Source organism: Phacochoerus africanus, chromosome 3 (genome assembly GCF_016906955.1).
Source record: "Phacochoerus africanus isolate WHEZ1 chromosome 3, ROS_Pafr_v1, whole genome shotgun sequence".
In the NCBI taxonomy this organism is placed as follows: Eukaryota; Metazoa; Chordata; class Mammalia; order Artiodactyla; family Suidae; genus Phacochoerus; species Phacochoerus africanus.
In genome coordinates this window covers 28,499,825-28,571,913 of record NC_062546.1, presented here as the reverse complement: position 1 = coordinate 28,571,913, position 72,089 = coordinate 28,499,825, and the positions used below count along the sequence as shown (strand labels likewise).

General features: G+C 41.3%; 1 protein-coding gene across 2 annotated transcripts; it reads left to right on the top strand.

Moving 5' to 3' along the window:
• The first annotated feature begins 12,722 nt into the window (after window positions 1-12,722).
• Window positions 12,723-66,419, top strand: CSNK2A1 (casein kinase 2 alpha 1). 2 transcript variants are annotated; one of them, XM_047771412.1, is made up of 14 exons: window positions 12,730-12,866; window positions 15,070-15,314; window positions 41,209-41,418; window positions 43,731-43,842; window positions 49,323-49,424; window positions 49,939-49,989; window positions 51,642-51,701; window positions 53,105-53,188; window positions 57,493-57,603; window positions 59,007-59,108; window positions 60,284-60,384; window positions 61,656-61,804; window positions 62,857-62,943; window positions 65,029-66,419. In XM_047771412.1, the coding sequence occupies exons 3-14, from the start codon at window positions 41,318-41,320 to the stop codon at window positions 65,142-65,144; spliced, it is 1,176 nt and encodes a 391-aa protein (XP_047627368.1). In that variant the 5' UTR covers window positions 12,730-12,866; window positions 15,070-15,314; window positions 41,209-41,317; the 3' UTR covers window positions 65,145-66,419. The 2 variants fall into 2 exon arrangements, with proteins under 2 accessions (XP_047627367.1, XP_047627368.1); XM_047771411.1 differs by lacking the exon at window positions 15,070-15,314 and having other exon boundaries at window positions 12,723-12,866.
• The last annotated feature ends 5,670 nt before the right edge of the window (window positions 66,420-72,089 follow it).

Sequence of the window (72,089 nt, the reverse complement as noted above, 5' to 3'; positions counted from 1 at the left end):
GGGATAATTTTCATCTGTACAATGGGGATCAGGTGCGGAAGGTACTGTCCCTTTCCACATTAGCAGCTCACAGAGGGGAAGTGTCCTGCCCAGGGTGAAATGAGGGCGAGGGGATGGTCTCCATTGCCCCATACCATCCCAATGGCTCTTTCAAAGCCCAATTCAAAACTCACAGGTCACCAGGCAAAGGTTAGGGGTTACCCATCCTAGTACCCACTGCCCAATCCAACCACCCACATGTGACCCCCACAAGGTAGAATGTAATAGCCCCCGGTGGGCTGGGAGAGCCGGGGGGGGGGCTGTCTGGGGAATCACTGGACCTCCTTTTCTATTGCTGGACTTGGGATCCAAAACAGATCCCGAATCAATCCATTCTTCTACTCTGCCCTACTGCTCCCGCTCTGTGACACCATCACGTCTCATGGGGTCCACCTCCTGCTCCCTTCTTGCTCCCCACACAACCACCAAGGAAATCTTAATTTTGTGTTAAGTCAGCCCTTTGCTTAAACCTTCCACGGCTCCCTATTGTTTTCAGCCCAACGCCTCTGCGTGATGCACCGGGCCCTGCCCACCTCCCTCACCTCATTTCCCCCAGAGTTCCCTCCACTCACCCCCCCTCCGCATGTGTGTTCAGGCCCCACCCGCCTCCTCCACGTGCCTTTAATGCACCAGCACACTCCTATCCTGGACCTGTTCTCATGCTGCTCCTTCTCCTTGCTCAGCCCCATCCCGGCCCCCTCCTTGCTTCACTGGGCAAACTCTTCCTCCTTCCCTCCCCTGGCACAGCTTTTCCTGCTGAGCACGCTCAGACCCCCTCCCTCAACATCCTAGCTTGTGATGACAGATTTTTCTGGTTACTTGGCATCTCCCCACTCGACTGAGGCCCACCCTAGTGGGGATGCTGACTTGCTTCCCCAAGGTACTGAGAACCTAGAAGTGTCTGCCCACTCTGGGCGATCAGGAAAAGTTGCTGAAGGGCAGACTGCAGGCATGAAGGGCCACCCAAAGGAGAGGGGTGCATCTCCTCCAGCTTGTGGACTAAGACCCCCTGAGGAGGAACTTGGGAGTGGGGAGAGAAGCGGGGGATAGAGGGCAGCAGAAATCCCAGGCACAGTTCAGTCCACTGTTTGGCACATGCCAGATGCAGTGCTGTGAGCTGGGGACGACAGTATGTCTGCTGGGCTAGTGAGAGAACAAGCTCTGAGCCACACTGTCTTTGCTCACAGCCCAACTCATGACTCACTAGCTGTGCAAGTTTGGGCAAGTCACTAAACCTCTCTGAACCCTGGGGTGCCCCATTACCAAATGGGAGAAGTTACTGGCTTACGGAGAACACAAGCCTTAGGGCATTAGGAGTTTACATGCCCTTGAAACCAGAGTAGACCCAGCAGTTCTGTTGGTTTCTTTTCTTTTTCTTTTTTTTTCTTTTTTTTGGCCCTGCCCACAGCATGTGGAGGTTCCCAGGCCAGGGATCGAACCCGTGCCACAGTTACTACCTATGCCACAGCTGCAGCAATGCCGGATCCTTAACCCGTTGTACCACATGGGAACTTTCCTGTTTGGTTTCTATTGCTGCATCACAATCACTCCAGTACTTAGTGGCTTCAAACAAATATTTTTTTTCCTCACTTTTGTGTGAATCAGGAGTTTGAAAGGATCAGCTGGACAGTTCCTGCTAGGTTACGGTCAGATGCTGGCAGAGCCCTGCTCATCTGAAGGCTTAATGACTAGCTGTTGGCTGGGAGCACCAATATGTGGCCTTTCTACGCTGGTGGCCCAGGGCAGCCGGTCTGTCACGTTTGTTACCTGCACGCCCTCCTTCCTCTCAGTTTCAAGCAACCAGCTCAATGAAGGTCACCTCTGATCCTGCCAGGGTGCTCTCTCCAGTACCCCCATGTCAACAAGCCTTCAGCCCCCCTGGGACCTCTGGGCCACTGAGCCTACCACCTTCTCCCGTGTCCTCACTTCTCTGCTCACTGATGAAAGCCCCGGGGTGTTATTCCCATGCACTGCACACCCTGGCGATGGCCCCATCTTTCTCTGGCTAAACACCCACTGACTGGCATCCTTTGTCCCTGTGCGCTTGCTCCCCTGACGTGGAATGTGGCTGAGGAACAACACACCACCACGGGGGCTGGTCTGACTTTACTTGCATGACGGCTAGTCTCGGTGGGGTCCTCAGCCCTGCCTGACAGTTACACTACAGCCCCCTCGTCCATTCATGCTCCCCAGGCAATCGCTTCCCACTTTTTCCTCAAACCTCCATCACCTTCTCCCCCATTCTCACTCTTAGCGGAGGACCCTGCTTCCTATTCCGAGGGGAAAATTGTAGCAGTCAGAAAACACTTCCACAAGCTTCCACTACACAGCTACCCGCCTCTCTTCACTGGTACCCACTTATAAATACTCTGCCTTCTCTCCCGTGACCAGGGACCCACCTCCTGTGCTCTAAGCCGTGCTCGACCCTCCCCTGTGTAGAGACCTCACCCATCTCTCTCTCTCTCTCTCTCTCTCTCTCTCTCTCTCTCTCTCTCTCTCTCTCTCTCTCTCTCTCCTCTCCCCCCCCCTCTCTCCCTCTCTCCCTCTCTCTCTGAGCCACTCTCTGCTCCTTCTTGCATCATCATTTCCAAACTACTGACTCATCCTCATCAACATAAAAACATGCTAGCATTTCTGCATCTAAGTCACTTCTCTTGATCCCACTTTGCTTTCTACCTACCACCCCATCCTCAGTCCCACAGCCAAACCGCTCAAAAACTGTCTATACCCACTGCCTCCATGTCTCCTTCCATTAGAGAAAAGGTATAAATAGCACAAAGAATAACCAAATACCAATCACCCAGATTTGACCACCTTTGCTGTACCATTCTCTCTCTTCCCCCCTCTCCTGGCCTCTTTTACAGTAAAATGCAGACACGATTCCCAATACCCCTAAAAACAAGTGTGTATCTCCTAAGAGTGAGGACATTCTCTTACAATAACCAAACCAGAAAATTTTCCACTGATATAATACTATTATCTAATCTCCAGACCTTATTCACATTTTACCAGTAGTCTCACTAATATCTTTTACAGTAAGTAACAACAATTTTTTTTTCCTGGTCCAGGATCTCACATCACACCTCATTCTTGAGTGTCTTCAGTTCTCCTTCATCTAGAACAGCCCCTTAGTCTGTATCTTACAACCCCAACATTTTTGATGAGTACAAGCCAGTCCTTCTGCAGAAATGTCCCTCAAATTAGATTTGTCTAATGTTTCCTCATGAATTAGTTATGCATTTTTGGCCGAAATACCACTAAGAGGATACTGCGTCCTCCTCAGCGCATCATAGCAGGAGGGACGTGAGGTCGATTTGCCCCACAACTGGCGATGTTCACTTGGTCACTTGGTTGATGTGGCATCTGCTGGGTTTCTCCAACTGTGAAGTTACTATTTTACCCTTTGTAATTAGTAGGTATCTTGTGAGGAGATAGTCTAAAAACTGTGCATATATCCTCTTTCTTTTCAACCTTCACTTCACTACTGCAGCATCCCTATGACTCTGTCCAGAAATAATTGTTACTAGAAATCCAATTTCTCTATTTTTACATTTATCAGTTGGCTTTCTACTGTTAAGTGCTTTCCTTTTTCCTCATATGTGTATACGTAAGTAATTATACCTTCTCCTACGCCCTCTTAATCCCACTCCCATCAGGCTTTTGCACCCCCATTTACCTAAACTCTTTCCCATCAAAGTCACAATGCCCTCCACTTGGCAAAATCGGTTTTTGGTTCTCATCTTCCTTGACCTCTCAGCAGCATTTGACACAGATCATCAATTCTCCCCCCTTGAAATGTTCTTGTTACTTGGATCCCAGGACACCTAGCTCACTCGCTGCTCCTTTGCAGGCTCCTCTGTTGGCTCCTTGCCCTTGGTCCTGCCCTCTTTCTTGTCTAGGCTCACTCCATGAGAGATTTCATCCAGACTCACGCATTTAAAAACCATGTCACAATGATGACTCCTGTACTGATCTACTCAGGCTTCCATAACAAGATACTACAGACTGGTGGCTTAAAAACAGAAATTTATTTTTTATTTCTCATAGTTCTGGAGGTTGAAAGTTTAAGATCAAGGTGCCAGCAGGGTTGGTCTGGTGAGAATGCTCTTCCTAGTTTGCCAACTTCTCCCTGTGCTCTCACATGGCCTTTCTTCTGTACACACACACACACACACACACACACACACACACACACCACATTGAGGGGGCACTTAGATGTTTCTTCCTCTTCTTATAAGGTTATTGAATTAAGGCCCCACCCTTCCAACTTCATTTAACCTAATTACCTCCTTAAAGGCCGTATCTTCAAACACACTCATACTAGGGGTTAGAGTTTCAACAAATAAATTCCAGGGAATATGTATAACTGGGTCTTTTTGCTATATAGCAGAAATTGACAGAACACTGTAAATCAACTACAATAAAAAATTAAAAGAAAAAATTCTGGGGAGACAGAATTCGGTTCATAACAACTCTTAAAATTTTATCTCCAGCCTGGGCTTGGAGTCATACATGCGACTTCTAAGTAGGCATCTCCACTTGGAAGTCTGACAGGTGCCTCAAATTTAACAAGTTTCAAACGGAATTGTTATTCTCCCTTCCTTTCCCCTGTAGAAAATTTCTCCTCCTATAGCCTTCCTCATCTCGGTTAATGGCAAATTTCTTTCTTCAACTCTTCTGGACAAAAACCTTGGAGTTATCCTCAAATCCTTTCTTTCTCAAACACCTCATCTTCAATCTGGCTTTCCTTTCAAAATAACCCCAGGGTCCAACTTGGGCTCAAACCATCGCCACCTTTTGTCTGGATTGTGGTGGGAACCACCCACCTGGTCTCCCTGCTTCAGCCCCCATCCACATTCCATTTATCCCATAGCCAACAGTTACAGGGAATCTGTAAAAATGCAAAGCTGGTCCTCTCCTCTCTCTGGTCAAAACCCTCCAATATGGCCCACCTCTCTCATAGCAGAAGGCAAAGTCCTTACAAAGACCCACAAAGGTGTGTAGGAACCAGTCCCAGAGGAATCTCCCTGACATCATCTTCCCCTCACATAGTCAGCTCAGCCACCCTGCCTACTGGCTGCTCCTTAAACCCACCAGGCATAAGTCCACTTCACAGTTTTTGCCCAGTCTCTGCTTGGAACAATCTCATCCCATTTACCCTTGGGCTCCTCAAGAACCACTTTCTCAGCAAGGTGTCCACTGATTTACCTATTTGAGTTTCCACCACAGCACTCCCTTCTCCTTTCCCTGCTTTATTTTCCTCCAAAGTGTTCATCAGCATGTAACAGAGCATACATCGCTCCACAAAACACGACATCCAGTAGAACAGGGACTGTTTTGTTCATAGTTGCACCCCCCATAATAATTGCTTGCATTCATTGTACCCTTGCTATATGCCAGCATATTTTTAAGGGCTTCACCCTGATTTAATCCTAACAAGAGCCTTATGTGCTGGGTATATCATAATAATAATGTTACATAAAAACCACCCCAATGTCTATGTCTTAACAGCAGCAACTATTGATCTCTCCTTCTCCCACCTGCAGTCATTTGTGGTTTGGCTGATCTTGGCTGGGCTAAGTTGTGCTTGGTTACTACATGTGTCTTTCATTCCTCCGTATTATTATTATTATTATTATTATTAGCTTTTTAGGGCTGCACCCTAAGCATATGGAGGTTCCCAGGTTAGGGATCGAATCAGAGCTACAGCTGCCAGCCATAGTCACAGCCATGGCTACGTGGGATGCGAGCCACATCTGTGACCTACACCACATCTCCCAGCAACACCGGATCCTTAACCCACTGAGCGAGGCCAGGGATCGAACCCACATCCTCATGGATACTAGGCGGGTTCATAACTGATGAGCCCCAATGGGAACTCTGTGTCTTTCATTCTTCTGGATCAGCCTGTTTGATGCTGGGGATTTGGATTGAAGCTATTGTTTCCGTAAGTTATCACAAAGCATTTTCTTCCTACGTATTTAGCTTTTTGACATTCAAAAGAGATTAACATTTTTTTTAATGAAGACAGTTCATTTAAAAAATACAAATTTAATATTTAATACAAACTAAACTACAAAACTATTCTTACCCCAAACTTTCCTATGACAACTTTGATCGGGACTCTGTTTCAAAAGATAGAATGCATTAATGACAGCCCCATCCTTACGGCAGAGGTGGAAATCCAAGGAGGCAATTGAAAACATGATTGATCTCTTAAGGCCTAGGGTGAACTTGCACATTATCGCTTTCATCTACATTCCAATGGCCAAACCTAAAGTGAACAGAATAGGGAGCACCCACCAGCCCTGATTGGAGGAGAGACTGACAGTTATTGAATAGTAATTTAATTTGTTGCAAGATATGTTATGATGCACGCCAATGTTCCTAGTGGCACTGTTTACCACAGCCAAAACGTGGAAGCAACTTAATTGTCCATCAACAGAGGAATGGATAAGAAAGTTGTGTGTGTGTGGGGGGGGTGTACACATATACATATATGAATTTTTTGGTTTTTGGCCATGTCTGCAGCATGTGGAAGTCCCTGGGCAAGGGATCAAACCCTCACCACAGCAGCATCAATCCAAGCCACTGCAGTGACAACTGCCAGATCCTTAATGCACTGTGCCACAAGGGAACTCTCTATATAATGGAACATTACTCAGCCATAAAAAAGAATGAACTATTGCCTTTTGCAGCAACATGAATGGTTCTAGACATTTTCAAACTAAGTAAAGTTAGAGAAAGACAAATATTATAAGATATCACTTATATGTGGAATCAAAAAAATAGAAATGAACTTACTTATAAAACAGAAACAGGAGTTCCCGTCGTGGCGCAGTGGTTAACGAATCCAACTAGGAACCATGAGGTTGAGGGTTCGATCCCTGCCCTTGCTCAGTGGGTTAAGGACCCGGCATTGCCGTGAGCTGTGGTGTAGGTTGCAGACGCAGCTCGGATCCCGCGTTGCTGTGGCTCTGGCGTAGGCTGGTGGCTCCAGCTCCGATTCGACCCCTAGCCTGGGAACCTCCATATGCCGCGAGAGCAGCCCAAGAAATGGCAAAAAAAAAGACAAAAAAACAAACAAACCAGAAACAGTCATATACAAAGAAAACAAATTTATGGTTACCAAAGGGGAAGGTGGGGGAGGGATAAATTAGGAGTGTGGGATTAACAGATGCATACTACCATATATTAAACAGATAAACAACAAGGATTTACTGTATAGCACAGGGACCCATATTCAACGTCTAGTAATAACCTAAAATGAAAAGGAATCTGAAAGAGAATACACACACACACAATTGAACCATTTTCTCTACACCTAAAACTAACATAATATTGTAAATCAACTACATTTCAGTTAAAAAAGAGAAATCTGAACAAATGTAATCAGCATATGGAATCCTAACAGGAAAAAAAAACAGATATGTCATGGTATATCCTCTCCCCTTTCTTTCTCCCTTTTCTTTCTTCTTCTCTTTCTTCTTTCTTAACAGATGAGGAAACTAAGGCTCAAAGAGGTCAAATAACATGCCCCAAGATTATCCTGCTAGTAAATGACAGAGCTGGAATCCAACCAAGTTGGGGTCAAGCTCACACATGCCACATACACAAGGTCAAGAGGTTTGGACTTTCCCTGAAGACGATGCAATGCCACTGAAAACTCCTGAGCAAGAAAGGACCATGGTAGTTAATAAACTGTCCTCCAGTAGCAGCATGCAGAGCACATGGGGCGGGGCGGGGGAGAAGAGGCGGGGCCCCCACCACAGTCACAAAACTTCAGGCCAGAGTTGATAAGGGGCTGGGCTGGCATAGAGTCAGAAAAGAAAACAACCACAACAGCCACCAGCAGATGCAGATACCAAATAGAAAGAAATGAGAGACATGATGAGCATTTTTAAAAGGCTTATTTCTTTGTTGGGTGTTGAAATAAAAATTTACGTTTGTTGTAAAAAAAAACAAAAAACAAAAAATTATCACAATGCACACAGCAATTTTTAAAGTAAAAGTTTCTTCCTCTTCCTCTTCTTTTTTTTTTTTTGTCTTTTTGCCATTTCTTGGGCTGCTCCTGCGGCATATGGAGGTTCCCAGGCTAGGGGTTAAATCGGAACTGCAGCCGCCGGCCTACGCCAGAGCCACAGCAACATAGGATCTGAGCCGTGTCTGCAACCTATACCACAGCTCACGGCAACGCCAGATCCTTAACCCGCTGAGCAAGGGCAGGGATCGAACCCTCAACCTCATGGTTCCTAGTTGGATTCGTTAACCGTTGAGCCACAACGGGAACTCCCCTCTTCCTCTTCTGAGTGACCTCCATTAAGAGTTTGTGCTAAATCCTTCCTGAACTTTGTCTAAATATACATATGCCCAATTTAAAGTGTGTTTTTTGGGAGTTCTCTTTGTGGCTCAATGTGTTACGAACCCCCCCAGTGTCCATAAGGATGAGGTTCAATTCCTGAGTGGTTCAACTCTTGCTCTGTGGGTTAAGGATTCAGTGTTGCTGTGAGCTGTGATATAAGTCACAGATGCTGCTCAGATCCCAAGTTGCTGTGGCTGTGTCATAGACACGCAGCTGCAGCTCCAATTCGACCCCTAACCTGGGAACTTCCATATGCTGCAGGTGCAGCCCTAAAAGGCAAAAAAAAAAAAAAAAGTTTTTTTTTAAATGTGTTCTCATCAAACTTTCGTCTCTTGCTTTTTATCCTATAATAGTATGGCAAGGAGAGCTTTCCATGCCTAGAAATCAATGGTCCTCATCCCGTTTTTTGTTTTTTTGTTTGTTTGTTTTACAGCTGCACCTGCAGCATATGGAAGTTCCCAAGCTAGGGGTCGAATCAGAGCTGCAGTTGAGGCCTACATCCACAGCCACAGCAATGCCAGATCCAAGCCACATTGGTGACCTACACTACAGCTCTTGGCAACACCTGATCCTTAACCCACTAAGCAAGGCCAGGGATTGAACCCACATCCTCATGGATACTATGTTGGGTTCTTAACCCCCTGAGCCACAACAGGATCTCCAGTCTTCATCCTTTTTAAGAGCTTTGCCACTTGTTAGCTGTGTGACCTCGCACATGTGGTACACCTCTCTGAGGCTTGCTGTGCTTAATCTCTGGATGGGGATAAACATGTACCTGTCACACAGAGCTGCTGTGAGGATTAAATGAGTGAACACACATAAAGCATCTTGTGTAGTGTCTGACATATAGTAAGTGCTAAAAGCATATTAGCTCTCCTTATCAAGAGCTCCATGTTTAGCTCTACCACAATTTGCTTAACCAGTTCTGTACCCACGGTCACTTGGTGTGCTATGTTGTTTACCAAGATGGTCACAATGATCCATCCCCCATGCTCACACATCCTCATATAACTCCTTGCAATACGACTTTGATGTTTTTTCTATCAAGAAATCTAGAAACAGAATCTGTTTCTTGAATCTGAGCTGACCATGTGACAGGCCAGCTCAATAAAATGCAATGAAAGTGATGCTACAGCACTTCTGAGCCTAGGCCTCAAGAGGCCTTGCTGCTTTAGTTTTTTTCCTTTTGGAGGCCATCACAAGGGAGCCTGAGCTAGTCTGCTAAAGAAGCCACATGGAGAAGAACCCAGGCACTCAAGCCAGCAGACCCAGCCACCTGGGAGACATGTGCATGAGGCCATATAGGACCAGTAAGCTTGCCACTATGCTAACTGACTGCAAATATAGGAGTAAGCCCAGGCAAGACCACTTATAGCAGAAAAGAGCTGTTCCACCTGAGACATGGCCAAACTGCCAATCTATGCAAACATAAGCAAAAAAATTACAGTTGTTGGGGTTCTCTGATGACCTATCAGGTTAAGGATCTGACATGGTCACTGCAGCAGCTTGGGTGGCTGCTGTGGCGTGGGTTTGATCCCTGGCCCACGAATTTCCACCTGCCACATATAGGGGGGCGACGGTGGGGGGAGGCGGAGTACTGTTGTTTTAAGCCACTCTGTTTTGGAGTGTTTGCTGAAGCAACAATAGAAAGTCGACATGCTTAGGTTCTTAGGGCAGTGCCTATGGTCCAGGCTGGAATGCAAGCTCCATCTCTTGTATGTGACCTTGGGCATGTCCTGTAATCTCTCTGAACTACAATTTACTGGTCTGTACTACAGGATACTTTTAGCTCCTACCTCATCCGGCTGAGGATTAAATAAGGTGCTGAACATTCAGTGAATGGCACAGAACAAGTACTGTGAACATTTTAACTGTGATTGTGGCTGTTGTTATTGTTGTTTGAAGGGACTTTAGCCTGAGAGTTGTGCAGTAGAGGGTCAAGAAGAATAAGTATTGAAGATAACTGAGCTGGTCTTTGGAGACTCGATAACCAGTGAACAGTAGAGACAGAAAGCTTTTTGGAACCAGAGACCTATACCAGGCTGGCCTGGAAGATGGCAGGGGTTGGGGTTGGGGTTGGTGTTCTGCACAGTACGAAGTGTGGTATGAATGTGCCTCGGCGAGCCCTCTTAAGGATGTGATGGGCGGAGGCTGGAGTTGGGTGGAAGAATGAAGAACTGAGGCTGCAGGAGCAGTGAGATCACAAGAAAGGTGTGAGGGCTAAGTCTTAGGACTGCTCCCACTCTTTTTCAGATGAAATCCCAGAGCCACCCTGGCCTCCTTCCTCAATCTTACCAAGCTCTTTCGTGCCTTAGGACCTTTGTTCTTACTGTTTTTTTCTCAGAGGGACTTTCTGAACCACTCAACTGGAGGTTTCTCCCCCTTTTTCATTCTTTTCCACAGCTACTTATCTTATTCCTTCATAGCACTTACTGCTACCTGAAATTATTTTGTTACTCTTTTGTTTACCTTTGCATTACTTATCACTTTAGAAGGTGTGCTTCATGAGGAACTGGTATCTGTCTTGCTCATACCACATCCCCAGCACCTAGCACACTGTCTGGTGCACGACAAGTGATTAACAGCTGTGAATTGAATGCGAACAAAGATGGGGGGGGGGGGCGGAGGAACCACAAGAGCTGAAAAGAAGTGGTCCAAAAGCTAAGTGAAGGTGTCATTTCCTGGAAGAGGGCTTCACAGAAATCTTGGAATCATCTTGTCTAACTGCTTCAGTCCACAAGAAGGGAAACCAAGCTCCATAAAGGAAGAATAACCACCAGCCTGAGGGCACCTATAGTGCCATTTCGGTGCACTCTCAGCCCCCTGAGGTCAAATGCCACAGACCTATCTGACAGACGAGCCCCAAAAAGGGTCATGGCCACTTCCTTGAGGCCATCACTCTATGTCTACAGCTGCCACCACCCTCATCCCACAGGGGAGGAGATTGTTTCTTTGGGAGCAGAGGTGCCAATCAGTTGACGAACTGTGAAAGGGGGACTGGAGAGGGTGGGGAAGGCCATCCCTGGGTCAAGCAGCTATTCTGAGGCAGCTCAGGGATAAGAGCTGGTACCAAAATAACCCAGCCTCCTCACTCTTGTTCCAGACCTCACACCTCTGTCTGAGGCTAACACTTGAATTCCTCTCAGTAACACTTAAGACACCAGCTTTTAGCAGGGCCTGCAGGGAACAGGGTGATCATCAGACTCAGCCCTGTCCACTGGGGGCTCACAGTCTGATGGAAGGGGCAGGTTAGGGTTGCTGAGTAATGGTGCCTAGGTCTGGAGGAACTAAAGGGAGGAAAGATCCACAAAGGAAAGGATCCGTGAATTAGTTCGAGGAACATACAGAAGTTAGCCGGTCCAGGAGGTGACAGTAACAGAAGTAACTGCCCGTGCAAAGGGAAGGAGGCAACACAGATAAGTTCCAGGAATAGTCTGCAGTTTTAGTGAGCGGGCGCATCAGGAAACTGAAGCAAGAGGGGTAGAAGAGGCTGGGGATAGGGTGTGGGGAGTGTCCAAATTATGCAGGAACTTGGATGTCAAGAGAAGAGCTTGGGCTGTCTTTGCTGCACAAAGGAAAGCCTTGAAAGGTTTTCAACCAAGAGGACGTCAAGATCAGTTTTGCACGGTAGAAAGTGCCCTATAGCTGCCTTAGGGAGATAGCTCAGGCAAGCGGGGTGGAGGAGCGGCAGATCGAAGGAAGAAAACAATTTATCCTGCATGGGCAGCTCTAACTAGGACTCCTGTATGAGGCAGGAACCGGGTCACAATCTCTAGAGGGCTAGTACCATCACCTCCTCGACTCCTGCGCCACACCACTCCCGGGGTCCAACTTTCGTTCACTTGTTCCAGAACTCGAAGTCTGAGCAGAAAAAAAATGTGCTGCTAAAGCCCTGACCCTAAACGAGGGACCATAGCAAGAGACTTCAATTCCCAAAATGCTTCGCTCAACAGCTCTGCAGGTCGCGCAAGCTTCTTTTCAAGAAAGGCGGGCCAGCTTGCAGACTGCTAGGACTCGCCAGCGGGGTGAAGTGCGGGAAACTAGGGACCGCCATCTTACCTTGGGTCAAACCAACTGTACACTTAGTGGGAGGTTCGTGTTCTCTCTCTCGTCAGTTCATACAGGCGCTGAAATAAAATGTGCTTAATTACTACAAGCTTCGCTTTTATGTTTTATGTCGAGAACTCCTTCCATTTTGCACCCTGGTCCGGAACTGAACCTCTAGCGTACAATAGGACATCCCACCATGGCCGCACTCTGCTACAGTCCGCTGGGGGCGGAGTCGGAAGCGGTCCCGCCCCGCCTCCCGGTCCGAGGGGGTTTCCGCTTCCGGCAGCGGCGGCTGCAGCCTCGCTCTGGGCCCTGCGGCTGGCGGCCGAGCCGTGTGTCTCCTCCTCCGCCGCCGCCATATTGTCTGTGTGAGGAGAGGGGAGTGCGGCCGCCACCGCTGCCGCTTCCACCACAGGTACCGTGGGAGCCGCCAGGCGAGGTCGTTGTGGAGTGGGGTTGGGCCCAGGATGGGGCAGTGGGGCGCGGCCGCCTCTCACGCTTCCAGCGGACTCCCGAGCGGCCCTTCGCCTTCCCCTGCCCCCCCCCTCTACACACACACCAGCCGGGGCCCCTGCAGCCCATCGGGGAGGCCTGGGGCCATCCCCTAAGGCGGGGAGTGAGGCTGGGGGGCAGAGGCTGATGTGAGGGTGGGAACTGGCTCTCGAGAGTCCGGCTTATTGCTGGGGAGAGGGCTGGGTCGGGGCGGAGACTAGGGGGCAACTTGGAGGAGGGGGTCGCCAGAGGGGGAAGGGAGCTTGAGGGGTGGGGCCGCAGGGGGGGATGCTGGAGGGGGGTGCCTAGGGGAGTGGTGCCGGCTGTGTAGGCTAGGGTGGGCCCTCTCGCGGAGCACAGCAGCTGGAGTGAGGGCCTACTAAGGTCCCTCTGGGCAAGGCTGGGCTTCCCACCTGCACACTAGAGTGCAAGGTGGAGGGACCCGGGGCGAGGTCACTGGGGATAAAGGGGAAGGGAACCACGTAGTGGGGCAGAACGGGTAGAGTTGAAGTTAAGGGTTAGTTGGGAGCTTGGTGGAAGAGGAGAGGTATTTCGAATGAAAGGTTGACTGAGAGTATACATGTTAGTTTGTGACCTTTTGAAGAGTAGGACTTTAATTTTGTTTTTGTTTTTCGGTTGTTGTGGGGGGGGTTGTTTCGTTTTTTTGTTTTTTGTTTTTGCAGCATTGGAACATTTCTAGCCTTGGCAGGTCATGGGTGGAGCTTATGTAGTTTGTTTTTGGGGAAGCAAAGTCAGGGTCAGGAGAAGTGGTTTCTTGGCTATTGCTCTTGTGGGAAGGAAAGAGTTTTGGAAAAGGTGGCAAATTAGGGAAGACTTGATTAACTTTCAACTGCTAAATTTTATGAGAAGGGGTCTTGGAGAGAGAAAATGAGAAGAAAGCTAGAAAAGGAAGATTTTTCTAAGAGTTGGAAGACCCCATTCCATCTAAGGAGTGGCAGTAAATATCTAGATTCTCAAATATAAGTGCCACTGCTACTTAGCTGTAAGCCTCAGTTTTCCTATCTGTAAAATGGGGGTGATGATATTTCCTAGATGATAAGTTTATGATGAGGAATAAATAAGATAATTTGTGTCAAGTGCTTACCACAGTGCCCTGCAGGTGGTAAGTGCTCACTTTTATTAAAGGAACTAAATGGTATATTTGAGGTTCCTCAATTCTAGGTAAAATTATGGTCAGTAATCTTACAGGCAAGCCTTCAGAGTATTATATTTGTAGTTGTTGCAGTGTTTTTCTTTTGTTGTAAGTCACTTGGCTTAACTGGCTTGGTGGACCTTGGGCTGAAAGACCAGGACCAACACTAGTTCTTCCTCATTGTCATTTTTAAAAGTTTACCTGCAGTTTTACATAGGCAGATTTTTCCCCCCGTGACTGAAATACTTGACTTTCTTTTGCTACTGGGGAAGGGTGTATGACTTGAAGAAAGAATAAAAATATTTGAAGTTTGCATAGATTGGTTGATCAGCTGACTACAAAATTAGGTCACCCTGGGGTAACATTTGTTTAAAAACAAAAACCAAACATGGCTAGGTGTATCATGGAATACAATAGAGAAGAGTATCACACATTTAAGGGGGAGCAGTAAGTTAGTTTCTGCCTAATGGGTTAATTGCCTTGCTATTGGAGATGAAACAAGTAGCAGCTTCTTTTTTTCAGTGTATTTTTAGTTCTCTTGTTGCCTAGTCACTCTCTTCCAGGGTGAGTCCTTGATTTTACCATTGTCTCTATCTCTGAACTGAACATACCCCTTCACTTCACATTCTCTTTTGGATAAAGGAGAGATTTTCTTTGGGAACTGAGTTTAAAGCCTTAAAACTTAGGGTTTGGTTTTGTAGTAGGCAGAATGACCACCACCACCCAAGATATCCAAACTCTAATCCCCAGAATCTGTAAATATGTTAGGTAGTAAAAGGGGCTTTGCAGATGTAATTAGGGTTAAGCATCTTAAAATAGGAAGATTATCCTGGATTTGTGGGTAGGCCCAGTCTAATGACACATGAACTCTTAAAAGCAGAGAACTTTCTCCAGCTGGGAGTCAGAGAGTTGGGGCAGAAGGGGAAATCAGAGAGAATCGAATCATGAGAGGGACTCCATTTGCTGTTGCTAGAGGGGGCCACATGGAAAGCATGAGAAGGAATGCGGGGAGCCTCTAGTAACAAAGACCAGCCCCGGCTGACAGCCAGCAAGGAAATGAAGACCTCAGTCCTACAACCAAGAGGAACTGAATTTGACCAACAACCTGAATGAGCTTGAAAGTGGATTCTTCCTCAGTGTCCAGCAAGGAAAACACCTTGATTTTGGCCTTGTGAGACCCTAAGCAGAAGCCCACCAAACTTCTGACCTACAGAAACTGTGAGATAATAAATTTCTATTGTTTTAAGCCACTATGTTTGTGGTTTTGTTATGGCAGCAATAGAACACTAGTATAGATTTTAGTACCAGGAGTGGGGTACTGTTACCTAAAAATGTGGAAGTGGCAGAAGAGGCCAACACATTTTTGAGGAGCAAAATAGAAAAAGGCCTACAACAGATTGATAGTAGTAGTGGGGGCTCAGGTGGAAATGAGGTGTGCATTGGAAAGGAGGCAAGAGAATCTTTGTTACATAGTGGCAGATAAGCTTAGAATTGTGTCCTGTGGTCATGTGGAAAAGTAAACTTACAAGTGATGGATCTGGATATCTAGCTGAGATTTCCAAGCAAAGTATTGAAGGTACAGCCTCGTTTATTTGTGGGTGTGAGTCTTAACAGTGAGCTCATTTCATGTAAAGCAACAAATTCGAGCAAATTCATGTAAAGCTGCTAGATTCTTGAGCTTTTTTTTTTTTCCTTTCTTTTTTTTTTTTTTTTTTTTTTTGCCACACCCATGGCATGTGGAAGTTTCTGAGCCATGGACAAACCTGCACCATAGTAGCAACCCAAACCGTTGCAGTGACAGTGCCAGGTCCTTGACCCGCTATGTCACAAGGGAACTCCTTGAGCATTTTATATTAGCAGAAACAATGCCAGCTGGAATTGAAAAAGAGTAGGAAGTTAAAGAGAGCTGTCAAATCCCGCCCGCCAATTTTACTGGTAGGAAGAAGGCTGGTAAAACTACTCAGATGTTAAAGAAAAAATAAGAGTGATTCTGGGTGGAACCAAGAGCCCGGAGAGATGGAGCTGACGGCCCCAGAAGAGTTTTCCCTGGCTTTGAAATGGAATGGAGTTTACCCAGGTTTTGAAACTTCTTTGGATTGGTGGATCTGCTTTCTCTTAATTTTCCCTGTTGGAACTGGAATAACTTTTTCCCTGTCTCATCATTGTATGTTGGGAGCAGATAAATTGTTTTGTTTGTTTGTTTTGTTTTTGTTTTTAGGACTTGAGCCCCAGGAGTTGCACCTATTGTATTATACCCAGAGCTTTAGCCATACTAGATTTAGATGGTAAGATTTGGGAGTTTCGAATTGAGGCCCTCCCAACACAAATGTCTGCTATAACCTCTGGAATCTGAATTTGTTACTGTTTTGTGGCAAAGGGGACTTTGCAGATATGTAACTGTGATTTAAGGATCCTAAGATAGGAAGGTTATTCTGGATTTTCTGTATAGGTTTAGTCTATTCACATAAAAGCAGAAAACTTTATCCAGCTGGAGTTAGAGAGATTTGAAGCATGAGAGGGACTTAACCTGCCATTACTGGAAAGGACCGCATGGCACAAGAAGGAATGCAGGCAGCCCCAGCTGACAGCTGGCAAGGAAATAGGGACCTTAGTCTTATATCCACAAGGAACCACATTCAGCCAACAATCTGAATGAGCTTGAAAGCAGATTCCCTCAACCCCACCGCCAGTTTTTACCAAGGATCACAGACAGACCTGCAGACACCTTGATTTTAGCAGAGGATCCAGCCGAGCCTACCTCACCTCTGACCTATATCAGCCGTGAGATAATAAATTATGTTGTTTTATGTAGTTTGTTATTGCAATAATAGAAAACTAATTAAAGGGGTTTTGCAGATTTTTTATTTAAGAATTTTGGGGGGATTATTTTCTAGAGAATAAAGGCAACAAAGAGTCTTCTATAAAGTGATTTGGTCCTGGAAGACTTCACAGAATAATGATGTTGAGTGGAACCTAGGATTCTTCTTAAATGTTTAATCATTCTTTTACTACTGTCATTAGATGCATCCAAGCTAGATGACCAGCTTGGTAAAATGTATATTCTAGAGCTCTAGGCCACTTTGGTAGAATTACTGTAAATTGATGATTCTTGCATGCCTGTAATAAACATCTTGGACCATTCATTTTTCTTGGGTGAATAGAACATTGAGTTATATGTAGTGCTTTAAAGACTTCCTATTTTTTTAGAAGAGATGGAAATGACTGTTGGGTTTTTGTTTTGGGGGCTTTTTTGTTTGTTTTGGTGTTTTTAGGGCCACACCCACAGCATATGGAGGTTCCCAGGCTATGGGTGGCATTGGAGCTATAGCTGCTGGCCTATGGCACAGCCACAGCAAAGCAGGATCCGAGCTGCATCTGCAACCTACACCACAGCTCACGCCAGCACCAGATCCTCAACCCACTGAACGAGGCCAGGCATCGAACTCGAGTCCTCACCAACACTAGTCAGGTTCGTTAACCCCTGAGCCACAATGAGAACTCCATGACTGATTATTTTTTATGAACTGATAACCACCTATATGCTGTAATCCGTTTTTTCCTGCCTCCCATCCAACCCAAAATTGTCGCAAGGTCTTTTCTCCCTGTCGTTATTTGAGGTTAAGAATAAGATTTGGGGAGTTCCCGTCGTGGCACAGTGGTTAATGAATCCGACTAGGAACCATGAGGTTGCGGGTTCGGTCCCTGCCCTTGCTCAGTGGGTTAACGATCCGGCATTGCCGTGAGCTGTGGTGTAGGTTGCAGACGCGGCTCGGATCCCGCGTTGCTGTGGCTCTGGTGTAGGCCGGTGGCTACAGCTCCAATTAGACCCCTAGCCTGGGAACCTCCATATGCCGTGGGAGCGGCCCAAGAAATAGCAACAACAACAACACAAGACAAAAAAATAAAATGTGGACTCTAAACTTCAGTAAGAGGAACTTCAGAGGATAGAAAAAATCAGTTTCCTTTTGAATTAGTTACCTGAATAGAAAGATGATTACAAAATGAGAGCATTCAGGGTATGATTAGCTGTTTGACTTTTAGGTTTAGATTAAAGGAAATTGGGCCACATGAAGCTTGGGCAACTAAACCAAGTATCTCAGCCCTACAGCTGGCCTAGAATTCTGGTCCAGGCAAAGGAGATTCATGGCTTCTGAACTATATTCCCTGTGTACCACTGGCTTGTCCTTCTTCTGGATCTCTTTGTGCCTGTTCCCTTGTGGGATCATTGTGAGGATTGATCAAGATAATGCATGCAACACATTTAGTGTAGTACCTAACACAGTAAATGCCCAAAAGATGCTGACTGTTAGAACATTTATGATAATTGTTTGGACAACTGTGTGACAGCTTTTGCATAAATTTTACAGTACAGTTTGCACAAGTTCAAAAACTAAGAATGTGATTTGGCGTTGGATTAGGTAGGGACTTAGCATTTTAAGGTAATGTTTGTGATACTTGATTTAAAATGAGAAACCGGATTTGATCCTTGATCTATCACAATTCATTGGGTGACTTAGGGGTAGATTGTTAAGCAAGAGTATTAGTGTGTTCGTACACCTAACTTTCTTTGGGCTCCTAAAATGGATAATTTCAGAAGTGGTACTATAATATGAGTTATTTCTTAATAGAAATCTAGGCTGGCTAACTTTTTAGATGAAATTTCTTTAGGATTATTTTAAAAAGGAACTCGTGTTGTTGTAATAAAGGGTATATTTACATCTCTTTATAGATCATTGGTAGTTTTTCTTAAGTACTTGGTATGTTGCAGGGTAGATTCCAGCTGTCCTATTTGTTTTTTGTTTGTTTGTTTTTGTCTTTTTTTTTTTTTTGCCTTTTCTAGGGCCGCTCTCACGGCACATGGAGGTTCCCAGGCTAGGCGTCCAGTTGGAGCTGTAGCTGCCGGCCTACACCACAGCTCACGGCAACGCTGGATCCCACTGAGTGAGGCCAGGGATCGAACCCGTAACTTCATGGTTCCTGGTCGGATTCATTAAATCACTGAGCCACAACGGGAACTCCGGCTGTCCTATTTGTTGAGCAAACTTTTTTTCCTTAACATTGTAGAAATCAAGGATTGAGTCTAAAAGTTTAGGGTGCAAGAATTCATGGTATCATGCTAAGAGTGATGGGTCACTCATTTTTACAAATTGTGTGTCCTTTAAGAAACCTACTTGGCAACAGTTACTGTGGTGGGCAAGCTTTTTTTTTTTTTTTTGCATTAACATTGATAGTGTTTTCTTGCATGGAAAGTATTGTGTTATCTGAAGTGAGGGTTTTAGGGTTAAATACCAGGGACACATAGAATAATGTTTTATAATTTTATGTGTAACATCTTAAATACCTTTATATTGGCCACTTTTTTCTTTTTTTTCTTTTTTTTTTTTTTTTGTCTTTTGTTGTTGTTGTTGTTGTTGCTATTTCTTGGGCCGCTCCCACGGCATATGGAGGTTCCCAGGCTAGGGGTCTAATTGGAGCTGTAGCCACCGGCCTACGCCAGAGCCACAGCAACGCGGGATCCGAGCCGCGTCTGCAACCTACACCACAGCTCACGGCAACGCCAGATCGTTAACCCACTGAGCAAGGGCAGGGATCGATCCCCCAACCTCATGGTTCCTAGTCGGATTCGTTAACCACTGCGCCACGACGGGAACTCCCCACTTTTTTCTTTTTACACTTTCTGGTCTTGTGGATTTTTCTGACAGGTTTTTATTAGCTGAAACATTTTAATCTGCTTGGAAAGGTGAACACTTGAAATTTTTCTGAAGTTGATGACTAATGGGCATTTCTCAATTTAGCTAACCCATTAATTTTCTATAAATTTTAAGAAAGCAACCTTGTTAAAAATGAATGGGTAGGAGTTCCTGCTGTGGTGTACCAGGTTAAGGATCGGCATTGCTCCAGCTATGGTGTAGGTCACAGCTACAGGTTGGATTTGATCTCTGGCCCAGGAACTTTCGTATGGGTGCAGCCAAAAAAGAAAAAGGAAATAGAATAAGAAAATTATTTTCCTAAAGATATATCATGTCAGAAAGTACAAAATAGCCATTTGGGACTATTGAATTTATAACCAGTCATACAATGTTACTCTTTCTCAACAACCCCTGAGTGCCAGCTATATTTCAGGTAGGTGCTAAGGATCTCTAGCCCTGACCTCAAACTTAAAATTGAGTGACATTTTGTAATAATGTATATATCATTCCACAACTTAGCTTTCTGGGGTGTTTTCTTATGAAGACGTACATTGGCTTTGTATCTTATAGTTTCTTAAAGAGCTGCAGAAATTTTGTGGGTAGTGGGTTGAGAATTCTCATTCTTAATGGAATTATTTAACTGAGATTGGGGGCGCAGGGAGGGGTTTGGAGGAGGGAGGCAGCAGGGTAGTTGGAAAGAACTGCAGCTTTGGAGTGAGACCGACCAAGTTTGTGGAAGATTACTTAACCTCTCTCAAGCCTGGATTTTGTCCTCTCTTCAATTAGAATAACTACTACCTTGGGCAACTTACTCATTAGGCTTCTGTTTCTTCATCTTTAAAATAAGGGTCAGGGGCGTTCCCATTGTGGCTCAGTGGTAACAAACCTGACTAATATCCATGAGGATGCAGGTTTGATCCCTGGCCTTGCTCTGTGGGTTAAAGATCCAATGTTGCTGTGAGCTGTGGTGTAGGTTGCAAATGTGGCTGGGATCTTGCATTGCTGTGGCTGTGCTGAAGGCTGGCAGCCACAACTCAGATTCAACCCCTAGCCTGAGAACTTCCATATGCCCTTCCCTGTCAGACAGTGTGTTCATTGGTAGTGCTGCCAGAAATGAAAAGTGATTTTCATTTTCTGCTTACAGGAGTTCTTGTACTGTATTGTTTTTGGTTTTGGCCTAGTCCATGGCATGTGGAAGTTCCTGAGCCAGGGATCGAACCTGCACCAAAGTGGTGACAACACTGGGGGAGCTCCAGAGGTTCTTATTTTTTAATGAGGCCTTTTGATCTGTACTTCCTGTTTCTGGTGTGGCCTGCTATGTGGGTGAGGTACTGAATTGCTGCTGCTTAGGGTGGGTCAGTATGTAACTCATGCCCCTGTAGATTGCCTCAGTTACTCATCTACAGTGTGCATTGCCAGAGTGGTTATCTAGTCTTGAGGGATCTGGGGTTCTCTTGCATCTAGATAAAAAATAAACAGTCCCATCTCAGACCTGGGGAAAGTTCAAGGTTTGTTCACCTACGGACTTGTGAACCTGGGATCAGAGGTCTTATTCCCAGTGGTTATTTGATCACAGTTTGGGGGTTGCTTTGTGTATTGTGTGTTAGGAATATGTTTGGAGAACTTTTTCCTGCATTAACATATCTCGTGTCCTGCTCTCTCAGGTAATCCACTTTTTTACTCTGTATTCTTAAATCATACACTCCTTAGGCAGAGCAGGATCAGTACTTTACAACACTATGTATTTATGACTTTCTACAGAATTTATACAAATAGCCATCTTCCTTGGGAGTTGTTCTTCCATCTTTTCAAGCATGATTTTGTATACCACTGTGGCCTCATGGCCAGTCTATTCAGATAAGAGAATAATGAACTCACATTCCCTCACCCTCCACCTTGCCTCCAAATTTAAAGCAACACATCTCATTGTAGTATTTATGGTAGGCTGTTGTCGATCAGTGTGCAGAATTGGGGAAATAGTGTTTCTGTCTTTTGGTTCCACAAGGGTGTGGCCAGGGATAAAGTTTTAGATTGTGACTTTGTTTCGCTTGTGTTGCCCTGTAAAAAGATACGTAGATGATAACCTCTTTGTCCATCTTTTATTATAGTTTATGTTGGAGACAGTACTGTACTTCAAACTTCTGTCAGGTGTTTGAGGGAGAACTATGTTACTACAAATCAAACTACTTGGGTTTTTTGGGGGGGGTTGTTTTTATTCAAGTGTAGGTGATTTACAGTGTTTCATGTGTATAGCAAAGTGATTCATATATGTGTATATATATATATATATAAATATATGTGTGTGTGTGTGTGTGTATGTAAGTATTCTTTTTCACCTTCTTTTCCACACCTGGGTATTCTTATAATACTTCCCTTAATTGGAAGACCTCCCACTGTTGCTATGTTATTTATGTAACACTGACACTTTGATTCCTTTTCTTGCTTTAAGGTGGAGAAATAAAATTCACACAGAGGGCCCAATTGCTGATATTTTTTGTTATTCCATACTTGCTGGTTTATTGTATTGAAATGCTTGAGTGTATAGCCTTTAAACAAGAATCTTGTAAATTTTATAGATGGGACTAAAAAAAGGTTCAATGTGATACATTAGGATTATAATGTCTTGAAAATTCTGCAAGTTTACGCAATTAGTAACTTGATGAATTCATGAGTTATCAGGTGTTATTGTGAATATTTATATTCTGAATTTAGACCCTTTACTGGATCAGCTTTGAACAGGTAGTTTTCTCACTTATTCGGTATGCACTTGGAGTCTTAGGATTTGAGGATTGGAGTAGGTATGGGAAACTCAAGGAGCTATTTGTTAACCTTTTTGACCTGTGTATTCTTCCCCAATTAAAAAAAATAAATACACCATTACTTAATATGACAATAGTTTGATAGGTTTTTTTGTGTCAGTAACCTACAAATAGATGATCTCCCAGGAGAAATGATGGTATACAGTGGACTATGCTTGAAAGCTGCAAGAGGTGATCACATATCTCTCTCTCTTTTTTGCTTTTTAGGGCTGCACCCACAACATATGGGAGTTCCCAGGCTAGGGATTGAATCAGAGCCACAACAGCAGGCCTACGCCACAGCAACAAAGAATCCGAGCCACATATGCAACCTACACCATAGCTCGCAGCAGTGCTGGATCTTAACCCACTGAGCGAAGCCAGGGATCAAACTCCCTTACCACTGAGCCACGACGAAAACTCCCCGCACATCTCTTGAAATAAAGGGAAGTTATGAAATAGTTTTCTCAGCCCCCTGCATGGGTTTTGGCTTTTCAGCTCATGATCTGTAGGTTCATTAAATCAGCTTTTCAGCCAGTGAACTCTATCACGGAGAATAACAGGCTGAGATGCTTGTCCCCTCAGCCTTTTGGCCATTCGTGCAGGGGTGTAGGGCCTCCAAGCCAGTGACCTCAGGTCTGAAAGTCTTGATCATTTATCCCAGTCTGTCATATAAATATTATTTCTCTTTGTATTTTGACTTTTTAAAAGGCTGTAAGCACTAAATTAGAAAATGCAGTAATTGAGTATTTTAACAGTTTTAAGATTCAAGAGGCTGCCTATCTCAAATAGTCTTGGCTTTGAAGTTCCTGCTGTGGCAGTAGGTTAGTGAGCCATCATTGTCTCTGGCAGCACAGGTTCATCGCGGTAGGTTAAGGATCCAGCATTGCTGAAACTGGTGTAAGTCACAGCTGTGGCTTGGATTTGATCCCTGACCTAGGAACTTCCATGTGCCACAGGTGCAGCTGAAAAAAGAAAAGTCTTGGCTTTAAGTTTAGGAAAGGCCGTTTTAAAAGTATCTCTCATACCCCCACGTAATTCTCTTTCCACATATAATTAAAGGAATACACTTTAGAATGTCAGGCTCTAAATGATTAAAGTTTGGACACTTGTAAAGAAATTTAAGTTGTTTTTTAAAGCAGTAATGTGAAGCAGAATTGAAGTTCTTGTTTAAAACTAGTGTCCTCACCCAACTGACTCTGAATGCCACTGTATCTTTTCTGAAGCTGACAATTTGTTAATCATTCATCAAGCATGGGTCTTACGCTGGAACATAAATTGAAGCCTAGGATACACTGTCTTCCTCTCTTCCTTCAGAAAAGAATGGGATATACTTGAGAAATTGAATTGTTTAATATTTAAGTAAATTATCAAGTCAACCTTTTATTTTTTATTTTCTGGCCATCCCATGGCATATGGAGTTCCCTGGGCCGGGGATCAGATCCTAGCAATAGTTGCAACCTACGCAGCAACTGCAGCAACACCAGATCCTTAACCTGCTCTGCTGGCCCGGAATCAAACCTTCATCCCAGCATTCCCAAGATGCCACCTATCCCATTGCACCACAGCAGGAACTCAACTTCACCTTTTAAAATTGATATTTTACAATGTTTAAAATGTACCTTTCCTTTTGTCTAATTCAGTGGTTCTTAATTCTGCAGTTTACAAATTTCCTCCCAGCCTGTTATGAAAGCTGCAGAACTTTTCTTCAAACATATACCTGCACATGCCACTTGTGTCTGCTTACTTTTAGAGAGTTCATGGACCTCTGATCTTATTGATGAACTCAATTTTGAAATAATTTGTGTAGTCCAAAAAGTTTCTTTCCCCTTTTTATTATTTTTTAATATAGTAACATTTGTATGATTTATCATTTGTCACAGTATTCTTTCAACAAATATTTTGAACCATTTTCTACCTATCAGCTTCTATGGTAGACTTCTAAGAATACAAAGTCATTATTCTCTGCTCTTGGAGCTTTATTTAGCTAACGAGACAGACGTGTAAACAGTACTTTGATGGTACTAAATGAAAGAGATGGAAGAGGTAAGCAAAGTGTGCTATTGGAGTACAGAAGAGGGGTCTTTTTTTTTTTTTTTTTTTTTTCTTTCTTGGCTGCCCCGCAGCATATGGAGTTCCTGGGCCAGGGATCAGATCTGAGCCAGTTTTGACCTACACTGCAGCTGTGACAGAGCGGAAACTCCCAGAGGAGGGGTCTTGACCATAAGATCTTTTCTATAAATCTTTAGTCCCATGTTTCTTTTTTTTTAATTTTGTAAAAATTTTTATTGTTTATTTTATGGCTGCCCTGTGTCATATCAAAATTTCCTGGGCCAGGGATTGAATGCCCACCTCCACAGCAACCCAAGCTGCTACAGTAGGATTCTTAATCCACTGTGCCACAACAGGAACTCCAAAGTTCTGTGTTTAATTGGCAAAAAGCATATTGCGTGCTACTCCAAGGTTTTGTTTTAAGTCCTAATTGGACTAGTTATGGGAACTAAATCAAGGAGTAAATGGTCCTAAATTGAGAGCTTAAATGTGCTTGCTGTTGCATCTGATAATGCCAAACATTTTCTTTGACCATATTTTCCCCCAGTTACCTTTTTAAAAATATGTAGTTTTTTATTATATATTTATAAATTTATTTAGTATAGAGCAGGGATTGCTAACTGAAATACCTGCAGGAGTTGGGCCAGTAAAATAAATGCATAGAGTTGTCCAGGTTTACCTATGGCATCTTCCAGTGGGTTGGTTTTAGAGCCCATTATTGGATAATCACAGTCAGCAGATCCAGGTGATTTTGTCTGTAGGAATGCAAAATCATTGTTAACGGAAAGACAGACCTACCTACCTTTTCTCCTTCCTTCTTAAAAGAGACTGAAGGTTAATTTTTTTTTAGTGTTGGCAACCAAGTCAAACTTAAAAATATTTGTTATGAAAATCTTTAACACATAATTCAACTTAATAGCTAATTCACTTTTCAAAAACACTATGTGGAAAACTTATATAAGAATGTTCATAGCATTATTCATAATGACTGTAAAGTGGAAACAACCCAGATGTCCATCAGTTGATCAATGATGAACAAAATGTGGTATATCCTTACAGTGGATTCAGCTATAAAAGGAATGAACTGCTATAAAAGCTACATGATGGATGAACCTTGAAAACATGTAAATGAAAGAAGGCAGACACACAAGGTTATATATTGTATGATTCTGACTTTATGAAAGATCCAGGATAGGCAAATCCATAGAGCAGAAAGCATATTGTTGTTAAGGAGTGGGATGATATTGGGAATGACTAATATGGGATATTTGGTTTCTTTTGGAGGTACTGTTCTGGAATCACATGGTGATGATGGTTGCACATTATAACAATACTAAAAACCATTAAATTGTACACCTTAAGATGATGGATGCGATGTTGTATGACCTTTTCTGTTTTAAAATTGGAAGAAAAAATACTGTGTGAGCCAAGTAGGATGTATATATTTGCTATAAAGCAGAATGAATAGGCTGTAAATCTAGACAGAATACTTAAAATTGCCACTGCTCTCTAACATTGCAAAAATTGCTCAGATTTACCTTCTGTAAAATGGGAAAGGTATTATCTAGGTCTTGGACTTGTTAGATTTAAAAGTGATAAGCATAAATCCCAAGGAGCAGTGTAAGCATAGGCATTCAAACTTCTTTAGAACTGGAAGCCATATAATGATTGTTGCCCTTGATTCCAATCTGTCCTCTGTTGTTAGCGAGTCTAGGACAACCCACCCTATTAGTAATTGCTTACTGATCACCTGCAGGAAGTATGGTGGTCTCCTGCATGACCTACCTCCATGACAGTAAAGGAGGGAACAGTAGAGGAATTTTTTTTTTTAATTTGTATTTATTTATTTATTTTTGGTCTTTTTAGGGTTGTACCTGCAGCATATGGAAGTTCCCAGGCTAGGGGTTGAATCTGTAGCTACTCGCCTATGCTATAGCCATAGCAACGCAGGATCCGAGCGGTGTCTGCAACCTACACCACAGCTCACAGCAACACCAGATCCTTAATCCACTGAGCAAGACCAGGGATCCAACGTGCATCCTGATACTAGTCAGTTTCATTACTGCAAAGCTAGGATAGGAACTCCGAGGATATTAATCTTTATGTTCCGCAGTTTCCTCATTGTAAGCAGGTAGGTTAAATGACAGATCCAAGGTCATATATGGCCTTAGTGGCTCCAGTATTTTTGTTCTTTCTACAACCTCATGATTCATTATAAATCCAAGGTTTAAGGTTTTTTAGCAATAGAATACTGAACTGTTTCTGTAGCTCTATCAATGATTGTTGGGCACTGTTCTATCACATGGGTAAATTACATGACCTCATAAAAAAGCTTATGGCTCCAAAGAAATCTCTCTTAACACATTGACTGGCTTCACCTCTCATTGGGAAGTGATAGTATGTATGACTATTTTACCTCTGGTGTTAGTGATTGATGTGATAACATTTATATGTAAGACTGAAGAGCATCTTTAAAATCAGCTGCAGCTCAAATATCTGTCATACAACCAAACTGCTTTTCTCAGTTTTGAACAGGAGCAGGTCCATATGCAAGCAAGTTTGATTTTTGCCAAAATAGTATCTATTACTGTCTTAATATTCAGTTCATCAAACAGTTATGCAACATATCAACATGCTTAGGCAATGTGAAAAATACAGGGCATATACTAAGAGAAATAAATTATGGTTCAGGTCCTTGAATTAATAATCCAGTGGGGAGTGAGAAGTGTGTAAACAAAATGTGTGATAATGTAATGAATATGTGGAGGTGTTTTGGCCCCGTAGAGGAAGTGCTTTGGTTCATTTTGGAGAGGTGTGGAAAGGCTCCATTATGGGTACAGAACTTGTTGATTCTTGAGGGGTGAGTAGGGTTTCCCCTAACAAGCTGTATTGGAGGACATAAAGTATAAAGACACAGAAGAGGGGGGGCATGTGTTCAGTACTCGTTTGCTTAACATTTTTAGTTTTCAACTTTTAAAAAGGTGTTACAGAAATGTTAAGCTGTGCAGTAGGAAGACATTAGAATAGAATGGAGATGGTAAACTGATAGCCAGTTACCATACTGATTGAAATGGAAATGGTTATGGGACTATTCAGGATTTTTTTTTTTTTTTTTTGTCTTTTTAGGGCCGTACCTTGGGCATACGGAAGTTCCCAGGCTAGAGGTCTAACCTGAGGTGTAGCCACCGAGGTCTTTGCCACAGCAACGAGGGATCTGAGCCTTATCTGCAGCCTACACCACAGCTCACAGAAACGCTGGATTCTTAACCCACTGAGCGAGGCCAGGGATCGAACCCACAACCTCATGGTTACTAGTAGTGTTTGTTAACCACTGAGCCACGACGGGAACTCCAGGATTTTCATTTCTTATATCAGTTTTGGGCTTTTTTCCTCTAGCTATTTCAAATTTGTCCTTCATATGATAGGATTTTCCATCTTTTGTGTGCACAGTTCTGTAAATTTTAATGCAGAGATTGGGGTAACCACCATTACAACCAATACACAGAACGGTTACATCACCTCCCTCATATTACCCAGCCTCCCAACCACTGTTCTATTCTCAGTTAACCGTAGTTTTATCTTTTCAAGAATGTTATATAATATAAATGGAGTCAAGTAATGTATAATATTTTGAAACTGGCTTCTTTCACTCGGCAAATAGCTTTTTGTTTTTTGGTCTTTTTAGGACCGCACATGTGGCATATGAAGGATCCCAGGGTCGAATCAGAGCTGCAGCTGCCATTCGCAGCCGAAGCCACAGCAACACCAGATCCTTAACCCACTGAGTGAGGCCAGGGATCAAACCCATAACCTTATGAATCCTAGATGGGTTTGTTACTACTGAGCCACGATGGGAACTCTTTGGCAAAATGCTTTTGGGATTCATCGAAGTTGTGTGTGTCAGTGGTTAGTTCCTTTCCATTGTTGAATAGAATTCCATTATGTGGATGGACTGTAGTTTGCTTATCCACACAAGATTCTTTGATGGTTATGAATAGAGCTGCTGTAAATGTACGTGTTTGGTGTAAAGGCCTTTAAGAACATAGTGGGATTGCCAGGTTATGTGAAAATTTTTAACTTTATAAGAAACTGCCAAACTGTTTCTAGCAGGGCTTTGCTATACCATTTTGCATTCCCACTAGCAATGTAAGAGAGTATTCAATTGTTCCACATGCTGTGTTGCACCTAATATTGTCTGTATTTAACTTGTAGATTTACAGAAGAGTTGCAAATATAGAATCCTCATATACCATTCCCTCAGCTTCCCTTAATGTTAACATATCACATAACCATGACACTTTATTAAAACTAAGAAATAACATTGATGCAATACTATTAACTAAACTGTGGACTTTATTTGGTTTTTACCAGCTATGTCCTTTTTCTGTTCTAGGATCTAATCCACGACACCAAATTACATTTGGTTATTATATCTCCTCAGTCTCTTCCAGTTAGTGAAACTTCCTCAATCTTTCCCTGATTTTCAAAACTTAGTTTTGGAGAAGATGTGAGATTGTAGAATGATTTGTGGACATATATTAAAACCATCAGAGTAATTAATGAGTGTCCTGGAGGAGACACTTAGAGGCTGTGCAAATAACCTGTTATAAGTTTTACTAACCAGTTTTAGCACTAGTCATTGGGTCTTGTCTGCAGCGATTACTGTGCTGATCTAATGATAATTTTCTATTTTTTTCTTTCTACATGTATAAGTTGAATTCTTGTGTAAGGAAGATTTTTAAAGTTTAATTATTTATATGGATATTATTTTGGGGGGTTATAATCTAATACTGTCTTTGTATTGTTTGAATTGTTCAAGCTTTTGCAGTTGGAGCTCTTTTGGGTTGGCTCTCATACCCCTTTGATTACATATTTACCAGGCTGTCTTGTATTTTCCCTGCCCCAATTTTGGAATCAGCCATTTCCCTAGAGAGCCCTAGGAGAAAGGTATTGAGAAACCAAGATTTGGGCACTAGTTACTTGCATTGACTCACTGACACTGCTTTTAGATGCTGTAAAGAAATGGAAACTGCACAGAAATAGGAATTTGCATCCAGTAATGACCACTCTTTGTGGTGTACAGTTCTGTGGGTTTTGACAATACTTAAGAGTAATAAATCTGCATCTACAATATTAAAGAGAAAAATTGCATTTCCATGAGTCAGTCACTTATGTTCTCTGTCTTCATGGTTTTGCCCTTTTTTGTATGTCGTATAAATGGGAACGTAGAATATCCAGGTTTTTGGATCTAGCTCCTTTACTTAGCAGAATATATTTAAGATTCATGTTGTAGAAATCAATAGTTTCTTTTCTATTGTGCGATTACACAGCCATTTGTTTATCCATTCATCTGTTGGACATCTTGGTTTCCTTTTTTTTTGTAATTATGAATAAAGCTGCCATCAACATTTGCCTACAGATTTTTGTAAGTAGCTCTGTAGTGTATCTCATTTTAATTTGATCCTTTGTGAATGTTTGCATAGATCTTTTGCCTGTTCTTTAGTTGGTATTTCTTTTGTTGAGTTCTTTATATAACATACATTCAAGTCTTTTGCCATGCTTTGCAAATATATTCTATCTGTAGTTTTTTTGGGGTTTTTTTTGTCTGTTTGTGTTTTTCCCATTCTGTTCAGTCTTTCAGAGAGCAGAAATGCAGTATTGGAAGTTCCCTGGTGGCTCAGTGGGGTAAGGATCCAGCATTGTCACTGCTGTGGTACGGGTTTGATGCCTGGCCTCAGAACTTCTACATGCCTCAGGTGTGACCAAAAAAAAAAAGACAAGAAAGAAATGTTGTAGTGTTGATAAAGTCCAGTTTTTTAGTTTTTTCTTTGATGGATTGTGCTTTTGGTGTCATGTTAAGAACTCGGCCTAATCTCACATCACAAGATTTTCTATAAAGGTTTGATATTTTTACTTTCAGATCCACAAGCAATTATGAATTATTTTTTTAATAAGGTGTGAGGTTTAGATTGAAGCTTATGATTTTACACATGGGTGTCCAAGTGTCCCAAACCATTTACAAAAAAGATCACCCTTTCTTCATTGAACTGCTTTTCTATCTTTGTCAAAAATCAGTTGGCCATATTTGTGTGGGTCTATTTCTGTACTCTATTCTGTTCCATTGATTTATGTTTTATCCTTTTTGCTAATCATACTGTTTTAATAACTGTAAGCTTTGTAATAAATAATTTAAAATTAGATAATATGATTCCTCCAGCTTTATTTTTCTTTTTCAAAACTGGTTTGGTAGGAGTTCCTGTTGTGGCACAGTGGAAACGAATCTGACTAGGAACCATGAGGTTTTGGGTTCAGTCCCTGGCCTCGCTCAGTGTTGCCCTGAGCTGTGGTGTAGGTTGTAGGTCGCAGATGCAGCTCAGATCCTGAGTTGCTGTGGCTGTGGTGTAAGCTGGCAACTGTAGCTCCGATTGGACCCTTAGCCTGGAAACCTCCGTATGTGGCGGGTGCGGCCCTAAAAAGCAAAAAACAAAACCAGAAACCTGGTTTGGTAATTCTTTGGGTTTCTTTTTTAAACCAGTCTGACAGTCTTTTGTCTTTTACAAAGGGTGATTTGATTCATTTATATTTAACAAAATTAATCATATTTCAGTTTTTTTCTGTTTCTTATGTTCTGGGATTTTTTTCTTCTCATTTTTAGCATTTTTGGATATTTATCATTCCATTCACACACACACATCTTTGTAGTTTGGAACTACATGGTATTTTTTGTTCTATAAGTAGATATCATCATAAATATTATAACTTGGAGCCGTAACTTATCAAAGTATAATATTAATCATAATTTGGTATTTCAACTTTTCCATAAATTTTGCTCTTTATTTTCTCTTTCAACTCAGACCTTCCATATAGAATTATTTATCCTTATTTTCTTTATTTAGAGATATTTACCGCATGTGAAATTTATTTTTGCAGGTTTTTTTCCTTAGCACGCTGAGGAAACTGTCTTGGCTTCATTGTTGCTTTTGGAGAAATAACTGTTCTAATGTTGCTTCTTTAAATGCAATCTAGCTTCTCTGCTTGCTTTCAAATTTCTATCTTTCATTTTTCTTTTGTTTTATTATATGTTTGGTTGTGGATTTCTTTTTATTGATCTTGTTTGATAGTTGTTGTTTTCTGGAATGTGATTGTGTTTAGTTGCTTCAAGGAAGTTCTCAAGTGTTAATCTCTTCAGCTGTTGCCTCTGCCTTGTCCCATTTTCTCCTTTTCTTCTAGTGCCAATTAAAAGTGTATCAGACTACTTCACGGTATTATTATTCTCTTATTTTTTCATAGCTTTGGCTTTTCTGCTGTACTATAAATAATTTCTAGCCTGTTTTTCACTTCCTCAGTTTTCATTTTTGTTGAATCTACTATTAAAGTTACTTCTTTTATTTCAGTAATTATTTCTAAAAGTTCTGTTTTATTTGTCTACATTTTGAAATCTGCTGTTTATAGGATGCTGTAACGCATCCTGTTCACCTCAAATATTCTGAAGCTTATTTCTATAAGCATAGTCAACCAGGTTATTTATTTCATTGCTTGGGTCCAAGATCAATAGTCTCGGTTTTTTCTGTTCTCAAGCTGCCAGTTCTTACTCTTGAAGTCTTTTCCATCAGTGCTTAAGATCTTTGATAACAAGGTGGATGTTGGATTTGAGTAATTAAAAATTTGTAGGATTGATTTGAGGACCATAGCAAGATACTTTTCATCACAGAGAGCTTGCTCCTGTCAGGTACGCGCAGACATTGATTGCTTGTCCAGGGACCACCTTAAAACAAGCTTCAGATCATATATTCCCTCTGTAGGGCTGTAATTCTTCCTTGGATCTTCCACTCCCCATTCACTCCCATCCTAAGGTTGTAACTCTCACTTCAACTTATTATGGTGAGGATCTCCTCTTTGTCCTCCCTTGCTTCCATTTATTTATTTTTTATTTAGTTCCTTATTATGAAGAAGAATGCCTCACCTTGTGAGAGCCCTGGGCTTTGGTTTCTGTCAGAACAAAATTCTAATTTTCAGGGGTCAGCAAAGACCCTTTGGGCTTCCTTGTTTGTTTACTTTTCTCGGTTCTCATTTTCTCTTCACTTTTGGGACTTCCCATGTGGCTCACATCATTTTCTCTTCACTTTTGGCTGTATGCTTGTCAGTCTTATTTAAGAATGTGAGAGAGAGTGTGTGTGTTCTCTTTGGTTCTCATTGTGAGAGTTAACCTACATAACCTTGCCCACTGTTTTACTGAAAACAGGAAATTACCTGCAAAAATCTTGATTTCTTACTTTGAAAACTGAGAAACTCTTACACTTTCAGGGATCATCCACACCCTCTATCTGTTTGTTACTGTGAATTAGTTTCTGTTACATCCTCACCAGCTTTTGGTATTGTCGTTTTTGGGTTTTTTTTTTTTTTTTTTTTTTTTTTAGGTATTTTGCTTTGTGATCTCAGCAGTTGAACTGATTTGTTTGAGGAGTGGAGAATGGAAGAGATGAGATCTAAAGTTCAGTGGTTGTGAATTAATCATTATTTGGGGGAAGAGGCATACACACAGAAATAATCAAGTAGAGTGCACTAGTGTTTTCCACATCAGATAAAAAGGTTGCTGATCTGATGTACTTCTTATAGGCGATAACAGGTTGTGCCAGCTTTTGGTCATTTTGGGGTACAAAATTTTAGATCTTCAAAATTCCTAATTTAAAGAATTGTGCTTTAGAAGTTCCCGTTCGTAGCACAGCGGAAACAAATTTGACTAGGGACCATGATCCCTGGCCCCTCTCAGCAGGTTAAGGATCTGTGTTGCTGTGGCTCTGGCTTAGGCCGGCAGCTGTAGCTCAGATTCGACCCCTAGCTTGGAAACCTCCCTATGCCGCGGTGCAGCCCTAAAACAAACAAATCAAAAAAATTGTACTTTACAATTCCTTGCTTTGATGTTTTTCATCTGAAAGGTTCTTATGTGTCGTTCAAAACTGAGCTTAGATGTTATTTCTTCCCTGACTGCCTTTCTCAAACATTGAGGTACTCCATAAATATTTGTTGAATGGACGATAATGGGTTGGTAGGTGACTTAAATTCCCTTCAGTTCCTGCAGAGCACCCTGATTTAATTCTTTCAAGCACTGATCACTTGAGATTATAATGGTCTGTTTTCTTTGTTGGAGGGCAGAGTTGCTTTCTCTTTATTCTCTAGGGCTTAAAGAAAGGATCCCTTCCTGGCAATGAAGCAGACATTTCCTGGTACATAATAAGTATTAGATAAATGCTTAATGAGTGAACATTATGCTCTTGATTTGAAAGGAAGAGATAATTGGAAATTTAGGGCAACCATGAACATTTCAAGCAAGTAATTCAGATAGTATTAACTCCTTATGCTTTTTTTGGTGTTCATTGACCTTCTAAGAAATGCCACTTTGAAAGGAGAAAGGGCAAGTTTGTATGACTATATGTTTATCTTTGCTTCTACCACAAGGCAAAAACACACATAGTTATTCTCTCCCTGAGTTTCTTCCACAAATCCTCTTAACCAGTTTATGCTGCTTGATTGCTAAGAAGAGTTATTCTCTGTAGCAGTGCTTCAAAGTTGTTTTTTTCCTTCATACAACTGCTATTCTTCATTCTTTACTGTAGAAGTCTTTGTCCTGTCTGGATGAATATGAGACCTTGTTCATTCACCATGATTGATCTAGGGATGGAAGAAGGATTTTTTTTTTTTTTTTTTTTTTAAGATGGAGACCCTAATAAACATTAGGGTTAAAAGACCTAATAAAACTGTATCACAGCTTGACGGTAGACTTTTTAAATTTAAAGTTGCAGAATAATCCTCTACAGTTTTAATACTAGAAAACTGATCTATAAAAATATGTTAGTTGGAGTTCCCATTGTGGCTCAGCAGGTTAAGAACCTGACATTGTCTCTGTGAGGGTACAGGTTTGATCCCTGGCCTCACTCAGTGGGTTAAGGATCTGGCGTTGCTGTGGCTGTGGTGTAGCCTCAGCTGTAGCTCTGATTCAACCCCTAGCCCAGGATCTTCCATATGCTGCAGGTGCAGCTATAAAAGAAATATAAAAGCACAAATTACTGATTAGATTTGTGCAGTTTTCTGATATTGGACCATTTACTTAATCTCTAATTTTCTTTTTTAGTTGCCAGATTGAAAAACAGAAATCACATGGAGTAGAAGAGATTAGAGGGAAAGACTGGCTGAAGAGGGCAAAAGGAGTTTTTATTGAAATTAATTAGTTCTGTTACATTTATGTCAATAAACTTATGGTTTTAACGGTACATATTTTAGCCTGGTGGTTTAATGAAGTTTTCATTTCCCTGCATTTTATTAAATAGATCAAGCAGAGCCATGTAATTGACTTTGATTGTAGGTGTGGTTTGACTTTAGTAGGGAGAATTTTGTTGACAAGATAACTTTTCACAGTTGATTAATTGGCTTTTATTAGTCTAAGCATTGAACAAACAAAACTTAGCCATGTCTTCAGAGTTTGTCTCTGAGGGCTTTTAAAATAGAAGTAGTGATGTGAAATTGTTAGCCACGAAAATTACATCTCCTTTTGTGTAATACAGTAAGGACTAAGTAAGGTTTTTTAAAAGGAAAATTATTAGGAAAAGTAATGGTTTTTCTGTAAATCGTGTTTTCTTAAGTATACTTGTATTGCAAATGGTGGATAGGAGAATTGACCATCAGGATATTCAGGACTCAAGTACTTTTCCCAACATTAAGATAATCCCTTGTAAAAATTGCTGAAGTTTCTCTAGTGTTCTCTTAATTTTAATTGTTGTGGGAGAAAAAAAATAAGTCTTAACTGTGGCCCTATTATTTAACAGAAGAAGCTGTAACATTGGGATGGAGGGGAGAGAAGGGAAAATTACTCAAGAACTTGAGTTGGTCTTTTGATTTTCTTTTTGTCTTTTTTTTTGCTATTTCTTGGGCCGCTCCCGTGGCATATGGAGGTTCCCAGGCTAGGGGTTGAATCGGAGCTGTAGCCACCGGCCTACGCCAGAGCCACAGCAACGCTGAATCCGAGCCACGTCTGCAACCTACACCACAGCTCACAGCAACGCCGGATCGTTAACCCACTGAGCAAGGACAGGGACCGAACCAGCAACCTCATGGTTCCTAGTCGGATTCGTTAACCGCTGCGCCATGACGGGAACTCCTGGTCTTTTGATCTTCTTAGCTATATGTACCAGATGACTTGAATTGTTTAGGGATGCCCTACCTTTTAGAGGCAACTTCATTTTCATTTCATTTTTTTTAAAATAAACCACCATTGATTTGCTCAATAATATTTACTGAACCCTACAAAATGCAAAGGCAAGCTAGGTACTGTAAAGTAAAAAGGTGAATCAGATATGGATCTTGACTTCAAGGAGGTAAGGGCCTAATAAGGAAATTAAGGTTTGAAGACTACTGTGTGTGAGGTAGAAAGTGATAAGTAATATAGAGTGAAAAAACTTGAACCTTAGAGGCCAACCAACTTGGCTTTAAATGCCAACTTTCTGTTTTCCTGAATCTTTTCTTTCTGCCTGTCCCACACCCAGCCAGAGTAAACTTATTCAGAATGTACATATAGGTCACTTTCCTGCCTAAAACCCTTCAGTGAATTTCCATAGTCCTTAATCTACAGATAAAAATCTTAAAAGTACATTCATCTAACCCCCATTCAGCCTTGCTTGATACTATATCCCAAAGGTCTAGCATAGTATTTTTCCATAGCAATGTGCATATATCTAAGGGATGACCGAAGGAAGAAATGTCTGAAAGAACCAAATCTATAATTGAGAAATTTAGGCCATCACTGTTTCCTTAATCTTAGGCTGCATGTGAATATATATACATACAGCTGTACAAGTGAAATAATATTTCTGAATAGAATAATGTTTATCCTCTTTTTTCTATCTTTGTGCACCCTCTCTTTTCCCCTTATCAACACCTTCCCCCATCTCTCCTTGAATCATTTTATTTATCTGAAGTTACTGAGCAGTAAGTAGTTCAAGAACACACACCCTTTACCCTCCCCTACCCCCCGTTTTCTCTTCCTTGCATAATTAACAAAGGAACTCCTGTGAATGGCTCTTACTCTAAGCAAATTATTTGATATGCATAACAGTAAAGTGAAGCACCTCTTTGGGGTACTACAAAACAACTAGTTGTACTCCCAGTGGAGAATCAAATTCACTAGTTCATAAATTAGGTCCCAACTGAAGAGGCAGAAAACTGCAAAGGTCAGTCAAAACAAGTACTTGAAAATCTCAAGAGTTTCATTAGTGAATAGTCTAGTTCTACTCTTCTTAGAGAATGCTAAGGCCTTAAGAGAACAGAGGAAGCCTGGGCGATGAGTGTGATCGATTCGTGGGCTAGTAAATGGGAGTTGGGGAATATTTTCCATGTGAGTCAGATGATTTCCAGGCAGAAACGAGGTCTCATTTTGTAATGGCATGTCCACCCATGAGTTGGCCCTCAGAGGCTGGGAGTTAACCACAGCTCCTATAATTTTTGTATTTTTGAAGAAAGCTAAGAATGAAGACTGCAGCCTTTTAAGGCTAGGCTTCTACTTACTAGTTTTCACTAAAGAGCAATAGCATAGTAATCATTTAATAATAATTTACATGTGTTTGGTGTTTCTGAGCCCTTTCTGGACTATCATCTCACTTGATCTTCCTTTCAGTCTGCAAGTGCAGTTAGGCAGGTTTTATAAGTGATGCATTAAAGCTGGAAGAAGCCCAATAGAGATCTTATAGCCAACTAATAAATTTGAACCCAGAACTCCACTGCTTGTTTCATCACCTCATTGCATCTAATCCCAGTTACTAAATTTGTGCTGATTTCACAAAAAGTTCATAGGAGAAGGACTTTGAGAGCCACAGTTAAGACGTTTTAATAAGTATCTGAATGATTTTATTGTTTTCTGACTATTTAAATTTTCTACCTACAGACCCCTAGAGTTGAGCAGAGGCAAATTTTAGGGGGGCTTATGAATGGGAGAATGCATAAGTAGACACATGGATCTTTCGATCTCCTGTATGTGGGGGAAGTGAGAGTATCACTGTTGGTCACACTTCTGAAGTATAGCATTAATCCCCATCCAAGTGTCTTGCTCTTCCTCTGAAAGGTTTATGCCACTGAAATCATGGACATGAGGAGACATCTCTTCTGGCTCATCTTTTAGTGTGCTGGCTAAACTCCAGCTTAAGTAGAACATTGGAAAGAACATGCAGATTGTTATAAAAGGGTCTCTTAGAGCTCTCAAATAGGCATAGTTCTAAACACTTTACACTCATTGAATCACCACAAACCTGTGAGGTGAATACAGTCTCTCTGTTTTAGTCTGGTTGAATGTCAGCTCTCTTCTAGCTGTGTGTCCTTTGGCAAGTTACTTAAACTTCGTTTACTTCATTTTCCTCATCTGTAAAATGAGGATAATAATAACTTTTTCTTATCATTTCCTTGTGTAGTAAGAATTTAAAAAAAAAGAACCTGCACAAAGCACACAGCGAATGCTGGTAGATGTTATTGTTATCTAACTAGTTCACGATTGCATGGCAAAAAAGATTATTGTCACAGGAATGGGAAGTTTGGTTTCTCATCCTTTGCTGTTAAGCAGCTATGTGATCCTAAGTAAATTTCCCTCTTTCTTGGCTGCAGTTTTCTTTTACCCATTTCTTAAAAACTTTTTACTTGGAAGTTACTTCAAATTTACATGAGGCAGGAGATCCCATTGTAGCTCCACAGTAATGACCCAGACTAGTATCCATGGGGAAGCAGGTTTGATGCCATGAGCTGCAGTATAGGTTGCAGATGCAGTTCGGATCTGGTGTGGCTGTGGCGTAGGCCGGCAGCTACAGCTCTCATTGAACCCCTAGCCTAGGAACCTCCATATGCTGCGGGTGCTGCCTTTTTATATATGAGACAGAAATAAAAATAGTACAGATATGACACCAAAAGCACAGACAACAAGACAGAATAGACAAAATTGACTTTATCGAAATTCAAAAGTTTTGGAGTTGCTGGTGGCTCAGAGCGTTAAGGATCTAGCATTGTCACTGCCAAGGCTCAGGTTTGATCCTAGGCCTGGGATCTTCTGCATGCCTCAGGCATAGCCAAAGACAAAAATTAAAATTTTGTGATCAAAGGATCAGCGGAATAAAGGGAAGCCCACAAAATGGGATAAAATATTTGCAAATAATATTCTGATAAGGGATTAATGTCTAGAATATATAAGGAATTTCTACAACTTAACAACCACCAAAAAAAACCCCAGTTAAAAACTAAAGGACTTGAGGGAGTTCCCTTCGTGGCTCAGTGATTAATGAACCCCAGGATCCATGAGGATGTGGGTTCGACCCCTGGCCTTGCTCAGTGGGTTAAGGATCCGGTGTTGCCATGAGCTGTGGTTTAGGTGGCAGACGAGGCTTGGATCCTGAGCTGCTATGGCTGCGGCATCAGTTGGCAGCTGTAGCTCCCATTCAACCCCTAGCCTGGCAACTTCCATGTGCCGCAGGTATGGCCCTAACAAGCAAAAAAAAAAAAAAGCTAAAGGGCTTGAATAGTCATCTCTCCAAAGAAGATTCATAAATGGCCAATAAACACATGAAAAAATGCTCAGCGTCACTAATCATTATTGAAGTACAGGTCAAACCACAACAAGATAACACTTTATATCCTTTAAGATGGCTACTATGTAAAAAAATCCATTATGTAAATACTGGTGAGAATGTGGAGAAATTGGAACATTTGTGCACTGCTAATGGGAATATAAAATGATGCAGCCATTGTGGAAGAGTGTGCTGATTCCTCAAAAAAATTAAACAGGATTACCATATGATCAAAATTCCACCCAAAGGAATTGAAAGCAGGAACTCCAGAAGGTATTTATAAATCAGTGTTCATCACAGCATTATTCACAGTAACCTGAAGGTGGAAACAACCCAAGTGTCTGTTGATGAATAAATGGATAAATAATATGTGGTGTATATATATATATATATAGTGAAAGTATTCAGTCTCAAAGAAGAAGGGAATTTTGGCATATGCTATAACATGGATGAACCCTAAAAATATGCTAAATGAGGAGTTCCTGTCGTCGCTCAGTGGTTAACGAATCCAACTAGGAACTGTGAGGTTGCGGGTTCGATCCCTGGCCTTGCTCAGTGGGTTATGGATCTGGTGTTGCCATGAGCTGTGGTGTAGGTCGCAGATGTGGCTCGGATTCTGTGTGGCTGTGGCCCTGGCATAGACCAGTGACTACAGCTCTGATTAAACCCTAGCCTGGGAATTTCCATGTGCCGCAGGCATGGCCCCAGAAAAGGCAAAAAGACCAAAAAATAAAAATAAAAAATAATATGTTTCAACAACGTAAAAATAGTACAAAGAACGTTTGTATCTCCGTTTATTCAGATTTACCTATTTGTAATATTTTAACCCATGTGCTTGTGTGAGTGTACTTTTCCATATACCCTAATCTATCTAAATTCCAGTTGTGTCACTTGATCTGATAGTATTATTTTTTATAGCATCCCCCTCATTACAAGGTTCAGTCTAGGGCAGGACGTTGTATTTAGCTGTCATGTCTTTTTAGCCTTGCTTTATGTTTTATAATGTTGACAGTTTCAAAGAGCGCAGTATATTGTCCCCCAACCGCTGACTTTTTAAAAATAGAAGTTTCCTCATTTCCTGTTTGTCTTTTCCTTGTAATTAGATTGAGGTTACATAATCTTGGCCAGAAAATACATAGGTGATGTGTCTTCCTCAGGTTATGACATTTGGAGACTACATTTTTTTTAAAATCTCGTTGGCCTTAATCAGTGATTTAGGCATCAGGCAGCATCCTGTCTAACAAATAGAAAGGTGTTCCCTCAGTACATTCTTAATTAAATGCAGAGTAAAGGGAATCAACAAATGCTATAGGAATCTCAGAAAACAGAGATAAATAGATTGGTATGGTTGGGGAAGACATGATAAAGGAGACTTAGTTTACCAATTTGGTAGAAAAGCATATTTCTAAAATTTCACCTGCTTTTCCTCTGTGTCAAATTTTGCATTATTTCAGCCAATATATATTACCAGTTTTTACTAAGCTTACTCATATCAAATAAATCAGAAGGAAATTACTGATCTCTTTTTCAGTGAAATCAAGTGTATGTTTCAAATGGTGATCACCAGTCTACTGATTTATTACATAAGGTTACCCAAATAATAAAATGACATTAAACTTTGATATATGGGAACAAGTCTTTATTCCATTCCTGGTGTTATCAAATATTAAAATCAGACTTGAGGTGTTTTGTGCTCTTTCACTATAAAGAACATCCAGACTTTAGGTTAGATGAGGAGGTCACAGGCTGCTTTGTAGAATAGAATTAAGGCCCCTTTATGTATGTTTCTAGGGGGTTTGGTGGTGTGTGTTTGTTTTTTATTCTTTCCCCATGTTCTAGGAGGCACAGTTGGGATATATTCATTAGTTAACGGTAGGAGAGCCAAGGGGTATATTTGAAGCCATTATTGTAGAATGATTTTCTTTACTTCTCATGCTTTTTTAAAGTGGCTTCTTGGCCTTTGTGTGTTTTGTTTCTGCAGTCTGAAGAAAACAGGTCTGAAACAAGGTTTTACCTCCAGCTGCCTCTTTACACGGTGACTGCCAGATCTCCAAACATCAAGTCCAGCTTTGTCCGCCAACCTGTCTGACATGTCGGGACCCGTGCCAAGCAGGGCCAGAGTTTACACAGATGTTAATACGCACAGACCCCGAGAATACTGGGATTATGAGTCACATGTGGTGGAATGGGGGTAATAATTTCCATTTATTTCACTGTATTCACCCAAAGGGCTGACTCTTGTGGATTTGTTGAGTGATTTATGTCAGGAAGCCTCTCTGACTGTGCATTTATAAACTTCAAGATCGAACCCAATTTTTGTTTTCTTCTACAACAAAGAAGCAAGGTGTTGCTTTGGCAAATTAAGTTTTGATGGGTTTACCATTTAAAAATCATTTCAATCTCTTCTTTCCTCTGATATATATATTCTGTGTATAAAGCTTGCTCAACTAAGAGCTTTGCAGTTAGGTGAAAATTAATATTTGAAAGACTTTGAAAATACCAGGCTCTTATATAAAGTAATTTTGAGGTCAGAGAATGTTGTCCCATAATGATAGTGAAGGATGATGCAGTTCTCCAGAAAGGTGTCCTCTTTCTGATGAAAAGCAAAATTAAATTCTTAAAACATTTGCTCTTATCATGAGGCTAGCCCTGTGTAACATGGAATTCAGCACATATTCCATCCTGAACAGTTGCAGTCTGCCTGAACAGCTGTGTTTGCCCTCCTAATTCTCTGCGCAGTCTCATTTGGATGTTTTGTATTTTTTGTCCCACCATTATATGTATTTAACTAATCTGGTGACACCTTAACATTCAAGTGCAAGAGAGAGCAAAAAAAGAAAACCCCCCCCAAAAAGATAGCAATTGAAAAACTCATAAAGCTGCAGCTCCCATAAACTACATTTTATGTCAGACCACATGTGATGTTCATAGGCTAAGTGGTTAAAGATAGTCTTCAAAAATTGTCAGAGTATATTTTAATCCTGGTTGGGCCATGATTCTTAACAGTAAGTATACTGCCTCTGTGCAAGGAGGTACAGTGTGCTTCAAAAATACTATTAAGAGGGAGTTCTCTTGTGGCACAATGGGTTAAGGATCCAGCATTGTCATTGCAGCAGCTTGGGTCACTGCTGTGATATGGGTTCAACCCCTGGCTTGGGAACTTCCATATGTCAGGGGCATGGCCAAAAAAAAAAAAAAAAATCAAGAACCATGGAATAAGGCCAATAAGTAATCATTATTGATAATCTAACAGTCTTCCTCTTCACACATTTTATGTGTGAATACCTGAGTTTTACTATTCCACTCTCTTCAAATTAAGTGATTAGGTGACACTAACAAGCCTTTTGGGATTTTGTCATGGTGCTATTTGCTTACTTACATTTGTTTTCTATGCCTTCTCCCGGCAAGAGAACTCAGTCAGAACCAAGAGCTTCTTTCCCTAAGTCTGCCATGATTATTACATTGTCCATTGTCCTTAGTACCTTTTGTCTTCTCTGTTCATTCACTTTCTTTCTTTTTTGTCTTTTTCTGGGGCTGCACCCACAGCATATGGAGGTTCCCAGGCTGGGGGTCTAATCGGAGGTTAACTGCTGTCCTACACCACAGCCCACAGCAGTGCCGGATCCTTAACCCACTGAGCGAGGCCAGGGATCGAACCTGAAACCTCATGGTTCCTAGTCGGATTTGTTAACCACTGAGCCACAACAGGAACTCCTGTTCGTTCACTTTCTTTGTAGCTGCTTGAGGAAAATGAATGGCTGATTTTTATATGTTGGATTTTCAGTGGATTTTCCAGCAGGAGTAAATAGTATTTAGGCCTTATTGAAGAGACTGTATTTGTATTTCTTTAGGGTAATCTCCTGAGTTGTAAGGAGAGACAGGGAGAAAATGTTGGTATTTTCCTTATTCTTTTTCACCTGCAGTGTTGCATAGTAGTCTTGGAATGTGGGTAAAAGTAGAGCAAGGGGCACCTAACTGTGGTCTGTGATCTATAGTGTGGTTTGCAAACTCCCATCACATGGATTGTCCTCAGAGCCTCGGAGGGCAAGAAGGAAGTTAAACCTATATGTCTGAAAAAGCCACTTATCTGCAAAGTGACCCACTTAAAATCAGCTGCTCCCAAAGTGTGGCTGAATTGAAATATTTTTACAGCATGTAATGACATTCTGCTAGATGCCAACACCAGGACAGGAATATATAAAAATTATTTTCCAAGGGAAAGCTGTCTGTTGTTGGAAATAAATGTACATAAGAAACCCCCACACAGGTTAGCTGTGTGTAATGTGCCAATAGAGATAACATTTTGGGATTTTTTTAATTCTAGGATTTGGCACACACATTTTTAATTGGCCAAAGTTTTTAAAAATACAAAGAAACTAATTTGAAAATTATTTGAAATACCTCATTTCTTTTACTCTGCTGGCTATAGTTTTATAAGTTGAATTAGTGCTTAATAATTTGAATTTTTAAAGTCATTGTCACTTTGAATCATTTTGTTCACAGAAATCAAGATGACTACCAGCTGGTTCGAAAATTAGGCCGGGGTAAATACAGTGAAGTATTTGAAGCCATCAACATCACAAATAATGAAAAAGTTGTTGTTAAAATTCTCAAGGTAAGTACAAGAGAGAGATTATAATTTCAGAAGTTTTGGGGTTTAGATTTTTTTATGTAATAGTGATACCTTTTTTAAAGTAGCATTTGAAAGAGTTTTTGAAGTGCTTTATCACTTTATTATTCCTCTGAAATCGATAGAAGAGATTATTTTTATTTGACAGATCAGGAAACTGAAGCAAGAGAAGTGATTTGACCCCAGTCATACAGCTGGATTTTTTTTTTTTTTTTGTCTTTTTGCTATTTCTTAGGCCGCTCCCGCGGCATATGGAGGTTCCCAGGCTAGGGGTCAAATCCCCAGGCTAGGGGTCAAATCGGAGCTGTAGCCACCGGCCACAGCTGTAGCCACAGCAACGCGGGATCCGAGCCGTGTCTGCAACCTACACCACAGCTCACGGCAACGCCAGATCGTTAACCCACTGAGCAAGGGCAGGGATCAATCCCCCAACCTCATGGTTCCTAGTCGGATTCGTTAACCACTGCGCCACGACGGGAACTCCTGGATTGTTATTATAAGCAGAGGAAGGGAGTAAGGATTCAGTCTTCTCTCTCCTAGGTCTTGCCTAACACCGATTTCCTATTTCATATGTTTTAGTTATGTTTCATGCTTTTGTTTTCAATATATTGTTACTTCTACTGTTGTAAGGATGAGGAGTCACAAATGCAGGTTTTTAGAGGGCAGGCAGATGACACTAGAAGATGTGAGTGATAAGAACTACAGCAAGTGCTCCAAGTCCAGTGTGGCTGATTCTGTTTTGCAAAAAGAAACTAGATATTTATTCTTGTATACTAATTCCCCTGGTTTTTAAATGTTAGCTCAAGAGTTTTTCTAAAACACTGTACAGGCCAGATTTGGCCAGTGGGCTACTGGTTTGCAAATTGTGATTTAATCATACTCTGCTGTGTATGTCATATACCAGGAATGTAGTTCCTTGCCATAAGAACTTTTCCGTATTTGACACAAGAAGCAGAGGGTCCCAGACGTTCTCAATTTATAGAACCCATATTGCCTCAGTAACTTTCATAGTGCCTCCAAGCCAAAAGAAATATTAAGTAGTGAAGTCCAAATAACTTTTTTAAAAGGTATTTGTATTTTAATGTGGTAGCCATTTTTTTAATTATGCAAATAAATTATAAGAAAAAAGTAGTTTTATTTTTATGTAATCATAATTAATTACTATTCAGATAAGCATACACGTTAGTTACTTCACAGCTTCTTAAATGTTGGAATCAGGCTGGACACTAGCAGCCTCATTTCCTGTTGCATATTAAATTTTGCACAGTACTTGCTTTTTTTGTCAAAGTACCTGCTGAAAACCTAGCTTCATAAAAATATGCCATCAAAAGGAATGTAGAGGGAGTTCCCGTCGTGGCGCAATGGTTAACGAATCCGACTAGGAACCATGAGGTTGCGGGTTTGGTCCCTGCCCTTGCTCAGAGGGTTAACGATCCGGCATTGCCGTGAGCTGTGGTGTAGGTTGCAGACGCGGCTCGGATCCCGCGTTGCTGTGGCTCTGGTGTAGGCCGGTGGCTGCAGCTCCGATTCGACCCCTAGCCTGGGAACCTCCATATGCTGTGGGAGCGGCCCAAGAAATAGCAACAACAACAACAACAACCAAAAAAAAAAAGACAAAAAGACAAAAAAGAAAAAAAGGAATGTAGAGTAATCTAATACTGAAACTACAGGCTACTTCAAGGTGGTAGTGTACTCACTGACTGTCAGATAGCAAATACTAATTGGTATTTCCTGCAAAAATTAAAAATCCCACGGAGCCTTTGAATTTGCTGGGGTGTTTTGGCCGTACCTTTTGGGAACCAAAGAGTTTAAGTACTTATATCTTATCCTGTGTAGAAAGAGAACCAAGCTGGAAATCAGGATGTTTTGGATTCTAATCCAAACTTTTAAAATAATTAGCCATACAAAAAAAAAAAAAGGAGTTCCCGTCGTGGCGCAGTGGTTAACGAATCTGACTAGGAACCATGAGGTTACAGGTTCGGTCCCTGCCCTTGCTCAGTGGGTTAACGATCCGGCATTGCCGTGAGCTGTGGTGTAGGTTGCAGACGCGGCTCGGATTCCGCGTTGCTGTGGCTCTGGTGTAGGCCAGTGGCCACAGCTGCAATTAGACCCCTAGCCTGGGAACCTCCATATGCCATGGGAGTGGCCCAAAGAAATAGCAAAAAGACAAAAAAATAAAATAAAATAAAATAAAATAATTAGCCATGATAGTCCTTTTAACTTCTGTAAGACATGTTGGCTCATCTGTGAAGATGAAATAGTCTTACTTTACCTATCTTTCTCAGAACTCTTAGGATCAAATATAAAATTGTATATAGAAATAAACTGGAAACTAAAGTTCTGTATAATTATAAGTGATTTTCCTATGGAAAAGTATATGATAGAATGAGGTGGCATATTATTTAGAGTCAAATGAAAGGCACAAACAGTAAGTCCTACAGTTCAGAAGAGAGTGGTGGTTGGGCAAAATTCCCTGGAGCTGTTTTCAGGCCCTGACTGGGGAGGAGGTTGCGGATCGTTTGCATGGGAGTGTGGAAGGGAAACATGGTCTAGAATATACAAGAAAAGAGGAAGAAATAATAATAAATGAGAGAAATGTTTCATATGGAAGCTGTCATATGACTGTACATGGGAGGTAAACTTGGAAAGGGAGAATAAATTTTTTTTTTTTTAATGTCTTTTTGCCTTTTCTTGAACCGCTCCCTCGGCATATGGAGGTTCCCAGGCTAGGGGTCTAATCAGAGCCGTAGCCACTGGCCTATGCCAGAGCCACAGCAACATGGGATCCAAGCTTTGTCTGCAGCCTACACCATAGCTCACGGCAATGCCGGATCTTTAACCCACTGAGCAAGGCCAGGGATCGAACCTGCAACCTCATGGTTCCTAGTCGGATTTGTTAACCACTGCGCCACGACGGGAGCTCCAGGAGAATAAATTGATGATGGCCTAGAAAAGATAATCTGTGCATTTCCTTCCAGTCTTAAAAAATATGATTTTCATCTCTTCTAGGTTGTTGGGAGCCATTGGTGGTCTTGAGTGAAGGGTGGTGTGGAAAGTTTTTGGGTTTTTTTGTTTTCTTCAGCTCAGTCTTTTTTCCTAATTGTACTATATATGTTACTGTAACTATGTAGCTAGACGGCACAGTTATGAATGAAGTTCATTCCTAACTATATTTAAATCTCCCCTTATTTATTAAGACAAAATTTGCATTGATCACATTAAATTAGGGTTTAAGAATAGCTTTTTGCCATTGTCCAGCAGTTGGGAGATAGTGATTTAGTAGAAAACAGGAGAGAGATTGATGGAATAGTTCTCGGAGGATAGAAACATTTCCTAGATAATCTAGCAGATCAGAAAGATCTGATAGTTGAAGCAAAAAGAAAACTTATGATCAGCTTGTCTCCCAGCCAATGCACTGAGTTTTAATAGAAGCAAAGCTGAGGCCATGGATTGAATTAAATGTGGAATTCACTATTAGTAAAACAGCTTCCATTTATTGAATGTCTGCTCTGCACTGGGCCCTGTTCTAGTTGTGATATATCACAATTCTGTAAGGCAAGTGTAAAGTTTAGAAACACTTAAGTACTTTTTCCAAGCTGCACAGCTATAAAGCCAGGTTCTAAGGATGGTCCATTTAGGACTTAAGATATGGTTAAGATTCTACAGGTATTGTTTGGTTGTTCCTAGATCATCAACCTGGGAAGTTTCTAAAAATAAATTTCCAGCTGCATTCTCAGAATTCCTATTTGGCAGGTCTATAATCTATATATCGAAAAACCCAGGTTGATCATTAAAATTTAGTAAACAGTAGTCTTGTTAATGAAGAGATAAATACTTTACAACAGTTTTTAAGAAGAGGGTGCAGCGTGTCAGTAGTCTGAGGTGACCAATACCATAGGAAAGACTTGCATGGTCCACTGTAGCAGACACAGGTCATGTATGGCTATTGAGAGCATTTGAAATGTGAAATGTGGCTGATCCAAATTGAGATATTCTATAAGGATAAAATAAAGCAGGTTCAAAGGCTTAGTACAAAAAAACATAAAATTGCTCATTAGTAATTGTTATGTTGATTTATATGTTGATAAGATTTTTGGATATATTTTTGCTAACTAAAATATATTATTAAAATTAATTTTCAGAGTTTGCTAGTGAAACAGCAGGTTAAGAATCTGGTGTTGTCACTGCTGTGACTCGGGTCATTTCTGTAGTGTGGGTTCAATCCCAGGCCCAGGAACTTCCCGCTGTGAAAAAACAAAAAGGAATAAAATTAAATGAATTTTTTGTCTGTTTCTTTATACTTTTTAAATGTGGATGCTAGAATATGCAAAGTACACATATGGCTTGTATTATATTTCTTTTTTAAATTTTCCACTATTTAAAAAGAAAGAGGCTGGAGTTCCTGTCATGGCTCAGTGGTTAACGAATCTGACTAGGAACCGTGAGGTTGCGGGTTCGATCCCTGGCCTTGCTCAGTGGGTTGAGGATCCGGCGTTGCCGTGAGCTATGGTGTAGGTTGCAGATGAGGCTCAGATCCCACATTGCTGTGGCTCTGGTGTAGGCCAGTGGCTACGGCTCTGATTCGACCCCTAGCCTGGGAACCTCCATATGCCATGGGAGCGGCCCAAGAAATGGCAAAAAAGACCAAAAAATTAAAAGAAAAAAGAAAAAGAAAGAGGTACATTTGGACCAAAGCCCTTCTCAGAAAAATCAAAAGGGTTTCAATACCAGAACAGATGTGGAAATGATGGCTGAAAACAAATAATGAAAAATATATCGGTTATATAAGTCTAGGCAGATACTATGTGTTATGTCTTAGCCATATTCACAGGTCTTTTCAGATACCTCATTTGATTCTTGCAATAATATGATGAGATAGGTACTCTTATTGATCATTTTACCTGTAATAAAAGGTTTAGAGAGGCTATATAACTTGCCCATATGCACACAGCTAACAGGTAATGAAAGTAGGATTCGCATTAGGCAGTCTGATTCCCAAGACCACATTCAACCCAGAAGGTTATACTGTACAGAAATGGTTTGGCCATCTTTGCTGTTGCTCCTGGTTTCCTTCACTTCTGTGGGGGTATTTATACGATTTAGAGGACAGGGTGGAAAGAGCCCCATATTTCATCTTAATTAATGAAAAGATTTTTCAAGGTACACCCTTTACATTCCTAGTTAGTGTTGTTTTTAAAAGTTAACATAGTGGGACTGATGATTAGAATTAAATGCTAATTTACAGAGTTTTATTTAGTCTATGGAGTGGAAATCTTTTTGTTTCAATTCAGTATTTGCTAAGTACCTGCGGAGTACCTGGACAGGGCTAGGAGAAGGGGATTCAGAGATGAGTCTGACACATTTCCTTCCTTCAAGGAGCTCCTAAGTAAGCTGTTTATTTATTACTTTACCTGTTAAAATATCCTGAAATAATGTATTTTAATGATACGCTTTTACCCTTTCAGCCAGTAAAGAAGAAGAAAATTAAGCGTGAAATAAAGATTTTGGAGAATTTGCGAGGCGGTCCCAACATCATCACACTGGCAGACATTGTAAAAGACCCTGTGGTGAGTATAGTAGGCGCTTGTAGGGCCCACCAGGGCTGATGTGGTGTTTGATCCTGAGCACAACTGGCCTCTTTCTGTTCCTCCCTCTACCATTAAGTCCTGCTTTAAAAGTGCTTAATCAGTTATACCATTTAACTAGTTTGGGTCTTTCTTTCAAAGAGACCTCCACCCACAGACTATTTCTTATTCTTCTAGGCTAAGAGACTGATAGCACTGGAAACTGAAATGTGTTAATCCATTTTGCAAACTCAGGTCCGATGCCGATGGGCGATGGGCGCATTGTCGGGCTGCCTAGAGCCTGGTGAGACTTCAGCTCCATGTCTTCTGTTTGAAATCCATCCCCAAAATGACCTAAGTGTGGTGGTGATCAGAGTGGGGAGGGCTTGTAGCAATAGAGGGTTTCCTACTACTGAAGCGAGGACTGCCAAATTCACCACGTAGCGTCCGCAAACATTGTGCCCACTAAAGCTGCCAGGGCTATTGCTAATGTGAATTTTCTTTTTCTTTCCCCTAGTCACGAACTCCCGCCTTGGTTTTTGAACACGTAAACAACACAGACTTCAAGGTATAATGTATAAGCAACCATTTCAAGCTGTTTTTAGATCATATAGAGAATCTTTTAGGGATGTTACTGTTAGAAGAGCTTCTTTCTAACTTGCTTTAAAAGCACTTCTCATCCTTACAGGGCTAAATTTAAAGATGGACATACTCTTGTACAAGCAGTGTCCACTTTCCACATCTTGGTATTTTGCCCTTTAATTTGTTTTGTGCCCTCTCTTAGTGCCACAGGTGTGGCATATGAAAGTTCCCAGGCTAGGTGTCAAATTGGACTATAACCACTAGCCTATACCACAGCAGCCCAAACCATATCTGCCACCTACACTGCAGCTTGAGGCAATGCCAGATCCTTTAGTCCACTGAGCGAGGCAAGGGATCAAACCCACATCCTCCCATAGATATTTATATTAACTGGGTTCTTAACCTGCTGAGCCACAGTGGGAACTCCTGCTTAGTGCTCTTTTTAATAACCAATGTTTACTTCTCAACACCTTTACCAGTTATTTAACAGTTTCTCCTAATGTTAAACTTAATGAAAGCAACAGCTCATGTTCAGTCAGAATCTGGTCTTAGGGCATTTCTCTTAAAAAAAAAAAGGCAAAGTTCAAGAAGGAATGTATTGTGTATGTGAAAGGAATAACAGCTTGCTTGTACCCTAGGGTTCCTGAGAAACTTGGGCTCTAAGAAGCTTAAAAAGAGATGGGTGGGGAATGGTGTGGTAAATTCTGCTAAAACAAACCTCTTAAGCAGATAGCTCTGACTTCCAGCCAGTTTCAAACATGTTCTCAATACTAGTACAACAGAAGAATGTGGGCACTGTCTTGGGTTTTAACTTGTAAAGGTATTTGACTTGCCTTTGCACCAGTCTAGTAGCAAGAATGTTTAGATATCAGTAAATGGGTGAGTTCTTTTGCTGAGAAAAGGAAAAAAAGTAAGAATTGTTTTAGAATCAGAGTAACTTTAAGGAAAATGTCAGAGGACATCACTGACCATTTGATGACATGTACTTTTTTTTTTTCCATTTGGGAAACTGGAAATGATGCATGACAAATGTTCAAAGTTTACTTTCAAATTGGGACAGGAATAGGTTCTGTTAAATTGGCTCAACAAGATTTAGCTATAAGCTGTCTGTACGTCCACTGATGATCTGCAGAACCTGTAACTGTGGAGGCCAAAGATGGGTTAATTCCCTACTAAGAAGGCTATGACCTTGCCCAAATGCCTTTTACGAGAAAATTTGGAGATAAATGAAAAACAAACTAGATTGCAAATGTGTATCAGTGCATGTTGCATGTATATAAATTGATACGTTCCCGAAAGTGGATTATATCTTCAGAGATATCAGTTTAAGTAATTCTTTACTTTTGCACATAAAGACCCAAAGTATCTTTTTAAAGTTAGTGAGTTCCCTGGTGGCCTAGCAGATAAGGACTCTGTTGTCACTGCTGTGGCTTAGGCTCAGTTCCTGGCCTGGTAACTTCCTCATGCTGAGCCAAAAAAAAATTAATGTTAAATTGGAGAAGAGACTGGTAAGCAGACAGATCTTGGAATAATGGTAAATGAACCAAGTCTTGATTCGAGTTACTACAAATGAGATTGAGAAAATGCCTTCTTACCAGTACTGTTTCATGGCTTAAATATTATATTTGTCTTTAACAGCAATTGTACCAGACGTTAACAGACTATGATATTCGATTTTACATGTATGAGATTCTAAAGGTAAGGGAACCTTGTATACTAAATATCTTTAGATTAATCTCCCTTTTGTTAAATAATCCAAATGACTGTGGAAAAGCCAGTGGATTGACTTTGTAAACTACATTGTGGGGGTCTCTCTATAGAAATATTTAATAAATAGCACCAGAACTCTGTTGGTATAAGGGTTATGGAATGGGGTCTAATAAGAATATAATTGATAATGCTCTGGAAAGGGTATTTAGAAGAGAACTGGGACTCCTTAGCAAATATATGTAACCTCTGTCTTGCTCTTATGAAAGTTACAGTTAAATTGTCAAGACGTGTAAAAATAAGTTTACTTTATTTCACTTTAAAATTGAAGAAGTAAAACAGTAAACTTTAACTCAGGCTGTTTTCCTAAGGATTATGTAAATCTCTGCATAGAGATTACTGATTTAGAATGAACTTTGGTTTCTAAAGTGGAATCGCCAAATATCTTGCGTCCAGTAGTCGCAAGACCAGCTTTATAGATGAAATCACTAAGAGTTGCCTAAAATATATTACAAAATCAGAGTTGGTATAAAGCCTGAACCTGAGAAGTACCCTGAAGAGACTATGCCAGCAGAAATATTTGGTCTTTCCATTGGCTCATGCAGTCTTAGGGCAAGCAGGACCTCACAAAGTTAAGGATGTGTTTGCCTAACTTTGGAAACCATAGGAACCCAAGTTGCCCTTCAGGAAGGACAAGAACCCAGCTAATGACATCGCTGGCTTAAAGACTTAGATTAGCAAAACCAGGGGAGTTGATGTCATAAATCACTAGCTAGAAAACTTCTTTACAGGGACAAACAGTAAAATTTTTGGCTTTGTGGGCCGTGGGGTCTTTCTCACACTACTCAGCTCTGCCATTATAGCATGAAAACAGCCATAGGCAGCATGCAAACAAATAGATAATGGCTGTGTTCCAATAAAACATCCACAAAAACAAGCTCAGGCCATGTTTGGCCCATGGGTCATTTTTTTGCCAAGCTCTCTTGTAGACTCTTAGGTGCTAAAGAATTGTTCTTTGAATAAGAGGTTGATAGAGAGAAGTTTTCCTCTTTTGAGGAGCCTGTGTTTGTGAAAATAATCCAGGCTTTAGGTATAGGGGAGAAATTAGAAATAATGCAATTGTTGTATGGTTTGAATCTTTTTTTTTTTTTTTAAACAAAAAAGGATGTTGAAACAACTGTGCAAGAATAGAACTTGGAGTTTAGAGGGCACTGGGTTTGCTTGACCATGGGACCTTGAACAAGACTTTGGAAAATACCTATGGAAGTGATTGTCCTAACTTTGACTCTTAGGAGTGTTGTGAAACTAGAAGGAAAACTATGGAGGAAAAAGTAAAGGTCAAAAAATGACTCTCACCTGAGCTAACACTTTCTTCTTACCTGTTCCTCCCACAGGCCCTGGATTATTGTCACAGTATGGGGATTATGCACAGAGATGTGAAGCCCCATAATGTTATGATTGATCATGAGCACAGAAAGGTAAAGTGATAGATAAGTTCTCTTTACCTCTTTTTTTTTTTTTTTTTTTTTTTTTTTTTTTTTTTTTTTTTTAGGGCGGCATTCATGGCATATGAAAGTTCCCAGGCTAGGGGTCGAATTGAAGCTACAGCTGCCAGCCTACACCACAGCAGCGCAGGATCCGAGCCATGTCTGCAACCTACATCACAGCTCACAGCAACACCAGATCCCCGAGCCACTGAGCAAGGCCAGGAATTGAATCCACATCCTTGTGGATATTAGTTTTATTTGTTTCCGCTGCTCCACAGTGGGAACTCCAGTTTCCTTTATTTCTTTATGTATTTTTTCCTGTGATAAGAACTCTTAGGATTTATTCTCTTAGCAACTTTCATATATAACATGCAGCAGTGTTAATTATATTGATCATATTGTACATTACTTATTAACTCAATGAGTTTTATTATATTTATAGTTGTACAACCATCATCACAACCCAATTGTACAGCATTTCCATCCCAAACCTCCAGCCCATCCCCCCCAACCTGTCTCCTTTGGTAAACATAAGTTTTTCAAAGTCTGTGAGTCAGTTTCTGTTCTGCAAAGAAGTTCATTGTATTCTTTGTTTAGATTCCACATATAAGTGATAGCATATGACATTGGTGTCTCACTGTCTGACTAACTTCACTTAGCATGATAATTTCTAGGTCCATCCATGTTGCTGCAAATGCCATTATTTCATTCTTTTTTATGGTTGAGTAACATTCCATTGTGCATTTATACCACATGTTCTTTATTCACTCCTCTGTCAATGGACATTTAGGTTGCTTCAGTGTATTGGTTATTGTATATAGTGCTGCAGTGGACATTGGGGTACATGTATCTTTTGAATCTTGTTTTTCTCTGGATAGATGCCCAGGAGTGGGATTGCTGGATCAGATGGTAATTAACTGCTTTTAGTTCTCTGAGGAATCTCCATACTGTTTTCTATAGTGGTTGCACCAACGGATAAGTTTTAGTTATGAACATGATGGAGTTAACAGCCCATCTTTAACATTTTATCCCTAGCTTCTGTCATAGTTCTTGGTACCTATTAGGCACTCGATAAGTATTTGGTGAATGAACGAATTGACAAATCAGAAGGTTTAAAACATTATTCTTTCAGAGTTTCCTCAGTGGATTAAGGATCTGGCACTGTCACCACTGTGGCTCTGGTTACTGCTGTGGCACAGGTTTAATCCCTAGCCTGGCAACTTCTCCATGCTGCCAAAAAAAAAAAGTCATTCATTTATATTCCTAAGAATATTATCAAAAATAAAATAGATTAGTATAGTGGATAAAACAGTTTTGGGCAGGGGGCCTAAGGGCTTTAGTCTTATTTACTGAAAAACTTTTTTTTCTTACCTATACAGTGGGTATATAAGTAACAGTATTTGTCCTGAATGCCACTAGGTTTTTGTGAGAATAAGTGTGTATAGTTGTGAAATGGATCAGATCTTTAGAAAAACGCTGCTTACTAGCAAATATCATGAGGCCTCTGAGCTCTACAACTACCTGTAATGAAAGCCTCACTATAACATTTCTGGGGGGTTTTTTGTTTGTTTGGGGGGAGGTTGTGTGGGGTGTGGGTTTTGTGTTTGTTTTTTGTCCTTTTTGGGCCACACCCGTGACATAGGGAGGTTGCCAGGCTAGGGGTCTAATCAGAGCTGTTGCTGCTGGCCTACACCACAGCAATGCCAGATCTGAGCTGCGTCTACAACCTACACCACAGTTCACGGCAATGCCAGATCCTTAACCCACTGAGCGAGGCCAAGGATCTAACCCGCAACCTCATGGTTCCTAGTCAGATTCGTTTCCACTGCGCCACGACAGGAACTCCCATTTAAGGTGAACCAGGCCCACCTCTTGCATGCAGTGATGGCTCTCTATTGTAGGCTTTGGGGATATAGGTCATTTGTTCATTCAATTAGTATTTTTTTAAACGTACACTATGTAATGGGTATTGTTCTAGAAGATGGGGATATATGCATGAGACAAAAATAAACAAAAATTCTTGTCCAGAGGAGCTTGCATTTGGGGGCGACTGATAGGATAGAACTTTAAAAGTGATGTAGAATAAAAATAAAACAGGAATATGGAGTATCAGAGGGTGTTACAGTTTTAAACAGGGTGGTAGAGAGAAGGTTTTTTTAGGAAGTTAGAGAACACGAGAGGAATCAACCATGCAGTCTCAGAAAGATACAGCAGGTGCAAAAGCCCTCAGACAAGAGTGTGCCTAGCTTATTGGAACGGCACACACATAGAGCTGGAATAGAATGAACATGGGGAATCGGGGAAGGAAATGAAATCAGGGAGCTAAATAGTATAGGTTTTATAGGGTTTGAGCAGAAAGTAAGTTCTCACTTGCATATTTAAAAGTTCACTGGGAGTTCCTCTTGTGGCTCAGTGGTAACGAACTGGACTAGTATCCATGAGGATGCAGGTTCGATCCCTGGCCTCAGTGGGTTAGGGATCTGGCACTGCCTCAAGCTGCAGCACAGGTCTCGGATGTAGCTCAGATCCCGCTCCTAGCCTGGGAACCTCCATGTGTCACAGGTGTGGCCCTAAAAAGGAAAAGGTGGGGGGAATCATTCTGGTTCCTATGTGGAGAATTGGGGGCAAGAGTGAGAGGCAGACCAATTAAGAGAAGTAGCTGTTGCAGTAGACAGGTATTAGTGATGGCGTGGACCAGGGCAATGGCAGTGAACATGTTGATATGATCAGAATATGGTAGAGCTGTCAGGATTTGTTGACAAGTTACATATGGACTAGAAAGGAGGCAAGAGTCCAGGGTGAAAATTTTTTGACCTAAATAACAGGATAAGTGGAATTACCTTTAAGATAACAAATGGGGAGGAGTCTGTGAGAGAAACAGATTTTGCAGGGAATAAATTCAGTTTTGAAATGTCTGTTAGGTGATCACAGAGAGATGGCTAGTAAGCAGCAGGGGCTAGATAAGAGAGTATAGGTGGGAAAAGGTAAGATACTGGGTATGAAGCCACGAGACCAGAAATAGTCATCTGGGGGAGTTCCCGTAGTGGCGCAGCAGAAACTAATCCGACTAGGAACCATGAGGTTTCGGGTTCGATCCCTGGCCTCGCTCAGTGGGTTAAGGATCCACCGTTGCTGTACGCTGTAGTATAGGTCACAGACATGACTTGGATCCTGAGTTGCTGTGGCTGTGGTATAGGCTGGCGGCTACAACTCCAATTGAACCCCTAGCCTGGGAACCTCCATATGCCACGGGTGCAGCCCTTAAAATACAAAAAAAGAAAAAGAAAACGTCGTCTGGAAATACTTACTGATGAGATAGGAGGCTCAGATACGGCTCTGGAGCACTGATATTAAAAAGTGGAAGAGGAGTTCTCCTGTGGCACAGTGGGTTAAGGATCCAGTGTTGTCACTGCAGTGGCTTGGGTCACCACTGTGGCACGGGTTCGATCCCTAGTCTGGGAACTTACTATATTTCCCTTTGTTTACTAAAAGAAGGCACTAATTAACAGTGAACTTTTGGAGATGGAGCTAGGGCAGTTAGGCATTACTCAGGCCCTGCTGCTCACACTTTAAATCTTGGTCATGATTTGCACAAAGAGCAAATTAGGTTGCCTCTTGTCCTTGTTACTGCTGTTTCCACTTTCAGGATACATTTTTGGTAAGAGCTATTTTGTGTGGCTTTTTTTCTTCATTCACTCAGCAAATTTTTTAAATTTTCTTCTCTGTATTTTGTATTACACTGAATTCTAAAAATTAACAAAAGTGAATAAAACAGCCCCTACCCTCAAGGAGCTTATAGTCCATATTGAAAAAGAAAGGTAGAAAACAAATATACCACAAAGAGTTGTGGATTCTGTTAAATTTATCTGAGGTTGAGGGCAGGACTGATGACAATGATTGGTTCAGTGGTTTGTTCAATGGTTTGTATAATTAGAAAAGACTTCATTGAATAGGCTATCTTAACTCAAAAGATGAGATGTTCACCACAGAAGGAGTCTAGATTGAATAGTGGAGACATTCTAGTCAGATGAGCATTTAAGAAATTTGCAGATGCACAGAATGAGATTGTTATCTTTCAGGATCTATAAGTCTCATTGGAGCAAAGGAACCTGGGAGAGAACTCAGTATGTCAGACTCTAAGGACTTTGATTTTCATCCTAAAATGGCAATAGGTAGTCTTCAACAGAGAGTGAAATGGCTGGTATTTTTAAGAGAGTATTTTAATGGCAGTTGGGGGGAGGGGGAACGTAACTTGAAACATAAAATCATTCATTGTTATCTTTTTTTTCTTTCAGCTCCGGCTAATAGACTGGGGTTTGGCTGAGTTTTACCATCCCGGCCAAGAATATAACGTCCGAGTTGCTTCCCGATATTTCAAAGGTCCTGAGCTGCTTGTAGACTATCAGGTAAGAAGGGCAGATAAAATTTTGGTCCTGTGTTTATTTTGCACATAATTTGCAAAAATGTCTTTTTACACTTTTGAGTAGTCCATTTGTGCACATCCATGACTGTCTCTTTTATATAAATGTAAAATATGAATCACTTTAGTTCACCTGCTATCACCTACGTTTATATTGTCATGTCAGTAGAATATGAATAGAGCTGCATTTGATCCTAACTGAAGAGAAAGTACACCAAAGACACTTTTTCTAATCAGAAATTCCAGCGCTGGTTTGAGCATTGTAAGCCAGATTTAACCAACCTTGAGTAAAGGTCTCTTCTTAAGGAGACGTTCCTTCTATCAAAAAAGAAAAAAAGCACTCTCATAGAAACAAAATCCTCAGGAGTACCTTTCATGCCCCAGTCCTCCCAGGTGTTTAGGTTCAAGCTCTGTCCTAGAAATTGCTTTTCTGGGGTCTTGAAGATATAATCCTGAGTTCAGAAAACATTTTATACCTAAAAACATTCCTAAAATTAAAGATTAAATTCTTAGAGTTCCCATCATGGCTCAGTGGTTAACGAATCCTACTAGGAACCATGAGGTTGCAGATTCGATCCCTGGCCTTGCTTAGTGGGTTAAGGATCTGGCATTGCTGTGAGCTATGGTGTAGGTTGCAGAATCGGCTCGGATCCTGTGTTGCTGTGGCTTTGGCATAGACTGGCGGCTACAGCTCTAATTAGACCCCTAGCCTGGGAAACCTCCATATGCCACAGGAGCGGCCCAAGAAATGGCAAAAAAAAAAAAAAAAAAAATTAAAGATTAAATTCTGAAACATTCATGCAATAAAATAATGATACTCATTAACATAGGTTTCCATAGCCTAACAATTGGGGTGTTCTTCTATAAGTGAAAAAAGTGTTTTAAAATTGCATGTATGGAGTTCCCGTCGTGGCGCAGTGGTTAACGAATCCGACTAGGAACCATGAGGTTGCGGGCTCGGTCCCTGCCCTGCTCAGTGGGTTAAGGATCCGGCGTTGCCGTGAGCTGTGGTGTAGGTTGCAGACGCGGCTCGGATCCCGCGTTGCTGTGGCTCTGGCATAGGCCGGCGGCTACAGCTCCGATTCAACCCTAGCCTGGGAACCTCCATATGCCGCGGGAGTGGCCCAAGAAATAGCAACAACAACAACAATAACAACAACAACAACAAAAAAAAAAGACAAAAAATAAATAAAAAATAAAAAAAATAAAATTGCATGTATGCACAGATTGTTTTAAAGCAGGGATAGTGGGGAATTCAAAAAAAGGCTAAAAAGAAGTACATGAAGATGTTATTGGTATTTAGACTTCTAGTCAATGGAGTGATTTTTTTTCATCTTTAAAAAAGAGCATTTTTTTTCATGTGTGATGACAACATTTTCTTTAATGCAGATGTACGATTATAGTTTGGATATGTGGAGCTTGGGTTGTATGCTGGCAAGTATGATCTTCCGGAAGGAGCCATTTTTCCATGGACATGACAATTATGACCAGGTGATATATGTTGTTCCTATTAGGAAATGTACTGGTCTAACCTAGCAATGGCCAGTTCGGCTTATCCATTAGAAATTACAGTGTATCTACTAAAATATAGATGCCCAGCCCCCTCCTGAGAGCTATTTCGAATCTCCGAGAGTGTGGACCCTATAATAATTTTCAGTTCATGGCTTGTTCAGCCAATCCGACATTGATTCATAGATTGATGTTTTAGGAACTATTGGTTTAGCTTTTTGAAATTAGAGTTTTCCCCCTCATCTTTAATTTGCATTGCTGTTTAACTGTGAGATATGCTTGTAAGATATTTTATAAAATATGTAAAAGAATTATAGTTTAAAATAGAGGATGTTATCTTAGAATCTCCTGTTGTGAGTTTCCGTTAGGGTTAGGAATGTTTTCTCCAGCATATTAGTTTATATGTGATCCTTTTGTCTACAACTGATTGAGTTGATGTGTGTCAGTAGAAACATCGATGGTATTTTTTATGCTAGCTATACTTCCCCTTGAGATTGAGGGACCATTTCATTCAAAAAAACCTGGAATGGTGCTAGGGCCTTGTGGCTCTTACTGTTGCCTTGTTTGAATGCAATGACCATTTTTCATATGAGTTGAAGAATACCACCTGAATTCAGTTAAAATCAGCAACTCTTTTATCAGGTGCCATGCAGGATTGAGGAGTATGGAAAAAAAGAAGAAGGAATAATCCCTCTTCTCAAAAAGTTCTTCATGGTCTATCTACTAAGGGAACCCAGTGTATAAGAGAGTCATTTACAGTCATAAATGTCAGATTGGAAGTATAGACAGGGTACAAAAGGCAGCTGTAGTGAGAGTGAGTAGTCTGAGTATATGGGGAGCTTCCCAAAAGAAGTAACATCTTCAGCTGGGTTGTGGGGTGGGGTTGGGGAATAAGACTTCACCAGGGGAAAGGAACCAGATTATATAGTGGTTTGCTTTTTCTGTTTGATAACTTCACATTAGTAATAACAGGAAATTTTATGTGGAAATCCATTCATGTTGTAGAAAGAATTTTGAGGTAAACTGAGTGTAACATTCATAGCTGTAGCAACAATGGTCCCTTTCTTTAATTCAGTCATGGTTAATTGTTGATTTAATCATGTAATTTGCTCTTGGTTGGTTTTTTTTTTTTTTTTTTTGTCTTTCTTCAATCCTAGCTGGTGAGGATAGCCAAGGTTCTGGGGACAGAGGATTTATATGACTATATTGACAAATACAATATTGAATTAGATCCACGTTTCAATGATATCTTGGGCAGGTAAGTCGTAAAACAAAATTATGCATCTTTGCCTTAAGCACTTTGGGTGTAAACTGACCTTTGGATTCTCAAAATAGGTACATTCTCTTTGCCAACACTGCTATAGGATGCTGCCTAGGCAGGCATATGATAAAAAAACAGTGGATTGAATGGCCATTTTCCCAGATTCACTTACAGGAGTCTCAGTGTAGAGGTTATGGTTAGAGGAATCCTGGCTGTAGATTCTAGAAGGGTTACAGCTGAGTCACAAATCAAAATTTCTTGATTTAACTGCCTCTCTAAATGACAAAACCCCTCTCTGAGAAAAAGAAATAGTAATAAAAAGTGCATGCTTCAAGACTAATATGCAAGCAACAGACTCTAAAAATAATGACTAAACACAGTAGTAACTCATTCACCACTCAACATGAACGGGTGGACTTTTTCTTTTCTTTTTTTTTTTTCCTTTTTCAGCCACACCCACAGCACATGGAAGTTCTGGGCAGGGATCAAACCTCCGCCTCAGCAGTGACCCAAGCCGCCACAGACAACGCCAGATCCTTAACACACTGTGCCACAGTGGAAACTGCCGGGGTGAACTTCCTTGATACAAAAACTTTTGCTGGTCAAGTGGCAGAGATGCCAGGAATGTTGGGGGTGGAGGGAGGCCTGGTTAGCCCAGCTACCTGACCCTCTTTGCTGTGCAGGAGCATTCAGTCCTATAAAGCAACCTCAATTCTATTTCTTAAAATTATGAGGATCCAGATTTTTCTTTAGAGCAGCACTGCTGTTTCCAGTCTCTCCAGTTAGTTTTGTGTTCTCTCCAGTGGCAGAGTGGTAGACTAGGCTCTTGTGGGTGGGGTTTTTTTACTTTTTCCTCCCTCCCTTCCTTCCTTTTTTTTTTTTTTTTTTTTTAAGGCCGCACCTTCGTTACATGGAAGTCCTCAGGCTAGGGATCAAATCCAAGCTGCGTAAGCTGAAGCCACACCAATGCTGGATCCAAGCTTCAATTGTGACCTACACCAACCTTGCGGCAACACTGGATCCTTAACCCACTGATCAAGGCTAGGGATTGAACCTGCATCCTCATGGATACTAGTTGGGTTCTTAACCTGCTGAGTCATAACAGGAACTCCTCCAGTCTCTTGAGTTTTTATCTCTTTTCAATTGGCTGGTCCTAGCCACTAAGGAAAGTGTAGGAGTGAACTGTTGAGCTTGGTCCATACAGTCATACAGTGTACACGGTGAACTGCCCCTTGGTCCATATCTCATTCCCCCTTTTGACTCTGCAGACACTCCCGTAAGCGATGGGAACGCTTTGTCCACAGTGAAAACCAGCACCTTGTCAGCCCTGAGGCTTTGGATTTCTTGGACAAGCTGCTACGATATGACCACCAGTCACGGCTCACTGCAAGAGAGGCTATGGAACACCCCTATTTCTGTGAGTTAAAACTGTTCAGTCCACAGACCCTGCACAGGCCTGCCCTCCAGACCGTGCAGGGTAGGGGAGAATATATGCTGTGAAAAAAGCTGTGTGTCAGGAGCCCTACAGAACAGAATTGGAATTCCAACCTTCCTTACTTAGCTTGTTGCAAAAGGTACTTCACCTGCAATGATTTCTTCAAAGGGGACAGTTAAGGCAACTATCTTGCAGAATTGTTGGGAGGAGCCTTGTCTAACAGAGTACCTGACACATGTTTACTCCTAAATAAACTGTTTTTCTTACTGTGTGGGTGACACTTCTCTATGGCTAGTCTGGAGTTGTTGGATTAGAATATACAGCCCTGTATCTATCCTGTCTCTTAATCATTCATTGGAGAGAGCCATAGAGGCTTAAAAATCTTATATGAACACCTTGACCTGGGTTTGCGAGTGTATTGTCCTTTGTGAAAATCCCACCTAGCCCCAGCCCATCCTCACTGTGATGTTAGCATTAACTTTGGGTTGTTCCTTGGGTAATGTTGGGATAGGTTTTTAGTGAATCAATTACACTCTTGCTCAATCTCCTGTAACTAAAGCAGACTGACAGGCTGATCAAGATGGAAAGTGAAGTCTGGTTATAGCACTAACTTGCACAAACCTATAGTTTTGGCCTACTTGGCATCATGCTTGACAAGCTGAGCTGTGAACTGCAGTAAAACCAATTCACTCTGATAATGTATTACTGTCTAGGTCAGGGTAGATTGTATTGTCTCATTAAACCCTAGCAGGATCGATTATGTTTTAAATTAGCTCTGTGGATAGTTACCTCACCTTCCTGTCATTTAGTTTAAATAGTTGGCCTTTATCACAGTTTGACAAGAAAGATAGTTCAATCTTATATTGCTTGTTTGATTCATGGTGAAGGCAGTTGACACCTTAATTCTATTATTAAGGCAGTAATATGGAATATAAGTAAAATGCAAAGAATAAAGATGACTGCTTTAAGACCCCAGACGGTTAGTTTAATCTTTCAAGCATCGTAAGAGCCTAACCTTTTTGTTTCTTTTCTAGACACTGTTGTGAAGGACCAGGCTCGAATGGGCTCATCTAGCATGCCAGGGGGCAGTACACCTGTCAGTAGCGCCAATATGATGTCAGGTCAGTTCGTTGGTAAATTTATTTTTCAAAAAGAAAAGTCAATTATTATTCTTACTCTTGCTCCCTCTTCTCTAATAATTACCTTATTGACAACTGACCTGCGTAGTTCTCCCCACCAGGTTTCGGGATGCTTTTGAAACTTGATATATACCATAGTGACCCTGCCTTAAGTAGGGTATCATACAGTCTCTTCTGGGCCAGAATCCCAAAAACTGTTTGGGACTTGAAAGTCTCAACAAGCCATGAAGCATAAAAAAAATCCTTTCATCTCATAGATTAGAGTGACAAGTAGGTGGCATGGTCCTCAGAAGCAAGATTAAGAAAATGAGGGGAAAAGAGAGGAGTTCCCCCTGTGACACAGTGGGTTAGGGATACAGCGTTGTCTCTGTGGCAACATGGGTTCTATCCCCAGCCTGGTGCAGTGCACTAAGGATCCATTGTTGTCTCAGCTGTGGCTCAAACTTGATCCCTGGCCCTGGAACTTACACATGCTGTAGGTGTGACCCAGAACAACAACAACAACAAAAATTGGTTCTCTGGGAGTTCCCTGGTGGCCTAGCAGTTAAGGACCTGGCATTGTCCCTGCTGTGGCTTGGGTTCTAAGTGATGATGCCTCAACAATAAAAAATAATTTCCAGAGTTCCCCTCTTGGCTCAGCAGTTAACGAACCTGACTGGCATTGCTGAGGACACAGGTTCCATCCTTGGCCTCGCTCAGTGGGTTAAGGATCCAGCATTGCCGTGAGCTGTGGTATAGGTCTCAGACGCAGCTTGGATCCGGCGTTGTTGTGGCCCTGGCGTAGGCTGGCAGCTACAGCCCTGATTGGACCCCTAGCCTGGGAACCTCTTTATGCCATGGGTGCGGCCCTATAAAGACAGAAATACCCCAAAAATAATAATAATAATTCCCTATAAACCATTATATAATCTACTAGGCATATTGTAGTTGCTTCATTAAAACTCAGAAGTTCTGTTTGTTTTGTTTTTTTGTTTGTTTTTTATTGTTTTTGTTTTTGTTTGTTTTGCCATGTCTGGTATGTGGAAGTTCTTAGGCTGGGGATTGAACCCAAAGGAGAATTCTCACTGTATACTCAATTTTCTGCTATTTTTGAATCGTATGACTGTATTACTTGTTCAAAATCTATAATGTTTTGAAAATTTAAAGAACCAGCTGGTCGAGGGCAATCTAGCAGGTACTTAGTCATTGGGTGAAAGAAACTAAATGGAAGTAAATTCTGAAATACCATTTTAGCTTAGAGGGAAGTGAGCCTTTTTGCACTGACCGTGCTGGCTAACTCTAGGCAGTGTGGTCATGAGCACATGAAGTTTGACTCCAGCCTTCTGCTGTTCAGATTTAGTGACTAGGCGCATGTGGCTAGTTAAATTAACTAAAATCAAATGAAATTTTAAAGTTATTTGTTTAGTTACACTAGCCACATTATCAGCACGTATCAGTATTCACATGTGGCTGTTAGCCATCATGTTAGTACAGATTAGAGAGAAAGTTTGGTTAAATAGTGCTGCCCTAGATAGGCTTGGGTTGGAATCCAAGCATAGCTATGACACTAGACATGCACTCTGGACAAACAGCTTAAACTCTCCAAATGTAAGATTTCTTAACCTGCCTACTAAATTTATTAGAACTTGCCATTTTCATTTGTGAATATTTAATTTGAAATTAGATTTAATTTTGTAAAAATCTACAACTAGGAGTTCCCTTCCTGACTTAGTGGTTAACAAACCCGACTAGGAACCATGAGGATGTGGGTTCAATCACTGGCCTCACTCAGTGGGTTAAGGATCCGGTGTTGCCGTGAGCTGTGATGAAGGTCGAATACATGGCTCGGATCCCACGTTGCTGTGGCTGTGGTGTAGGCCAGCAGCTGTAGCTCCGATTAGACCGCTAGCCTGGGAACTTCCACATGCCGCAGGCGTAGGTCTAAAAAGAAAAAAAAAATCTACACCTAGGCCTTCAATAAAATGAGAATTATTATCACTTCACTTTTGAGATAGGTGCTCAGAAAAATAGGTGACTAAGATTTCCATGGTTGTTGTCTCTGGCTCACTGTCAGCTCTTTTCTTTCAGGGATTTCTTCAGTGCCAACCCCTTCACCCCTTGGACCTCTGGCAGGCTCACCAGTGATTGCTGCTGCCAACCCCCTCGGGATGCCTGTTCCAGCTGCCGCTGGCGCTCAGCAGTAATGGCCCCTTCTGTCTCCTGATGCCTGAGCAGAGAGGTTGGGGAGTCCACTCTCTCCCTTGATGCAGCTTGCGCCTGGCGGGGAGGGGTGAAATACTTCAGAAGCACCGTGTCTGAACCGTTGCTTGTGGATTTATAGTAGTTCAGTCATAAAAAAAAAATTATAATAGGCTGATTTTCTTTTTTTCTTTTTTCTTTCTTTTTTTTTTTTTAACTCGAACTTTTCATAACTCAGGGGATTCCCTGAAAAATTATCTGCAGGTGGAATACTTCCCGGACAAAATTCTTTTCTCCCCTTCCAAATTCAGTTTCTCATCACTAAAGAACAAAGATAAACCAGCCTCAATCCCGGCTGCTGCATTTGGGTGAAGAATTCTTCCCATGCCCACAATCACTCCCCCACCATGCCACACTTGGGGGGTTTGTATCTCATGCTCTTCTCCAGAGATTACACAAATGTAGCTTCTTCAAGGGAGGTGGGAAGGAAGGAGGAAGGGAGGACCCAACCTATAAGAACAGTGTACTGCTAGTCACTTATATCACCTTACTCCAAAAGTGCTTCAGTGGGGTTATCCTGGTGAATCTGTTGGACATAGGTCTTAGTTAACGTTGAGATGCTGAAAATGTACCCCAAGTGCAGACAGGTTCTGAAAAATTCTGTTTGGTGTGAATCATGTCTTATTGACCTAACTCTAAATTCAACTCACTTATAATTTAGTTTCAGTTTAGTTTCAAACTTTAATACTGTACCTCCCAGGCTCCTTACCTTAGTCCTCTCCCCTTTCATCTCCCAACACGCTCTATAGCTGGTAGGAGAGGGGAAGGCAAAGTCTTTTTCAGTTTTCTTTGACTCAGCCATTTTGATTTCAATTAGTTACTGGGCATAACTTATTGCTTTTTACAAAAGGAAAAAAAAAATCACCTATGTATGTTTCATGCTAGCAATTCTTTAAGAGCTAATGAGAGATGTGGCCACACCGAGTTTTATTTTAGGCTTTCTACCTTCTTTTCCTCCTACCTTCCCCTTCCCTCACATGCCACATCCAGTGAGAAGACCTGCCCCTCAGTCTTGTAAATGTATCTGAGAGGTAGGAGCAGAGCCACTATCTCCAGTGAAACTGAAATGGTAGACCTGTAATTGTGGGAAAACTAAACTCTCTTGTTACAGCCCTGCCACCCCTTGCTGTGTGTATATATATAATACTTTGTCCTTCATATGTGAAAGATCCAGTGTTGGAATTCTTTGGTGTAAATAAACGTTTGGTTTTATTTATCAAGGTTAGATTTAAGTTCCCTGTGTAAAGGTCTCGCTGGGTGGGTGTCTCACGTTCACATCTGAGGGGCCTGCAGCCCTGTACCGTGGAGGCTTCCCAAGGCCCCCATTTTTATACACCCCTCGTTCGACCCATGGTACTGGGCAGGGCAGAGAGGCCTTAAAATAGCACCACAAGCCAAAGCGTCTCTGGGGATTAAGGATCCTTTGCCATAAAATTCATTTTGTGTCTCAGCAGTGCAGGGATTGGGGATGGGAGAAGTCGCCAGTTTTTGTGTGTTTGTGTGTGTGTGTAAAGTGGATTTTCCACTGTAATCCAACCACCTAAGTTTATCAGGTGCTTCACTGAGGAAGCCTAGTTTTTTAAGCACAATAGCAAAACCATCAGCTCTGTATTTTCTCTTGGTATTTCATTATAGTAGCTGCTTGTGGGGACTAGGAAAAATTCTTCCAACATGCTTTAAGGCCTGAAGTCTTAGTTCCCCATTCTCCTACCTTTATAGATTCACAAGCCTTTCTCACTTGGGCCTCATAGATAAACATAATTGTTTGAGGAGTTGAATTTAATGAACTTACCTAACTTTGTAACCCATCTTGGCTCTAGTAACTTTATCAAGGTGGCGGCTTTAGTAAATATAATGGTGAACTTTAGAGGAAGCTAAAGCCTCCTTTTATAATGCTTCTCAACCATAGGGAAAACATTCTGTGTGGCAGGGTGATTTTCTTCTTTGTGGCCACTTACAGTGGATATTTATTGTTCTTGACCCTTTTATGCCCTAGAATGCTGTGGGGGGTTACCATGTTGAATTTGTGCGGAAGCTCAAAGCACCGGATGTGCCAGAGATGCAATTTGTGATTATGTTTGCACTGGATTGTGATTTGAACAGGACACTTATGACTAATGAATTCTTTTGAGGTGGGGAGGAGGGTTATAAATCAGGACTTCACATCCCACCCCTTGTAGCTCAGAGAACCTAGGTGTAGCTGAGGTTGATGCAGGGAGCTGCAAACAGCTGAGCCTCCTGACATGCATCAGACCGTGTAAGAAACTGAAGGTGAATGCAGAGGACTCTGAAATACCACCCAAGAGCCTTTTAAAATAAATAAAAGTTTTTAAAATGCTACATGAGTCACTGCAGAAGCATGAAAAAAAAAAAGAAAAAGACCCAACTGGGTGGGTGGGTGGGGGGCAAGGGTTTACAGAGTAACAACTTCTGTGTTGTTGTAAATTACCTCATCTGTATACCTTGTATTGGGACACTTCATTTCTCAGCACTACCTGTGTCTACATTGATTAGATGGCAGGAAATGGAATGCCAATCTAAGACAGTTGTGTTGGCAACTACTCTGAAAGGTTTTTTAAGTATTTTTTAACTTTGAAGTGCCCCCACCCTCCTTTTTTAAGTTTGAAGTCATAAGTTCCCTCTCCCCACTTTGATGATTTATTGGTTGTAATTGTATTGTAATTGGTATAACTAAAACATAACTGTGCTGGGAAGAAGTTGTGCCATGAAGGTCTTTAATTTTTTTTAAATAAAAACATTTAAACAAATAAAATGTCCCTGCAGCCTGAGCAATATGCTTCTCCAACCGACACCGTGTGATAGATCTTAGTTCTCATGTGCTTTGAAATTTAATACTGGGTTGATGGAGATGTGAAGTGGGATATGGATTAAGGCTGGTTGAGGAGCACTGAAGTCTTGGAGTTTTTGACATTGAGATAGAGTGAAAAGAGCATGATGTTGTTGCTGAATAGGACTGGTTACTTCTGAATCTGTTTCATCATCTGTAAAATGGAGCCACTGCTTCTTTGGGATTGAATGAGAGTAAATGTCAAGTGTCTGGCATCTGAGGGTTAGTTCTTGGCCCTGGCTTCGCAAATAATTCACAGCATGATCTCTGGATTTCTCAGGACTGTGTGTTCGTTCAGTCGGGAGACTGAATGAGGTATCTTCTGAATTCCTTTTCAGCTCTGACACTGATTTTAGAAACTTTTAGGTGGTGCACAAATCATGTCCATGGAGGCAGCTTGTTTGTTAGCAGAAGAGACCACTGTTCAGTGAATGGCAGTCAGTCCTGTGGAAGGTCAGCTTTGGAGATACCTCCAGTGCAGGAGACAACTTGCAGTCTTGGGGCCTGGAATGCAGGTGTGTTGGTGAGCTTATGGGAACATATTTGGCAGCTTAGAGAGAAACTGTTAGAAGGGCTGGTAAAAGAGGTGAGGCAGAGTTTACTTTCTTATTAATGCTAAATGAGTAAATTCTACACAGTATATACTTGAATTACCATGTATTCTTTGTCATTTTACCACAGTTGAAACACTGAAATCAGGAAATAGCTTTTATCCTGAATTTCTATTCCTTTAAGTGTTCGATGCATACTATTTTATGGCATCCATATGTTATTAATATTGGGAGTTGAGAAGCATGATTTAGATAAAAGGAACCCATTGTATAAAATCTTGTATCTGAAATGCTTAACTTACATGAACTTTAATATATAACGTTTATTCTTATTTTACACGAGGCAGATAGGAAGATTAAATTGTTAGTGTGGGCCGATTAGAAGAATATATTTTGTAAAGTTAGATATTCAGGGTAGGAATTCCTGCTGTGGCCCTACAGGATCAGTGGTGTCTCTGCAGCGTCAGGACAGTGGGTTAGAGGATCAGACATTGCCACAGCTGTGGCATAGGTCACAATTGCACCTCGGATCTGATCCCTGACCTGGGAACTCCATGTGCTGCAGGATGGCCAAAAAGGGTCAGGGTATGTCTAATTACTGGAGTCCTAAAGTAGTGAGAAATTTGGAGATTGGTTGACAGGTTTCGAAATGCTTTTTTCCTCTCAATCTTTAAATTTCATCTTGTTTCACCTGTTGTCAAATGTGGTTACAATTAGAATTGTCCTTTTTTTGGAGTGCCCGTTGCGGCTCAGCAGGTTAAGAGCCTGAACGGTATCTATGAGGATGCGGGTTCGATTCATCCCTGGCCTTGGTCATCGGGTTAAGGATTCGTCCTTGCCACAAGTTGTGGCTGTGGCCAGGGATCGAACCTGAATCCTCATGTAGGTTAACCACTGAGCCATGATGAGAACTCCCGAACTTTTTTTTTACGTTATTTTTGTCTATCTCTCCCGCCTGCGTGTAAACGCCTTGATGACCTTGTATGTCTTACTAATCTGTGCATCCTCGTTTAAAAAAAGGGTTTCTTTACAACTACGCCCGTGGCATATGCAAGTTCCTGGGCCAGGGATTGAATCCAGGCCACAGCTTTGACCTATACTGCAGCTGTGGCAACATTGGATCCTTTAATCCATTGTGCTGGGCCAAGACTCAACCGGCACCTATGCAGCAACCTAGCCGCTGCAGTCAGATTTTTAACCCACTGTGCCACAGCAAGAAGTCCAACTTATTTATTTATTTATTTATTTGAAGTGGGTTAATGTCCCTCAAAATTGATGAGGATCAAATGGAGTAGCATAAGGAAAATGCTTAGCACCATACCAGGCTCATAATAGATGCTCAGTAAATAGTAATTCCATCCTCCGGTCCCAGTTTCATCTTCCCCCTCTCCCACACAGAGTAAGTTAGTGGAAGTATTGTTGAATAAAGAATGTCTCAAGAAGAACCTCGTTCATGGGTTTGCAGCTGTAATTATAAGCCTCAGCCAGACTGGATTAACATAACAAAATATTTCTTTATTTAGTGAGCCCTTGGTGAAATCTTAAGTGGCTGAAGGTGGAGCAGTGACCCTGACCAATTTAATAGACTGAAATGCTGCAATATCCTGCTTCCCACCATTTGTATATAATAATAATATGGAACTCAGGCTTTTCTCCAAGTAGAACAGATAACATAAAGGGTAACCTGGTTCTGGAGTCAGTCCTAAAGTAGACAAATGCTTTCTAGATTTTTTTTTTTTTTTTTGTCTTTTGAGGGCCGCACCTGCAGCATATGGAGGTTCCCAGGCTAGGGGTCTAATCAGAGCTGTAGATGTCAGCCTATGCCAGAGCCACAGTAACATCAGATCTGAGCCAAGTCTGTGACCTACACCACAGCTCATGGCAACGCTGGATCCTTAACCCACTGAGTGAGGCCAGGGATGGAACCCACAACCCCATTGTTCCTGGTCGGATTCATTTCCACTGTGCCATGACGGGAACTCCTTTCTTGATTTTATAAGCCTGTGACGCTGTGCTTAATTTAACCACTTCAGAGAGGCAACCTAGTAGAACTCCAAATGCTCTGGTTCTGATGAGAGTTCTTTCTGGCTGTGCAGTTTCGGATTAGTAGTTAACCTCTCTGAATCTTCATAAGTGATGTAAATTATTGTAAAACATTTTAGACATGTACTAAGTTGTAAAGAAGCTGTAACACCCATGAACCCACTGCCCACTTGATGAGTAAGTTCCCATTACCAATACAGATGAATCCCTTTTCTCCCCTCTTCTTTTCCTTCCTGCCCCAGAGGTCCAATATTATCTTCATATGTAAAATCAGGGTACAAATACCTATTTTGTAGGGTTGTTACTCAGATTAAATGATAAATGTTTGGAAAGTCTGACATGGTAGAGTTGTGCTAAATGTTCACTTCCACTCTGAACTGTATAGTTGTGCACATTATGTGCAAAAAAAAAAAAGATGCCATGTCTATAGGAATGCCAGATTTGTGCGTTTATTTCTATAATTTTACAGTAGATGGCAATAAAATATCTTGTTCTAAAAGAAAAAAGTACATGCATTAAGTATGACAGTTTTTCAACAGATACAGGTTAAGTTTCTAATTCGCATGGAGGCCAGCATTGCCTTGTTCATACCCCTCCTCACTCTTCCGCTCTAAGAGTCTTATCACTCTGTCTCTTCTGAATTTTTAATTTCTCTGCCAAAAGCCAAATATTTTTGCACTGTAGCAAATTACAGTCTGAATTTGCCTCCCTGTGGCCATAATCACCAGGGATTCTTAGTGGCCTCAATGTAAGAAGCTCTTCCCCAAGCACCCCCAGATGGGAGTTTATAGGATGGCCAATCCCTTTCTTAGATAATTTCTTGAGGGGATTGGGTATTTCTCAATCAGCCTCATTCTTGCATCACCTGCTTTGACAGAATTTTCTTGGCTCTTCTAATGAAGAAAAGGAAAAGTCATAGCAGCTGGCAAGTGGCTTCCTGATTCCACCCTATGAGTCAGTCTCAGCTATAGATAAACATTTTTGTAGATTTATCTAGAAAAGGAGGACTTGGCTTCTCTGTGTTGAACAGTTCTGGGAGCTCCATGGTAAACTTCCTATGAAGAATGTCCTTTGAAGAACCTGAATACCCACAGGTCTCCAGACCCTGAGGTATATACCTCATTCTCTTCCCTGCTCACCCAGTCAGCTCCATCCCCTCAGCCCAGAATCACATTTCCTTATGAACTCATCTTCTTGACCGGTCATTCCAGAATTCATTTATTTGTAAAGTGTTCCCCTCAACAAACATGTGTTGGTGCCCATGAGCTTGGTCCTATGCTAAACACTGGCAGTTGGGAGAGATGAGACACAAGACCATGGGGAAATGTGTTATTGTCAAATAGAATAGCAGGAGACAAAATTGTTCCCCAGGGAAAAGTCACGTTGATAGGATGCAGACTGAGCTAACTCAGGTAGTTCCCTACCTCTTGCTCCAAATACATGGGATG

What these genes read in the sequence shown, in the direction of transcription:
- CSNK2A1 (XM_047771411.1), top strand. Translation starts at nt 41,318, where the DNA reads ATGTCGGGACCCGTGCCAAGCAGGGCCAGAGTTTACACAGATGTTAAT. An exon ending in ACATGTATGAGATTCTAAAG is followed by an intron (nt 51,702 to 53,104) that starts GTAAGGGAACCT and finishes TTCCTCCCACAG; the next exon opens with GCCCTGGATTATTGTCACAG. An exon ending in TATGGAACACCCCTATTTCT is followed by an intron (nt 61,805 to 62,856) that starts GTGAGTTAAAAC and finishes TTTCTTTTCTAG; the next exon opens with ACACTGTTGTGAAGGACCAG.